Genomic DNA, 72,089 nt, shown 5'->3' on the forward strand with positions numbered 1-72,089 from the left:
TTGAATGAGAGTTGATCATGACATTGGACCATTGTACTATTTTTAATAATGACATACTCAGACTAATCAGATTTTAAAATACAGTCAGAAAAATACGGTGTGATCACTTTCAAGGAAAAAAGGCCCATGTGATCAACGCATCAACTAGTTGATTAGAAACATCAACCCAATTCTTAAAGTTCACCACCATTTTCATTTTATCGCCACCCCCATAACGAAATTAGAATTTTCCCCTGGAATTTAAAAAATTACGAAAATGTCATTGCACTTAAAACCTCTATAAAACACTTCAAATTCACTCAATAACTCTCCTATCACTTCCACAAACTCTAAATCTTCATAACCAATATGGTCAAAGTCCTAATGTTCAAGATGGTCCAAGTGGTCAAGGTGAGGTCCAAGTCCAAAACAATGCAAGGGAATTATTTTTGTCCAAGTCCTTCTTTAATCCTATGCACAGTTTTGGTCCAATAATTTTTACAAGGGGTTGCAATTCACTTAGTGTAATTAACCTTGTTGAAAGCATCAAGTAATTGGGGGTTTTTCAAGCTTCAATACACGTGTGAATTAATGTCGGTTACAAGGAATAAATTCCAAACAGTTTTGGAATTCAAAGGGGCGTGTTTTAAGGAGATTTAAAGATGGTTTTCAATCTCATTTAAAGCGGCGGTTTTGGAATTCAAGGGGCAGCTTTGAATGACGGTATTGAACAATTTTTGAGAGATTAATTGCTGAACATTTATCCTAGTTTTAAGCTTTGTTTAATTAGTCTTAAGTGTGTGTAATGGAGATTATTGTGGACATTGATTAGCCACTTAATCCTCTTTTATTTTGTTGTCTTTTTATTTTCTTTTGTTGAATTTATTTAGGCAAGTGAAAGGTTGTAATTATTTGATTTAAGAATGCTATATATAGCATACTTTGATGAATGAAAAAGATATCCAGAAATTTGCCAAAAAAACTTGTGTTTTGTTTATTGAACTTGACTTGTGTTTAGTCAATTTTAATTGTCCAAATTTGAGTGTTCCAAATTTGAAGAGTAGTAATTTTGGTGAGAGTTCCCAAAGTTAAGACTTGTAGTTTGTGATTTGGTGAGAGTTCCCTTATCTAAACTACCTCAAGCAATAGAGTGAGAGTTCCTCTTTGCTATACCTTTAGCTTAGGGTGAGAGTTCCCCTAACTAATCTGATCATACAAAAAAATATACCAAAAAACGTGTGACCCCTTTAATTTATCATTTTGTAACAAGGTTTCTCATCTTGTTTACACACCACTTCATATAAAATTAATCGGTGCTAAAGCTTTGGAATCGAAGTCGTTAACAACAACTCGAGGTAATTTCTAAAAAAATTCTCTCAAATTTTTTGTTAAAAAAAAAATAAATAAAATGTTCATACCAGTTGCACAAAAAGTGCGACTGTACGTAGGTACAGTCACACTTTTTGTGCGACTGGTATGAACATTTAATTTTTTAAAATTTTTTTTTAAAAAAATTTGGAATGAATTTGTTTTCTGTGATTAATTTTTTTTTAGTAATTGTTATTTAATAAATGTTTTCATACATTATACTATGAAAACTTTTTTGTAAGTGTTATTTTCGAATTTGAATTTTAAAAAAAAAAGAAAAAAAAAATTCAAACCAATCGCACAAAAAGTGCAACTATACCTAGGTAAAATTTTAATTCTCTATAAATTTCATTGTATATCTAATTTTATATAAAATATATAAGGTAAAAAAATAAAGTTAACATTCATAACTTTTTTGTCAAGAGTTTTTAATAAAAATATGCAGAACTTAATATAAAATAGCATAATATAAGTAGATATGTATCTGGGCCAATCCACCAAATTAATACCCATATATTTAACATGTTTTTAGGTGATTTTTGATCTAGCGTGTTGTGAAATAAGCGAATTAGTACTTGTTTCGACCGGATTTCCAAAAGAGTTACCCCATAAGAGTAATTGCGACATCTTTTTTAAAAAAAATATCATTATGATGGTTAAAAACGACGTTAAATAGCTAAAACACAAGGGTACTATTGGTGATTAGAAGCCTCAAAGATGATTAGGGACGGTCAACGAAAGTCAAAGGTGATTAGTGATGGTCAACGGTTATTTAGGTTGGTCAAAGGTTTTTTGGATGTTTCAATGGTCGCTTGGTCTGAATGTGTATACTTTAATACTTTGATGAAGTAATTTGTAAAAAATAAACTTTGACGCTGTAATTCGCAAAAGCCTAAAACTTAAAGGCTGCTATATGCAAATTACTCCTACATGAATGTTATAAAAAAGGTAAAAACTAAATTAATCAAATCAATTTTGTTTATTATAAGGACAGGAATTATTGTTTGACTTGATAGTACTAGTTAGAATATGTGATTTTACCGAAATAAATAATAAAAAGATTAATAGTGATTTAAATTTTGCTAAATTCACAAAATTAATTAAACAAATTCATTGTATTTGTATGCTAATATTAAATAATTACATTTGTGAAAAGTTTTACGACTATGTATGAATCACTCCTATGAAACAGAGAATAATTTGCATTTCTTTTTTTCTATTTATCTTAGGAGTTGGCAGCTGGCACATAATATTACAATTAGAGGTGTTTATTAGGATAATCGTGATAATATCGAGTCATGTGTTTTGTATCGATTTAAAATTGAATTTGTCACGACATTGGTTTTTTTACATATTTTTAAATTTATTTTAAAATCGGGTCAAGTCTAGTTTAATTACACAGTCCAATAAATATTGCATCGTGAAATCTGCTAACACCTATAATTAATCACAATCAACTAAGAAATTATTATTATATATATTATCATTATATATTAACATGTTAATGTACGTCCATGATCTGTATTTCTCGGGTAATTGTTATTTGTTAATTGTACATAAATGTTTCGACAAACTGTTAGGTGAAAATTATTATTATATATTATCATATTTATTCAATATGTGTAGCTATAAGTAAGCATTATACCAGTAAGATAAGTATATAATTGTATTAGCTTTTATAATGAAAGGTATTTTTCCAATACTATTTGCAGAAAGCAAAACTATCCAAAGCTACCTAAAATAATTTACGAAATAGTAAAGAATAAAAATAATTGAACCTTTGATGGCTCCGCTCAAAATAAATCACATATTATCTATTTATAGATAAATTCATCTGTTGTGTATAATTTCTAAAAAAATAAATAATATGTGATTATATTTTCAGCAATCATCCAATAGACGACGAAATTATTTGAAATTTTTACGCATTTTTATCATTTCCTGACCAATTGCCTATAGATCAAATTTTGACCTGTGCAATCCAATTTTATTTTGTTATGAAATTTTGTGGTAATATGGATGGTAAACAAGGTAGAGTCAATGATTTCTTTACGGTTCCACTATCTGGCAAATGCTCTATATCAGCACTTATAAGAGGGGACCATCATGAAAGGAGTGTTATTGAGTCAGCCTGTCGTGCACCTTACAACAACTGTGTACACCTATTGATGACCCAAGGGAACGGTCAGATATATTCAGACCCATCAGTCTAACACCTTTGAACAGGTGTGTACACCTATTGATGACCCAATGAGTGCATGTAGTTATTCTAGGTCGAGTGGTGAGGAGGAGAGAACAGGTGTGTACACCTATTTATATATACAATTTGCGTAATTTTATTTTTTCTTAGAATATTTTCATTTACAATTTATAATAATTACAAATTAGATTAGGAAATAATTACAAATTAAAAGAAGTTAGGAAAAATCACAAATTTTAATAAATACAAATTAAGAATTAACCATCTGAATGGACGATTGTCTTTTGTTTTATCACCAGGACACTTCACCATCAATGGTCTTTCTCCTAGTTAATTATAAAATTCTAGAATCATAAACCGACAACCATGTGCCCTACTTTTAGTCTGGTCGAGTGGCCTTATCTAAAAGAAAAAAATTGACCTCTAAACTATTATAACGATGGTAGCGTAGATATAAAGTAACAGTTAAATGATCCTCTTTTTGCTTTTATGACGGTAGAGTAAAAACCGATTTAATAGCTATCTCATTCGCTCAATTATGTAATTTATCTACTTATTTAAATTGCTTATGTATAATAAATCTAGTTGAATAATCTATATCATCATCTAAATTCTCAAAGCTTTCATCCATATATCAAAGAAAAATATTTAAAAAATAATAATAATTTCAAGTTTTTTTTTAAAATAATAGTAATACAATTTTTAAAAAAATAAAAAAAAGAAGTTGCAAAAATTGTGTGACTGAACCTAGGCCTAGTCGCACGTTTTGTGTGCCTGCCTTATACATTTTTTTAGTCCTTCAAGCAAACTTTACGAATTCGAATTCATCAGCTATATCGGTTAAATGTTAAATTTTAGTTGAGAGTGTTTTTTTAAAGAAAAGTTAGAGAGATGATAAAGTATGAAATGGGTTAAGGGCAATCTTGGAAATTCAATTTATAAAATGTACAATGAAAAATATTGCAACTAATAATATAACCCTTATTTGTTAATAGTTCTTAACTTGACCCTTTGATTGGATTAAGTTGTTATATTTTATTAATAGTTCACTAGTATTTGAGGTTCTAGCTAGTTTGGTAGCATTGTGGTTATTGAAAGTTGTTAGAAGATAAGTTTTAGGCCTATTATAAAAAACCGAACCCACCGACCCTTCATCCCGCAACATAAATGGCGGGTCATTTTTATTAAAAAGACATTATAAATGGCGGGTCACAGGCTGCAAAGTGTTTTGTGACGGATACCCGTTGACCGGTTATTATAGTAAAAAGTTTTTTAAAGATTTCAAACCCTACTTGCATAATGGCATTGGCAAGTTGCAAGTTGCAAATTGTAAACACACAACCGTTTATCTACTTGTCTTTCCTAACTTCTTATGTTTCTTATTGTCATTCATTTCTCACTCTCACTTTCATAATCTCCTCTCCGTCTTTGTTTCTTCATTTTTCTTTATTATATAAGTATATGGCTCCATATCAGGCAGACATTCTCATTCATAGTAATAAATTGAAAATTAAATGTTTTATAGTTTAATTAAGTTATATTTTTAATGGACTAGTGTTCAATATTAAATAGGTGAACATGGTTTCAACAAAGACACCACTACATTCATGTAATATCAGAAGACATTTTGTTCATTCAACTTAAGCTCTTTTCTGCAAGTTTTTGTATTCAAGATGCAATACACAATTCCAAATATTCTGTCCAAAAATAGCACAAAAACCAGGTACCCGTATCCCAACTCGATTTATCCGGGTATCAGAAATCCGGGTACCTAAATAAATTGGGTCAAGATACGGGGCATTAAAATAGATACCCGACTTTCCACGTACACGAAATGCCGGGTACCCGGTAATGAACACCCTAATAAGTACACAAATTATATTTTTTCATTGCCATATAAAATGTCATTTTTACTCATTTTTATCATTTCTTCACCAATTGCCTATATATCAAATTTGATGAAATACAAAGTATTTCATCATATTTTGAGATTCTGGAAGATACTCTTAAGAGGAACTAACTGGGGCGCCATAAAAGGAAACGGTTTGAGATCAATCTTTACAACCTCATCTATGCAATATGGAGCGCCTAGCTGTAATAAGTATGTGATTCTTCTTAAACTTGTATGTAGAATTGTTGGTGAAAGTGAATAAAGATTCTTGAAGAAAGAGTGAATATATTTTAAATTGGACTAAAATCTTCAAAAATACTTGGGCTCAAACTGAATTTTAAGAATGCCAAAGGGTTCTCATTCTAATTAGGTACATCTACAACAGTGCTGATGTCATGGCCGACGTCATCCTCATGCTCATAAATTAAACCTACTACTTTTTTTCTCAGAAGGATTGTTAACTCATTCATTTTCCACTCTCTCTCCTCAAAACCAAACAACCCTAAAAGCACCATTATTTATTACCTTTGTAGAGGTCACATGACCAAACTATAAAGAAAACCCTAATAATGGTGATCTAATATTAGGTTGGTTAGGGAAAAGATTGGGTAAATAGGTCTTGGGTTGACCCGTTTTGGTGAATGGTCATCCCTTTTTTTAAAAAAAATTTGCCACGTGTTGACTCTTGATTGGTCGTTGCAAATCTGACCCTTGCATTCCTCTAACGCGCGTCAATCAGCAGGCCAGGTGGCTGCATGTGATTGGGTGCAAAAATATACCCGTTTTTTGCCTTTAACGACTATTTCGTATTTAAATAATTTAAAAAAAAAATTATACCAACGGTCATATTTTTTCGAGATCTATAAAATGAGACTCATATTGATATTTTTTGACATAATTTTATTTTTACATATTTTGTTCTTAAATATTAAAAAATATTTATTAAAAATTATATTTATATTTATATTTATTAAAAAATATTATTTTTATTAAAAGAATAATTTTTTTTAATTATAAAATAGTAGATGTATTTTAATCAAATAAAAAATTATATTATCTTTGTACATGAAAATATAATTATAAAAAAATAAAGATAAATGTTAGATAAATTAAGAGAGAGAGAAATTATGATCGGGTAGAAAAAAATTAAGAAAGAGAGGATGATGACCTTTTAAAAGAGGTCATTGTTAATAAAATTAGATTGAAAGATAAAATTTTAGGAGAAAGAAAAATTGTGAAATAATTTGATGACTTTTTTTTAGGTAATGAGTAAGGATGGCCTAACAAATACACAACTCTTTTATAGCAACTCGCTGACATTACACCTTCCCTCACAATCTTCTTCCTTACACAGGCCACTACTCTCATCGTCGCCCAGAATTTTTCAGCCAGCTGCAGCAATTTTTCGACGACCTTTTGCAACGCCCATGCGTCGCTTTCTACACCCCCATTTTTCTTCTCTCTACTCGATTATGTCTTCCCTTTCTTGTCGGCTAGCCGCCCTAATTTTGCGGCGGTGACTTCGTTCATTTCCTTTGTTCTCTCGCCGGCATCGACCACCTCAGATCGCCATCGTTATCCTGGTCCTCCTCCAGATCCACAACATACATGGCTCAAGATCTTTCTCTCTCCTTGAATTTCGAACTCAATCTCGCTGCCATATTCACCTCTGCTTGGCTCACTGGAATCCGGTCAAAGACCATGAGCTTCCCTTCTTTTCCTTTTCTTTATTTATATATCCCCATGGTTTCCCCTTTCTTTTTATTTTCTTTTTTCTCTATTAATTTTATTTTTCTTTCTGTTTCTGTCTTTTTCTCTGTTTTGCAGTAACATACTCCTCTTCTTGTTCCTCAACCTTATCTTTTTCTCTCTCCACTATTTTTGGGTACTCTTATTTATTCTTCATATTCTCATTTGGATATGTTAGCTGATCATTCCTAACCTTATTCCCTGATCTTCAACCTTGACATCCTCTTCTTATTCATTTTTTTTTATTTCATGGTTTACAAACTACCATGAGTTCATCCTTGATTTCTGGATGGAGGATGATGAGTGAACATCCTTTGTGACTATAATCATGTTTTGACCGTTCTGCATCAAATTGTTCATTACAAATTTAACAAAATGCCTTTTCCCCAGTTTTCATAAATCTCATTTGTAGATGTTAATTAGTCAAAATGAGTGAATGATACCTCTTTGGACATCTCCTTTTAACATCTCTACTGGTGAAATAGCAGTCACAAAACTCTCAAAAAAAAGCCTCAATATCAACTTCTTATGTCTGGACTTATGCCATCTTCGGCGAATTTTCCGTCACCGAAATCGTACGGCTAAGATTCCATTGTAATGTACCAGCCAAGAACAGTAACTAAAATCTAAAAGTAACTCACACTAAAGAGCAATTCAAGTTTTCTCCTGACTGCCAAGGGCTATTCGTTATTATTCAATATTCCATAAAGCTAACCTAAACATTACAGACTGGTTGTATACATAGCCTAAGCCCAACAATTAGGGCTGTAAATGTGGTCAGAAACCTGTTTTACCGACTTGTTACCGACCGATACCGAACCCGTTTTTGACCGAATACAAGTGACCAGATACCGACCGCTAACGAACCCGAATGGTGACCGAAACCGTTTCCGACCTGTTTTACACATACCGAAACCGACCGGTACCGAACCTGTTTTAAACCGAAAACCGTTTTCGACCTGTTTTTATCATACCGTGACCGACCGATACCGAACCTGTTTTCAGACCGAAACCTGTTTTCGACCCGCTTAATACCCGTTTTTAACCGACCGTTTTTGACCGAATCTATATTGTACCGAACCTGTATTATACCGAACCTGGAACCTGTTTTGTACCGAACCTGTTTTGTACCGAACCTGTTTTGGACCGAACTTATCTACATAATTCTTCTAAGTTGTCAAAATATAATAAAATTTTATATAAAATAATTAAATTAAACTTAATTATATTATTTCTATATGATAAAAATTAAATTAAATATAAATTTTTATAAAATAAATATATAAATTATAAGTTAATATATATTAACTCAGTAATTTAGTAAAGCCTTTTTCTTTTCTAAAAAATTAAGTATAAATTTTACAAAACTCAGAAATTGCAAAATTGCATAAACATAGTTCATACTTTGCAACCAATATAAGTACCAAGTTCAGGTTAATTTGCTGACTAATTAATACTGTATTAAAATCAACATATAACAATATAAACCAATACAAAATATTAACCTATGAAATTGATAAACCACTTTCATTTCATTTAATAGTTTAGACGAAATTTAAAATAGATCCATTACATTTTTTTCCCTACCAATAATATAAACATCAATAATCCTAACTACACAAAAAGTCTTTTCCAAATTTTAGTTATGCATAAGAAATTGCAAAAGTATAACTCATTTCATCACTTTTCTTTAATTTTCTCAGAAGTATAACTCATTTCATCACTTTCATCTTCTTCCTCCTCTTCCATCACCACCTTAGATCTCCTGCTCCTAGTCCTCAATGCGACACCGCCTTTCAATAATCTGTAAGGAACTGCTCCACCAAACTTAGTGTACCTTAAGATCATATAAAAGTAACAACTTTCAGATACTGAGTATTATGATTAAGAGCATGAGATGGAAAAACGACAGAAAGTTATAATAAATAAAATAAAAAAATATAAATTAATTATAAAATATAAATTGGGCGCTCAGATATGATAATTTGGTAAAAAACCCAATTACAAGAAAAAAATCTTCATAGAGCACTACACTTACCTGAAGCATTATCATCATGATCAGTGTTATTTTCCTCAATAACACTTAATATCTCCTTCGCATTTTCCTCGGGTTCAAACCCAAATAGCCAATTTCGCGTTGTCACCAAAATTTCAACATTTTTTGGTAACAAAGAAGATCTCAATTTGTTAAGGATCCGACCACCAACACTAAAAGCAGATTCAGATGCAACAGAAGTAATTGGAATGGCTAGAATATCTCTAGCCATTAGTGCGAGTGTTGGATAAGAGGTAGACTGTCCCTTCCAATATTCAAGAACATCAAAACCATCATAATCAACAACAAGAGACATGGCCAAATAAGAGTCCACATCACCTCTCGCCGTCCTAGATGCAGAAATACGAGGAAAATCATGACGTAACTTGCGCATTTGGAACGGACGAGGAGGACCAAGGTTTGACGGAGAGGGTGCAACAGGAGCAGATTGAGTGGTATTCATATAACATTCATATAAAGCAACAAACGCAGCAAGCACATCATTTACCTTTTGTTCAACCGCAGTAGGTACATACAGCATAGAATAATAATCACTAAGGAAAGTCATCTTAAAACGTGGATCAAGTAAAAAGGCAAAAGACAGAACCATAGAATGATCGGACCAATATTTATCAAACATTTCCCACATAGGAGCAGCCATCTTTCTCACAGCATCACTAGGATCTTGGTGGGAATCAGTCAAAATCTTTTCAATACATATTATGCAAGAAAGGTACAAATTTGCAGTGGGATATTTTGAACCAGAAAAAAGCTTGGTAATCTCATAGAATGGCTCAAGAAAATCACAAATATCTTGAAGTGTATCCCACTCATTCTCAGAAATAATATCAACATCAATATCCCTTTCACGAACAAGATATAAATCAATAGCATCCTTTACCTCAAGAGCCCTATGAATCATGTCATAAGTAGAGTTCCATCTAGTGGAAACATCCAAAACTAATTTACCCTTTGATTGCAAACCTTTATCAATTTTAGCTTTCTCAAAATTTGTAAGTCGAAAATCAGAAGAATCAACATATATAACAACCGCACGTAACTTAGTCACGGAATTATCAACAAGTTTCAAACCCTTTTTAACAATAAGGTTCAAAATATGAGCACAACACCTTATATGAAAATACTTGCCATCTAAAGGGAGAGGAGAAGAGGAGTGCAAATCACGTTTTAGTTTTTCAACCATCCTATTATTAGAGGAAGCATTATCAAGTGTGATTGAAAAAACTTTTCTACCTATATTCCAGTCATTCAACAAACCTTTCACAAACATGAATATAGATTCACCATCGTGGGGTGGGGGAAAACGGCGAAAATTTAACAAAAGGGAATGCAATTTATAATCATCATCGATGAAATGGGCAGTAAGGGCAAAATATGAACGCGAAGTACATGCTGTCCATCCATCACAAGTTAAGCATATACGACTCTTACAAGATTGCATATTGTCAAATACTAGTTTTTTGTACTTTTCATGTTCACCCATTACGCATTTAGTTATCGTATATCTAGACACATCTTTGACATTAGGATTTAACCAACGATGCAATTCTCTAGTTTTAATATGCTCTACCATACTCAAACAATATCCATGATATAATATCGAATCAGCAAACTTAAGCACGTAAGTATCATGATCATACACAACATTAGCGTTTGGGTTATTTTTTATGAACTCTTTATAACCTTTACAGCCCTCAGTATGACGTTTATAATTAGTTGTACCTGCACTACCTGGTGCTGCCGCCTCATAATCGCAGTATTTACACTTTACCGTCCGTACGTCATTGGGGTACGATACATGGTACTGATCCCAAACCGGTGACGTAATTTTTTTATGTTTAACAACTCTTCTTTGTTCGGGGACAGCCACAGCAGGGTCAGCCATACCTTAAAAAAAAAAAAAATTAGAGCGCAAAAAACGACTTTAAAAACATCAAGAAGATAAACAGTACATTTGAACATGAAAATTCATCATACAAAATACCTGATTTTATTTGCCAACATGAACATGAATCTAGCAACTGATTTAGCAAATTAACCCAAACATTCATCATACGAACAAAAAAATAGAAAACAACCCACCTATGACATGTCTCCAAAGCAAAGCACGCTTAAATCCCAACAATTATACAATTATACAGATATCTCCAAAGCAAACAAACTAATTACAACAATTATACAGATGACACACTTAAATCCCAAAATGATGATAAACCCAATCACAATTTCCACGTAAAGCACGCTATAACCACCTATGACATGTCCAACAGCTTAATGAATGAAATTCAAAACAACAAAAATAATAATAAAACTCAATCAAGATCAAAACTTGCAAACAATTAATTAAAAAAATAAAATTTCAATTCCAATTATAACCATATAATCAACACAAAATCAATCAACTCAGGATAGAAAATTATCCGAAAATGCAGCATTTAACAATGAAATTATCCGAAAATGACACAAAATTGTAGGAAAAAAAAACAGGATAGAAAATCAATACTTGAATGAAAACAATTATAAAATTTGAATCTTACAGTGAAATGAGTGGAAACCTGCAGCTCCGTCCGAAGAAACAAAACCCTAACAACAAAATCTGAATAAAATGAAATCTCCATCAAAATCAAAAACTGAAATCAATAACAAAAACAAGAACATGAAACCAAGTATGAAAACAAGAATAAGAAATCAAAAATCAAAATAAAAAGTAACCAAAATAAAACCGAATGATACTAAAAAAAAAAAGCACAAAAACGCTAATAAAAAGTAACAAGAACAAGAATGAAGAATGAAGAACTAAATTAAAACAAAAACGAAGAATGAAAGCCAGAAAGAAAGCACAAAAACAAGACAAGAATGAAGAACGAAGAACTAAATGAAAGTCAAAAAAATTCACAAGAACGCAAATAAAATCAAATGAAGAATGAAGAACAAGAACAAACAACAAATCTAGAACTGGGGGTACGACGTCGACGTGGGTTGAAAGCAGGGCGGCGAGCCGGCGAGGCAAGCTGGGAGGAGGCGAGGAGCAGTTCGCGAGTTCGCTATTTCGCGTGAGGCTTGGCTGCTTGCTTTCTTTGTTTTTGGGTTTTGTTTTTGGGTTTGTTTTTAATGGAATCGAAGTTTAGGGTTTGTTAGGGTTTGGGCTTATCAACGGTTTAGATTAGATCCCTTGATCTAACGGTTCATATTAGTTTTTTTTTTTTTTTTAAAATATATTAGAGTATGTTTAATCAATGGTTTAGATTAATTGATTTCAAAATGAAGGGTTATGATTTATCATGCCTTTTGCCAAGTTGACAATCCATGTATTGAGGTTGTGCACCAATGGGATAATCTTATGTGTTTTTTTTTTTTTTTTTACAACTAAATTTTTTTTAAAATATGAGTAATTCATTGATTTAATGGTTTCTAAATAAACTTCTTAATTAACTTAGCTTAGACGAAGTTGATTAGTTGAATATATATATTAAACTCATAACTTAACCACATTTATAAAAACTTGATGTGAGGTTTCACCTTCTATCATTCTCAACATTGATAACAACATGATTTATCAAATTGAAAATAATTAACCTGATATGATCAAATATATATCAATTATAATCAATTTATCAAGTTGAAATAACCAGACCTATGATCAAATATATTAATTAACTTAAATAGAGTTCGTTTAAAATCAAACTTATCAGCGTAGATGATCGATTATTTAACTTAAATAGAACGAACTATAATGAAAAACAAATCGAATAACTTGGATCGACTTTATAATACATTGTTGACTTCATCCACGCAGTAAAATAAGATCTCGTATAAACTTAAACGGTTTAGATATATGAGAACAAGTCATATCATTATGACCGATCACATTAGTTGAAAATAACACACCCCATGGACAAACGAAGGTCAATTCAATCAGTGATGAAGATATATTATTAAGACAATCTAACAAACTTACATTGTGACATTAATAACATATTATTGTTGTAAATTGTAATTGTCTAATTGATATTAGATGAAGTCGATCAATTAACATGTTATGATCTATTAATTAACTTAGACGGAGTTGATTAGTTGAATTTGATGTCATAAAACTCATAACCTAACGACATCTATAAAACTTGATATGAGGTTCCACCTTCTATATATCATTCCCATCATGGATAAACGCATGATCAATGACATTATGAGGCAACACGATGCGATTTTTTACCAAATTGGAACAGAATAATTGGAACATAATTGAACTGAATTAAATCATGGTTTAAATGAATTGAACTGAACCGATATCAACCAAATTAACCGGAATATCGGTTTAACTGAATTGAACCGACCCGATACCAACCAAAACTGAACTGAATCCCGGTTCAACTAAATTGAACTGAACCGATACCGACCAAAACCGACCGATTCTGACCCGCATACCGATTGGGACCGACCGATTACCGATTTTGACCGCCCGGTTATGATCAGTATACCGATTACGACCTGCAAAAAACCGTTTTTGACCGACCGAATGTGACCTGTTTCCGGTAATGACCGGACCGATAAATACCGGACCCATACCGACCGACACCCGCCAAGGAAAAAAACCGGATTCGACCGGATACCGAATAAACCGACCGATACCGACCGGTACCGAAAGACTTATACGACCTGCTTTTGACCGACCGTTTTTTACCGAACCTGTTTTTGACCGACCTGTTTCCGACCTTTTAACCCGTTTTTACAGCCCTACCAACAATAAATACTAATAATAACAGTTATAGTATAACTAAACAAAACATAAAGCTAACTAATTTACAATTTTCGGTAATGTCCCTCACACATTCCTTCGCAATAAAAAAGCAGCACCTAACATCGACACATATTAGCAAATCATAAGGCTTGGTATCTTAAGATATTAAGAACATAGATGGATTAATAATAGGAAAGCCCTCCACAAACAACCAAGGAGTACGCCGACAAAAATAGCAGGATCAGGCATGGCCACGGTCCGGGTTGGGCCGGTTCCGTTCCGGTTCCATTTGGAACCTGTCGCGACCGGTTTCGGTTCCGGGCGGTTCAAAACGGTTCCTTGGCGGTTCATGAGGCGGTTCCGGCGGTTCCAATTCACGGGACGGGCGGGTCGGACCATCAGTTCCATTTTTATTTTTTCTTTAAAAATTTATATAATATAAAAATACTATAATATTGCGGACGTACCTTTGATGATTACTTGATTATTAGCCAAATTCATTGCTTGTCAAGTTGTCATCATTATTAAAATATTTACTAAAAAGAATGAAAAAAATAAATTAATAAGAAATGAATCAATGATAATATCGATAAAGATGATTAATAAAAAAAGTGGGAGAAAATGGACTCGAACCTAGTACCCAAAGAAATACTAAGCTGCCTACGTATCCCGAAGGAATCAAAGCCCACGTAGTTCTTTGTTATACCTTTTATTTTTAGTTGTTGAATGTTGATTTATTGTTGTCCGATTGATCCTATTCGTCTTCGTCATCATCATCTGGTTGGTTAGATGCTTCCGCTGATTCTCCTCCTGACGATGATGCAGATGTATCTATCATAATCCATGGATCATCATCATCATCTTGATCATCATCATTCCTTAGTCCTTGTGTTCGAATCTCCGCTTGATCCCAATCTTTCTTGCAAACACATATTTGAATACTATGTGGAGCAAGACGAGATCTCTTTTCGTCTAAAACTCTTCTACCTGCACTAAAAGCAGACTCCGACGCAATTGTAGAAGCAGGAATTGCAAGGATATCCTTTGCAATTCTCGATAATATGGGAAATTTTACAGATTTTTCTTTCCACCAGTCTAAAATATCATAGCTACCTTGGTCAATTTCAAAGTGGTGTTTATGATAACTATCTAATTCTAAATATGAAGTGGAGGATGAAGAAGAAGATGATCCTACAAAACTATCATCTTGGCTCATTATATTAGCTATTACGAAATTATAATAAGAGGGACGTGCCGAAACGCTTGAATGCCTAGACGTATCGTGTTTTGGGTTATATACACTAGCATAATAATCATAAAGTTCTGCTAAAAGTTTTTTACAACTTCCAACATAATTATGTACATCACTAGGCTGGCGATCTAATGATGGGTAGTAAAATCCAATTACTTTAGTAAGGACTTCTGTTTTAAAACATGGGTCTAAAATGGTTGCAATTCCATAAATATAAGGAAAATCGGTAAAATATGCCTTCCATTTATCTATCATATCTGTAAGAATCGGCTTTAAATATGAGTTAGTATCATCATGCGTATGTTTAAGAAGATGATAAAAAATAGTAATACACTCACTTATTACTAAGTGGACGTTCGGTTCATAAACATATGAAAAAATCTTAGTTGCATGGTAATACGCTTCTAATATTTTATGTACACCTATAGCTAGTTCCCATGTGTCATCAGTTATATAGCTATCTGTACACTCACTATACAGTTGTGTTATAACTGGACGATAAGCAATCGCTTTTCTTAATAAATCGTTGGTTGAGCCCCAACGTGTAGGAGTATCTAATGACCAATACACTTTTTTTTGTTGATATTGGTCACATAATTGCTTATATCGTCTCTTTATCTTTCCGATTCTAAGCCACTTCACTATGTCTCTAATTGGATCTAATAAATCGCTTAATTGTTTTATACCTGCTTGGTAAGATAAGTTAACTATATGAGCACAACAACGTATGTGTAATAAGCTACCCCCAAGGATAAAACGAAAAGCAGGTTCGTTATACAAAAGTTCCATACATTTAATGTTAGCGGTTGCATTATCGGTAGAACAACAAAATATCTTATCTAATAAGTTCCATTCTCTACATATCTCTACTAATCTATATTTTATGTTTTCACCCATATGTCTTTCTAGCATTGTCTCAAAAGCAATTATTCTTTTTTGAATAATCCAATTTTGATCTATCCAATGTGCTGTTACACACATATAAGATTCTAAATGTGGGGGAGCAGACCAAATATCAGTTGTTATGCTAACCCTACCATTAAAAGATTTAAACATTTAAATTAATTCATAGCACATTGATTCATATAATTTAATTGTGCTTCTTTTAAGAGTGCTCCTAGGGATTGCTCTATATTGTGGTTGCAAAGTTTTTCTAGTGAAACGCTCGTGTGCCCTAATTTCACCGTGGTTAAAAGGCAATTCATCACAAATTACATACTTAGAAAATTAATCAATCATATCATTACGATTATATTTAAAAGGCATACCTGTGCTGGGAATGTCCCACTGTCGGCTTCCACTTGTGGTCCCGCTGCCGCTTGCTGCATGAGTTTCTTTTGTGATTCCATGCTTCTTTGCCAAATGTTTGTTAAAAGATCCCGTACCACCACCTAACACGTATTCACAAAATACAATAAATAAATTTTTATAAAATATGAATATATAATGTATGTATAAAAAACTGAAAAAGTATTTACCTTTGGTGAAATTGTATGAAATTAAGGGCTTTACTCCTTGACTTCACAAATTTGACAAGTGCATAAAAAAACATATGGATTGTCGGTTGGTTCTTTTGTAAAATACGACCACATATGTGAAACAGCTCTACCACTAGGAGGTGGCATTGATGGAAAAGGTTGTCTTACTGGTTCATCTTCATCTAAATTTAAATATAAAGACATACTCAGATATATACCACAATATATAATTAAATAATAATTTAAAATTTAATCAATTTGAAGAATAAAATTATAAAACTAACCGATAGTTTGGAAATTGACTCGTTTACCACGAGCTTGTCTTTGTTGTTGTTGTTGTTGTTGTTCTTCATGTGATCTTGTTGATGACTGTCGAGAATTATGTATCCCAATAGGGGTTGTTGGTTCCTCTTCTTATTCTTCTTCTTCATCAATTTGTATTTCTCTTTCCACTTCTTCTGCATAATTGTGTAATTCTTGGTCGTACCCTTCTGGATAATTTGGTTCATAATTATAATTACTAATCGAAGGTGTTGTTGATACCGACAGAGTTGAAATGACCTTTCTTTTGGAGATAGAACCTCCCAATGATTTTGTCACTTTAGTAATTTTTTAGAGGCTTTTTTCAAAAAAGAAGACATGATAATATTTAAATAATAATAGAATTAAAAAATAAATAAATAAATAATTAATAGACTAATTATGTAATTAACTAAATTAAGAAATAATTAAAAAACTAATTATGTAATTAAGAGAATAATTCTGTAATTAAGTAATTAAGTAGAGAGAGTAGGAGAAGAGATGAGTTGTGAATGAAAATGATTGAAAGGGATGGGTATTTATAGAGAAAATGGCAACGGCTATAAACGGCTAGTTTTCACGGTTCTGGTTCCATGGAACCGCTGGGCCGGTTCACCATGACCGGTCTCGGTTCCGGTTCCATGGAACCGTTGGACCGGTTCACCCGGACCGGTTCCAACCGGACCGGTTCCGGTTCCAACCCGCGGTTCTTAGGTCCGGTTCATGCAGTTTTTTTTCGGCGGTTTCACGGTTCCGCGGTTCGGGCCGGTTCAGAACCTGTCGCGAACGGTTCCGGTTCCGGTTCCAAATCCGGTTCCAAGCGGTTCGGGACCAGTTCGGTTCCGGGTAACCCGCCCCGTGGCCATCCCTAAGCAGGATCATTGGTTTCGGCAATCCACTGGCATTAATAATAAGAAAAAAAAAACGAATAATAATAATAATAATAATAATAATAATAATAATAATAATAATAATAATAATAATTATTATTATTATTATTATTATTATTATTATTATTATTATTATTATTATTATTGTATTGCAAAAGCGAGCGTGACAACTCGCAGTTAAACTAAAAGATTGAGTTCCATTTTCAATCCTTTATTTAAACTGAAAGCTTTGTAGCCAATGTAGCTTCAAAATCTAGAAATAGTTATTGTGCACATGATCCATTTTTCCTATTTTCCTTGTATCAGTGAAGGCCTATGTTTTCCTTTTAAATTTTCTGAAGGAAGTTGAAGTTTAACATCCTATATCAAGTCATATACTCTATGTAAAGAAGTTTTTAGGATTACTTTTTTACCTAAGAATTCCTTAGCATTGATTTAAATATAGACACAAAATCATGGGCACTTAATTTCGATTAAAAAAACCAAGCATCCTACAAAATGCTCATGTTTAGCTACTGCCTCTATCAAATAATTTATCAAAAAATGGTAAGATCTCAAGATGAATCCAAAAATGATCTCTTTTGATACCCTACTTTTTAGCTAAACACTCCATGACATTAAATTCCAAACAATTTCAAAGTTGCGTTGAAAGTATTAATTAACTGTATAGTAATTGGGGTGAAATATTACCTTTTAAGGGGATGAACATTAGGGATGAAAATGGGTTGGACTCAACTCTAATTATCCACACACTAACTTTACTTCGGATAATGTTGGAAATATAGGCCTATTCAAGATCCTCTCAAAATCTTCTTATCACTACAATCATCAAAACTTATTAATAGTAATAATAATATGTAGAACATTTGTATGAGAAATGTGTTTAGAGTTGTGTTTAACATGTGTTTGATATGGAAATGTATGGTGTGACACGAACTTGTCTTTACATTAAGAAAGTTATTTTCCGACTATTCCAAGTGTAAATGGATGGAGCTTTTCTAAGGTCAACACATCCACCAAAAGTAATGTACACTTACTACTTGAGGTGTGGAGTAAATACCACTTTTGCAAAACTGAATAGAAATTGTAACACCCCACTATTTTTAGCATAAAAAAGTAAATAATAATAATAATAACGATAATAATAATAATAAATAAATATTAACACCCCACTTGTTAATGTCACGTTTTTGAATGAGCGGCGTACAACGTATGTATAAGATTTAAAATTTAAAAAAAAATAAAATATATGAGTATTAATTAAGGGGGCCGGTTATGTGAAGGTGAGGGGGGGAATGATTATAGTTATGGGGTATAATTAAGTTGCCTTAATTAAGAAATGTAACCCCCGAAATAAAACCCCTCAAAACCCTAATTTTCATTATTCATTCTATCATCCTAAGTTAAACATATAAAAAAAAATCCTCATAGTGTCTCTTATGCTGCCACCTTTGGAGGAAGGAGAGGGGTTTCGGTTGCTCGGTTTTGTCTTTCGAGGGTTGCATCGTTCTAAGCTTTGGAAATTGTAAGCTTTAATCTATAACCTTTTTAAAATTCTTTGTATTTTACATTCATGAATTAAAAAAAATAATATATATGATGAAATTTTTTTTAAGACTAATTGTGTATATTTTCTTATGACTCTTACTTGATTTTTTTGATAAAAAAAAGGTGTAGTATTTCTTTAAAAAAAATTATTGTTGTTGGTGTTTCGTTTTTGAAAAGGAAAAAACTTTATATGATAAAAATATATATCTTATAAATATTAAAGTGATAGAATAAAAAATTGGATGTATAGATCTAGAAGTTTAAAGTTAGAATTTTGTTCTTCTATGTGTTATTCTTGAGAAATAAATTAAAGTTCTTTAGTTGATGTTATTTTCTATGTTTTAATGGTATACATATATACATGATATGAATATATTATTATTTTTTAAGATTTGTGTTAATATTTATATGTGGCTATTCTTTAAGATTTGAATTTAGAATTTGGGATTTGAGTAATTGAATGTATAAAAAAATATATAGTACAATAAGATAAAATTAAACTTTCAGTTTAATTATGATCATAATTCAGGTCTTGTAAGTATTTATTTTGTTTGATGGAAGGAAGAATTAAAATTTTGAGATTTTGTAGTCATAACAATTTGTCCGTTAATTGAAAAAAATGTGAATAAATATCAAATAAATTGTAAGGATTTGTAAAAGTCACTTTTGGGTAGAAGCATTCTGCCTCGTGTTGCGGGTCGCGGTTTCAGTGAGTTCGTTGTGTGAATTTGGGACGTTTTGGTGTTCGGTAGTAATCAAAAAAAGTAAACGTTTAAAATGATTAAAAATAGTAAACGACCTTTAAGAATCATGACATTTCTTACCCAATGTAATTGGTACTTTCCGGACGCAACAGTGAAGTCGATTTTTCAATTTGCACATTAGAAATTGCCGACTCTGACCTGTTTTGTTGTTGTATGTTTTTAGAACAATTAATTAATTAGATGTCTTATTCTATTAAAATGTAGATATTTAAATACAAAACTAAATGGTTAAGTGTAAAGTCACTTAGATGTTGATTTGGAATACGCTCTAATACGTGTTTTTATTTGGTTGTTGTTTGTTGTTAGGACCTCAATTCCTGAGGGATCATTAAAGTATCTTCCTGATTTACGAGGTTGTGTTTGTGTGCTTATTTGGAAAAGGTACATACACTCGGAGGTTGATCATTCATATTACTTTGGATATCACCTTTATGTGATTTATATTGTTGGATCATGTTGGTTACTAAGGAATAGATTCACTTAAGGACTTAGACCCCCGAATAATAAATTAATAGTAATGAAAACTCCTTTTAAGGAGGAATTGGTTTGGGAAACCCAATAGGGTTATGGAAAGGATACTCCTAATAAGGAGAATTGAAAATAGGTACTGAATAGGGTAAATTGGTCCCCATCGGCAGGGCCCTAATAAGGGCCATCATGGGGGGTAAGCATACAATTAACCTTGGCAACCCGTTAAGATATCGGGCAATGTCTTGGTCGGTAGTTGCCTTTGGATTAACTCTCCCTTGTGTATTCTACCAAACTTATTATTCAAGCAAGTGATTGGAGAATTAAAGATGAGTCATCGCACTCAATGGATTAAACAGGGAACGATAAATTATATTGGAGCCTTCGTATGCTAGGTGGATTGTGATGTAAATTATGTGTTTGTTATACGTATTGAATATCTGCCTCTAACATGTACTATGTTTTGAAAACCTGCGATGATGTTGTCTTTGAAAACTAGCAGACTGCTTGCCAGCTAGGACATTGGGAGTGAGGATTCTACCTTAGTTTTTGAGGCATCGCAAAATTATCTTTGTATGTTTCGAAAGTTTAAAACCATAATTTTCTTAAGCACTATTTTATGCTTAGTTTTCTTTTAGAGGCCTAAGGGGTTCTCGAGTTGTATGAGGATTTTTTTTAGACTTTCTTTTTTTTTTTCCACTACTATAGTTTGATTACCATAGTCTCTACAATTAGAACGTATCTCGTTCAGGGTGGAACGTATCCTTGGACTTTTGTGTTTAAACTTTCATTAATGGTTTGGATGTCACTTGTTGAACTACGACTTTCGGTAGAATTTTCTAGTTGATTTTATCCGGGCCATTATAGAAATAGAGATGAGAAATTGACAATCATGTGTCTTTAAAAGGATGAAGCATCCACTATATATAGCCACGTTCAAAAACTCTATTTCAACCATCATAAATCATAGTCAAAGAGCATAAATGTATTTTAATAGAATTAAAACACTGCATAAATAAAAGTATAGTTGGAAAAAACATTAAATGACCTTTTATCCAAAAATAAGTAACATTGTGAATATTTATGGCCTATGCACCTACTTTGATTTTCATGAGCGCTCTAGTTGAATATTAACCCAAAATTCTACGTATGAGGTGGCCAACCCCTACACTCACATAGGTGGATCCTCTCAAGTATCACACTACAAAGTACTACAAGATCCATTAAGAGGCCAAGGACTCATCCCTCGAATATAGAGCAATGCCAATAAATGTTGTAGGGATAGGTGAAATGCATGCTCATCCATGTTTGGGCTTCAGCACTATCCCCCTCAACACATCAAGAACCACTTATCTTAATAATGCTTTTGAAAAAGGTATGTATAGTATTCACATTTTCTATTTAAGGAGTTTTTCCCCATACGAGAATCATGGTATTTTTTTCCCCTATGAAAGAAATCATATCAAGAACCACTTATCTTGATATCCTTTTGATAAGGTAATGAATGGTATTCTTAATTCCTCCTAGAGGAAATTTCCCCTTTGTAATTTATATCAGATATCATACTTATCTCAAAAGAAACATCATCAAACACAAACATACAATTACTTCACGTAACAAATAGTTTGATGCTCAATTCAAGTATGATACTCAAAATAATAAGAAATATATATGTACTCCAAACTCATCATGATTATAAAAAGAACAACTCATGCATCTCTAAAGCATCTTGAACACTTAAAGCCTAAACTTAAATTAGGCTCCCACCTTAAAGTCATATGCTTAATTTAGATAATTATATTTGTCCCTTTCCATATTTGTTCAACACAACAACATTAGTCACACAACTTATTATGAATACCTTGTAACTCTTCAATATAGTAACAAATATTCATATACCAAAAAAAGTGACTCAATCAAAATTATGAACAAAATCACAAAGAGACTCGTCAATTACCAAAAGTCTCATAAGTTCTTCAAACCTAAAGTATTTCCTAAAACATCTTTCCAAATATTATAAATACTTATATGAATAATATTTTAGAAAAATATAAGGAACATCACATACTTAAAGAGATTTAAGCATACTATAAATTAATAACCTTTAGTAAATGCACCTTAAAGAATTTTATCAATAATACTCAAATAAATATTATTTTTGACAAGGAAAACATTTAGAATATGCCTTCATTTAAGGAGTTTAACCATACTTTTAGAACATCTCATTATAATCACTAAGGTATAAAATCTACAATTCTAATCCTTAGTATTACTATCCATTTTATCTTCAAAAAGTTTCTACATTGTTTACAACATACAAGCCACAATGCATACAAACCAAATTTTATGAATCACTATGAAATTTTAAGTAATTACCACACATTTTTAACTAATCAATATTCATATAAAAACAAGCGATAAGAGCTTTAAACCACATATTCAAAATCTTACTAAACTTCCAATATCCAGTCTTTCAACATCAAGAAATAAATTGTTTTGAATAAAACCTCTCATTCAAAAACTCTTAAACAGAACGAGTAAACTCTAAATCATATTGAAAATATGAATATTTACTCAACAAATTAATTTATAAAATAGACAACTTAGAATTACTAAGTATTCACCTTTTGCACTTAACAATTAAAATAAGTAGAATCTAGTTTCCACAAGCCAAGCCACTTGCTAGACTAAATTAATTAGTCATAAACAGTATAACTCATGCACAATAATTTATCAATTCATAAAAATGGTACTTTAATTCAATATAATTAGTATGATGTAAATTTACCCAAGTAGTAAATAATACAAATTACAACCCCCACTGTAACACCCCTGAATTTCCAACCCCTTAAACGAAACCAGAATCGTGAAGGAAGGGAGGAAATTCGGGTGTTACATAAAAAGAAAAGGGAACATAATTAAAATAAACGCTAAAGATTAATTGAAAATGTGAGTAAGTGAAAATTTCGGCAGCATCTCTCTTGAAAACTGAGGATGTGACAAGAATATATAAATGGATAACATAACTAAAATAATCTAAGGCCTTTAATACCTGCAAGAATACGTCACGAAGGAAAGAATCATCGTCGATTTCTCAAATCATGAACTCTAACGAGGATCGTGGTTCCAATGTTAACGCATCGATCTGACGGATTCGAAAGGAGTATTCTCACTACTGTGCATGCAAAAAACTACGCAAAGGAACTATGGATCATACAAGGAGTAACATGGCTCCATACAAAGAAATTATACAATCCCAAAACGAAACTTTACAAGTAATATAGAAGCTACAAGCAATAGACATTTTGTAAACAATTGTTACGACCGTACTCCGCTCTTTCCCCCAAAGCAAAGCAAAAGAAGCTCCTATACCTGTCATGTCAAGCTATGATCCTCCTGCTGCTCAACATAATGACCATAGTCAGATGTGTCATAGCAAGAACATCATAGAGAGTCATGAGCAAACAACAACAAACACATACACGTCAGTAATTAATGAACTTATAACCATTGAAGTCATTGAACAAAACTATAGACTACAATATAGTATGGCAATAAGGAGTCTACTCATCTGTCTAAACACCTCTATTTACTCATAATTTCTCTTTCAAACTACTAATCTCTCGAGTATATTCAAAGGTAGTGGATCCTTTCTCTATTCATGGCATAGTGACACGGCCAAGGGCGTTATCGGCCATCCGGCGCCCATGGCAAAGTATGAGCTCATGCCCCCTCCAGCTAACCCTCTCGAGTCCTACCTTCGGGAAAAACTAACACACTGGGGTACTAAACAAGTGAAGAGGCCACCATATTGGGGTTTGCAAAGCCCGCATGGTAACACCTCGGTCAAGGGGCGGTATCGGCCATCCGGCGCCCAGTGACCCAAGCATGCTCATACCCCCCTTACGGTGGTCCCGTCGGACCTCATATAGGGGACTACTAAATCAGCCGGACATAATCCAGTTGAGTCATGCCAACTAACCATAAATCAAGGCTCAATAAGTAGGAAATCACTTCGATACCACGCACAACCATGGTGTGTTCTCTACTATTTAGAAATCTGTTCTCATAGTCTCCTAAGGCTTTTATTCTACTTGCCTATATTACTATTATTACTCTTCACTAACATGGTTTACTTTCTCGCGTTCTATAATTCTAATGCAATGCATATAATCATGTAATATGGATAATACTTTGAAACGATGAATATGATAATTAATTGCTGCGTGTACGTACCTACAAGCATCACTGCATGACCACAAGTTACAAAAATTATCCAACTAAGGGTATACTTTTCTCTTATAAACCGGGAACCTATACAAGTTAGGAATAGAACTTATAAGTTCTCTTAACTACTTTGTCATACTAGCTAAAAGCCAAAGTAACCACTATCATCCATTCGCGACAAGTTTTCAATTACTTTTAGCACGTACACATCTCATTCAACACCAAGCATAATCGTCAATTCAACAATAACACAAGTTTTTTCATCGATAAAGAATAAAAGGATTGTGTCGACTGTTTCATTACACCAACTAAATTTGAGTTATAACGGTTCACATCATCTTAATATAATGCGACGATTCACACTTAATGTTGATGTAGTGCTAATATGACGACAATGACGAATCTTAAAGTTATCACATCGCAATATCATTTATTATATTCTCCAAGGTTAGAAAGAACTAAAATCAAGACATCATACAAGTAACTTTAATAATTCTCAACAGTTGACACTATGTTCATGGCTTATTACAATTATGTATTTATGATGTCAATAACAACCTAATGAGGTGTTAGTAACTCTCAACAACTAAATCCCTAACAATTAGCAACTACTACTCCCAATTAACAACCAAAACCATTTCTATAGTCAACTATAATAAAAATCATTAGTAATTGCCACAACAATAATCAAGCAAGTCTTAAAACTACTTATAAGATTATTGAATTAATCATCACACCACCAAAGTAGCATACAAACACACACACACACTACTAGTAATCACATCTAAATAAAACCCTAATCATTTCATGTTCAAATAAAATTCTTTTAACTATTACCCATACTAGAATTCAGTGAGACTAATACACAATAAACACATAACTCATAAACATGGTAGATTCTAGTTAGAAATAGTAAATTAATCAATTTGAAAAGTGAGAGATGGCTTACAATGGGTGAAACTAGAAAATGGGTCAAGAGGTTTGTGGTTCTTGTGGTGGTGGCGTGACTCAAGGTGTTGGTGGTGGAGGAGGGCTGCGCGGAGCCGGTGGGGAAGCAAACCCACAGCCTACTGCTGCTGTGATGCGCAACTGCAGCCGCCTGCTGCGGGGGCTACACGTGGGAGTGAGGAGGAAGGTCGAGTGCTGCTTGTGGTGGTTGTGAGAGGCTACCAGCTGCTGCTCCCGGGGTGGTGGCTGCTCAGTAGTGAGGGAGAGCGGAGAGAAAGGAGGAGAAGGAGGGAAGGGAGGCTGCTGCTGCTGGTGTTTCTGTGGGGCCGTGCAGCGGCTGGTGGCGGCCCAGCTGCTCACTGGCGGCGCAAGGGGAGAAGACATAAAGAAGGAGAAGAGGGAGGAAGGAGAGTGACGGCTCAGCTTGAGCATTTAGAGTTTTCACAGGTTTTATACTTGTTATTGCTATTATCATTATTATTAATATAGTTGTTTTTAATTATTATTATTATTATTATTATTATTATTATTATTATTATTATTATTATTATTATGTTTATTATGTTTATTTATTATTAGGTTTATTTATTTATTTATTATTATCTCGATTCATTTTTTTGCGAGACCCAACTAAGAGACTCACCTTCGTGGGCTCACACATGTTAATAAAATAATCATTTTGATTCGAACCTCTTTATTTAAGAAATCGTAACTATATTTTTTTAATATATATATATATATATATATATATATATATATATATATATATATATATATATATATATATATATATATATATATATATATATATATATGTTTACATTTAAATTCATGTATGCAAGAAATTTATTAAAACTAATTCAGAACTAATTAAATATAATTGTAAAAAAAACTATTAAAATATTAAATAATTACGTCATTAAAATCTCCGGGTGTTACACCCACTTAAATAACATAAGGACAATTCAAAAATCAAAGTTGATTACGATAAGTCATAAAAACAACACAACTTAATGAATTTAGGACTATCTTCCAATAATAATTTTCTTAACATTCCACTTAGAATATGGAGTTTTGACACTAGGTTTTAGAAAGAAATAAATCAACATTTATGTCATAAAATAATCATGCAATTTTAATAAGTGTAGAAACTGCTAGAGTTGGTGAACGACAACAAGAGTGGGGTAAATTGTTGTTTTAATAAGTTTATGTATTTTAGCCCTGTGTTTGTGGAATTAGATTGCGGAATTAAAACTTAAAGTTAAAGCAAAAAAGTAAAAGAAATAACACAATTTTACGTGGAAACCTTCTAGGCCTAAATAGAAGGAAAAACCACGAGTCCTCGAGATTTCAAAACTCTCCAATATGTTTTAGGTAATTAGTTACAATTACATAAAACAACTACACGTAACTAGGCCAACTTCTCTTTCTCTTTCTCTTGCTTCACTCGAAGCTACTCAAATTCTCTTGCTTCACTCGAAGCTTCTCCAATTCTCTAACTTCACTCGAAGCCTTTCTAATTCCCTAGCTTCACTCGAAACTTCTCCAATTCTCTAGCTTCACTCGAAGCTTTTATAAATCCCCCTCTAGACTTACCCAAGTCTAGTAACAACAATTCTCTCAAAATCCATTACAAAGGATAAATTCCTAAAGATAAAATTAAAGAGTTGCACAAGAAAATATTATAAATTAATTGACAATTTTTGGAACAAAAATATTTCTTGTTAATTTTAATTTCTCATGTATGGATTATTCAAGTTCCATACATTCCCTTTTGAAAAATAAACAACTCATCTATTTATAGGAGTTTATGTAGCTAGTAAAATGGGAATAACTACCCATTACTTCCTTATTCCTAAGATTAAGGAGAATTAAGTGGATCTTAGATCTAAAGAATAAAAACCCACGGTTAGTTCCTTATTAAAAGATAAATAGGTGGAGGCTTGATTTTCAAGTAAAAAGCCACGGTTTATTTTTTCTAAGAATAGGCAAAGTAGTTTTACTCTTAATTAGATCCAAAATAAAAGCCTACTTTTAAGGAGAAAAATAAGGAGAGAATTTTTCCACTCTTAGAAAGTGTATGGTTATTATTAAGGTGGTTATAAAATATTTTGTCAATTAACTTATTAAATAAATAATGCAACAAATTAATTTTAACTAATAAATCAACAAAAAAAAATCAAAAAATACAATTAACAGAATTTTCCAGCTGACGTAAATTCTCCAAACTCCAGTATGGGAACAAAGCATTGTCTGCATTTACCAGTAACGTCAGATCATCAAACTTGGGAACAGTAGACCTCGTGTCTACATTTGACATCCTAAGCGATTTACCTGATCTAACTTCCTTGGATACATTTAACATGTAAAACGTTCATAGACTAAGTCATAGGCACCATCAACGATCTTAATCACGACCGGATATCAACTTGCATACAATCTCTAAAATACATTTGTTTATATTAAGTGTAGTCATCATCATAACCTAAGAGAGCCAACAAATTCCCCCTTTTTGATGATGACCAACTTTTAAACAAACTTAAACAAAATAGAGTAAAACCAAAGTCATAGAGCATGCTAGAGATTAAAGCTACCAAGCATATATAACAAAACAGATTACTCTAATTAACAGAATTATTAAAAACAACATAAGCATAATCAGAGCATTCAAACTAATTCATAGAAGTTCATTACTTATGCCTTTAAAATAAACCTAAAACTAAACAACATAAATTACTAAGATACTTAGTGTTACCAATTTAGAATAGACAAAATCGTAACTTAAATTAAATCTAAGCATAGTTAGAGCATAATAAACAATAATTTATTTTATCAAAGCAGATATTCGGAGCATACATCACAAACAAACTTAATATTATAAAATCATCAAAGCATATACATATAATTCATTATCAGAGCACTATAACTGCTTTAACAAGTTTCAGTTTTAGAGCATTTCATTCAAAATATGTTAGAGCATATCAGAGTATATTGATCAGAGTATGTAATCATCTTTCATTCAGAACAATTAATCAGAACATTAGAGCATGCTACTTTCCTTAGGCAAAACAATGACAATAAGAGAGTTCTGAACTAAGTCATATCATATCTCAAGCATATACCTTTTAAGTTTGTGCAATTATTCCCCTTTTTAACGTCATTCAAAAAAGAGAGGAGCTTTCATACCACAACACTAATTATATAAGTATAGTAATTAAAAAGGTAAGCAAGTAGAAGCAGTAATGAAAAGCAAATAATGAATGATGCAATCAAAATATGCAGCAGTTTAAGTGTCACAAACAATAGAAGCAGCAGTTTAAAAGGAGTATCAAATTATATCGTATACCCGTATTGGTACACCCAAAAATACTAAGATAAATTATTTGTTTGATAAGTGAAGCATCATGAGGGAAATACAGTAAGGAGGTGGATTAAGCTGCAGGGTTATCTTCGTCTACATATTCAGTTTGCACCTCCACTGTGTCAAGTTTGGCACTGAGACGAGTCTCTATTTGTGTAAGCTGATCAGAAAGTGACGCAAAGATGACGCGCACTTCATCTTGGTAAGAATGAAATCGAGACTGAAGAAGCTACAATTTATCAAGGATAGGATCGACAAAAACTGAAGGATTGGCAAAACCAGTGAAACCAAGACCTGGTAAATTAGGTGTAGTGGTTGGTGGTGGTGTACAAGGGATAGGTGAAGGTAGTGGTCATGGAATGTGTTGTGAAGGTGGTGTATCTGGTTTTGGTGAAGAAGGAGTTGTCTTTTTAGGCTCATGGGAGGTGTGTGTGGAGGAGTCATCATCTAAACTAACTACAGGACGCTTCCCTTTAGAAGCAAGCCTAACACTCTTTCTCGGTGTTACTAAGGGCTTCTTCTTTATTGGCATCTTGACCTCCTCATCACTAGAATCATTTTCATCAAGGTCCTCACCTTTCTCTTCCTTTGAAGTTTCCCCCACTTCCAGCTTCTTTCTGTTCCCCTTTTGAAACAACCTCTGCCTCATCAGTGGTGGCAGTGGGAACAGGTTGTTGATCCTCCTCATTGATGTTCTGAACCTCTTTTTCTTTTTCTTTTTCTTTTTCTTCTCCTCATCCTTTTTTTGTCTGAATTTTCTTCCTCTACGTCCTCGTTGGAAATTTCCTCCAGAATCCCCTTTTTTGATACTTTGAGGTGCAAATTGTTGAGACATTTTACACTAATTTTGCTATTGGCACTCATAGGGAACTATAGGCTGTCCAACGGGACTCTAAACTTCTTGAAAATCCATGTTAATAAACCTCCATATCCTAGCATAAAATTCTTCTCTATACAATCAGATAAATGTGAGATCATCAAAGAAGGAAAATTTGATTTTGATGTGATTGGCTAAACAATGGATTAAGGTTGCATCACGAAGATTTACTACGCTACGCTTTGAGTTGCGTGGCAAAATGAATCTGCGAGTAATGTTGTAGAGTAATTTATGCAGTGGGGACAGAGTGTTGTGACTAATTCTTCCTTTCTTTTCATTAATCCCTAAAAACTTTAACACAGTTTTTTCATTGATCCCTGAAAAAAGAATTCTTTGTACCAACATAATACGTGTCCAACCCTATAGCAGGAACTTCAAACCATTCTCCAAGCATCATACAGTTAAACTCGATTTTGATTTCTTTAACGACACTTGAACAGACTCCATTATCAATTGAAAAATTAAAAATAAACTCACACATAAGGTTGGGATACAGTGGATTACAGAAAATTTCTGTCATAAGGGTTTCCAAATGTTGATTCTTAATAATGGCATGCAATTGAGGAAAGGGAGTAGTGTCATACCAGTATTTATCGAGACTAAATCCTACTGACATCTCCTTTGCAATTTCTTCTAGACTTTTTGGATTAACAATCTTGATTTTCTTTGATGGTCTAGATGATGTTCCCTTTTTGGTAGAAGTGTTTTGGCGTTTTGAACCACCATGCATGGTTGATGAGCTTGGTGGGTTAGATTGTTAAGGTTCTGACGAAGAGGATAAAGGTGCAGTAATCATCGGGGAAGGATGTACGACCTTTAATGGCTTAGGTGTTGTTGCTTTTGACGTCTTCTTGTTAGTTTTCTTGGATGAGGAGGTAGCTTTTGGTGTTTTCATGGTGAGTAAGGTCGGTGAGGAAGAAGATGTGTTTGAGAAGATGAATGAGAGCGACGGTTTGAGAGTGAGAATAGTGAGTAAAATGATGTGAGGGTTTAAAGGGAGTGATATGAAGTGAGGGGTGTAAGTGGGAAGAGTTATAGAGGGTGAAAGGATGGTTACTTGAAGGGTCGTACTATAATTCATTTAATTAATTGTACGTGTGAACAAGGTGGACAATGAATGGTTAGTAGATAGCTTCATGGAATTGGTTATTAATATCAGTTTTTCGATCCGACCCTCATTAATAATTATTTTACGTTGACCACTAAAAATGATGCTGAAAAAAAATATGATCATGTCTCTCTTTTTTTTTTTTTTTTAATTTGAGGACTATCATTCATAAAACAAATGCTGCTATGGTTTGATCAATTTAAACATGCATTGAAGAAAGCAATCATAGGATATACTTTAAGTAACTACATACCTAAACCATTCAATGATTAATTTCTTTATCCGGGTTTTTTGTGGATGAATCAACCTTCCAATTTTAATTTTGCTTTGAACGTTTGCCATAAACTTTAGTGGTGCTTGATCATGCCAAGTTTCAACCTCATCTTTTCATGTTGTTCCCTTGGAAGTGGTTTAGTCATAATGTCTGCTATTTGCTCATTTGTATTGACATGCTTAACAGTTATATTTTTATTTTCCACATTATCTTTGAGAAAATGATGTCTTATATGAATATGTTTAACTCTGGAATGATGCACGGGATCTTTAGATATGCACATGGCACTAGTATTATCTCAATAAATAGGATCACATTCAAATTTAATACCAAAGTCTCTTAGTTGTTGCTTAATCCAAAGCATTTGGGAACAGCAAGCTGCTGCTGCCACATATTCTACTTCTGTAGTGGATAATGCAACGGCGTTTTGTTTCTTGGAACACCAAGACACTAAATAAGAGCCAAGGAATTGTACCATACCTGAAGTGCTTTTTCTGTTTACAAGATCTTCCGCATAATCTAGATCACTATAACCTTTCAAATCATAGACATCACTTTTTGGATAAATTAGGGATAAGTCATCTGTTCCTTTCAAATATCTTAGAATTCTTTTCACTGTTGTATGATGTGATTCTTTAGGATGTGATTGAAATCTAGCACACAAACCAACACTAAATGCAATATCAGGTCTACTGATGGTTAGATTTAATAAAGAACCAATCATGCCTCTATACATGGTTTGATCAACATCTATACTATTTGAATCTTCATCTAATCTAACATTTGTAGCCATAGGCGTCTGGTTTGTTTTAGCATTGTTTAAACCGTATTTCTTAAGATGTTCTTTTACATATTTTTTTTGATGAATAAAAATTCCATTAGCTGTTTATTTTATTTGCAAACAAAGGAAAAAAATTTAGTTCTTCCATCATACTCATTTCAAATTCAGTGCTCAAAAGGTTAGCAAATTCTATACATAGCAATTCATTGGTGGCACCAAAAATATTATCATCAACATAAATTTGTACAACTAAAATATTAGAACCTCTATCCTTGAAGAATAAGGTTTTGTCGATTTTACCTCTGACAAAATCATTTTCAATCAAAAACTTTGATAATCTTTCATACCATTGTCTAGGAGCTTGTTTTACTCCATAAAGAGCTTTGTCAAGCTTATAGACATGATCAAGAAAAGAAGGATTTTCAAAGCCATGGGATTGTTCCACAAAGACTTCTTTCTCAAGAAAACCATTCAAGAAAGCACATTTCACATCCATTTGATATAATTTAAAATTCATAAAAGCAGCAAAAGAAATTAGAATTCTAATAGCCTCTAACCTGGCTGCAGGAGCAAATGTCTCTGTATAATCGATCCCTTCTTGTTGATTGTACCCTTTGACCACGAGCCTTGCTTTGTTTCTTACTATGATTTCGTGTTCATCCAATTTGTTCCTAAATACCCATTTTAGTCCAATAACCTTTTTGTGTTTTTGTAACACCCCGGGATTTTCTGACGTCATTAATTAATATTTTAATAACTTTCAGGGATTTTATAATTATATTAAATCAATTTAGAAGTAGTTTTAATAAATCCCTTTTATATACGAATTTAAATATTAACATATAATTATATTAAAAATACGATTGCAACCTCTAAAATAAAGAGGTTAGAATCAAAATTATTATTTTATTTATACGTGTGAGTACACAAAGATGAGTCTCTTAGTTGAGCCTCACAAGAAAATTAATCTAGATTAAATAATAATAATAATAATAATAATAATAATAATAATAATAATAATAATAATAATAATAATAATAATAATAATAATAATAATAATAACCATGATAAAAGGGCATGAAACCCTTGATGTCCAAAACCGACTGTCACTTCCATCCCTTCTCTTCCTTCTCCTTTTTCTTCTCTCTCCCTCACTACCTACGCACCACCAAGCCACGCAACCCCCTCCCCACGAAAAGCCGGCAGCCACCACAGCAGCAGGCGTGCCTCCCCCCCACGAGCAGCCAGCATCAGGATATGTTGCACCCTTATAGCAGCAGCGTAAGGCTGCGTTCCTTCGCACGTACCAATGGCAGCTGAGCTGCAAAACAACCACCAGCAGTGGGTGTGACAGCCGATTGTCCAGCCTCCACTGTCACACTCATCACTACCACATAAACCATTTTCCTTTCACCCCCTTTTTCTAGTTTCACCATTGTGAGCCATCTCCTCTTCCCCTTTTTATTTTTTTTGTTGTTCTAATTAAAATTATATAAAGTTTATGAGTTTGGTGTTGATTTTGTGTTAATTTCATTGAATCTTATTATGGGTAAGAGTTTGATTGATGATTTTAATATAATTATGAATTAGGGTTTGAAGTATGAATGAAAAAGATGGTTGTGTGCTATTTTGGTGGTGTGGTGATTGATAGATAACTTTACAAGTTATTTTAAGGCTTAGTTTTGTTGATTATTGTTGTGATAGTGATAGTTGATAATGGTTGTGATTGTAGTTGATTATAAAAGTGGTTTTGGTTGTTAATTGGGAGTGATTTGGTAATTGTTGTTGTTTAATTGTTGTGAATTACAAATACCCTTATTAGGTTGTTATTGAAGTTATAGATACATGATATTACTAAGCCAAGAGCATAATGTCAACTTATCGTCAATGGTTGCTAAAGTAATTTGTCGTGTTGTTTTGACTATATTTCTTAATAGCTTTGGAGAATGTAACAAATGATATCCCGATACGATAACTCTAAGATTTTCCTTATCGTTATATTAATGTTATATTAAAATTGTAAGATTAAGTTGTGATTAGTTATTTTTTGGTAACGCGAGCCGAGATACTCAAAATTAGTTAATGTTAAGAAACGATTCACACATACTTCTACTTTAAATTGATGGAAAGACTTATGTTGTGTTGAGTTAATGATTTTGACTTGTATTGAATAAGTTGCGTGCTAGGGTAATCGGAAACTCATATTGAATGGGTGATAGCGGTTACTTTGGTAATTATTTTGGTATGGCAAAGTAGTAAAGGGAACTTATTAGTTTCACTCATAACTTATATAGGTGCCCATTTTGTAAGAGGAAAGTAGAGCCTTAGTCGGGTGATTTTGTGACTTTTGATCGTGCAGTGAAGCTTACAGGTACGTACACGCAGTAACGAACCCTTATATGCAATTTTATTTAAGACATTATTGTTCATTGTAATAATATGCACTGCATCAAAACTGTGAGATACTAGCGAGTACGCCTTATACGAAACGCTGTCGACTATGAAATCCTTGCGCTTAGAATAGTTATAGAGAATGAAAGTGATAGTAGGAGGCGGGGACCACACCCCCTTATTTATTTAAGAAATAGATTATGCCGAATTGGTGTTAGAATGACTCCTTTATAGGTGAATTTCATATTCTATTGAGTGGCTCAGTGGGTTTTGGCGCGCTGCTATTCCAGGGCGCTCATTAATAGTTGAGAGTGGAAGTTATTCCCATTTGATAAGGTACTAGATTATGATTAGCTGGCGTCACTCAACTGTATTATGTCCGGTTATTTTATTAGTCCCCTAGGTGAGGTTCGACGGGACCACCGTAAGGGGGGTATGAGCATGGTTGGGTCATTGGGCGCCGGGTGGCCGATAACGCCCCTTGACCGAGGTGTTACCATGCGGGCCTTGCAAACCCCAATATGGTGGCCTCTTCACTGATTTAGTACCCCAGTGTGTTAGCTTTTCCCGAAGGTAGGATCCGAGAGGGTCAGCTGGAGGGGGCATGAGCTCGTACTTTGTCATGGGCGCCGGATGGCCGATAACGCCCTTGGCTGTGTCACTATGCCAGGAAGTAGAGAAAAGATCCACTGATCAAAAACTATTCAGTGATAGAAAGTTTATTCATTGATAGAAAGTTATTTAATGATAGAAGGTTCTTTCTTTGGTAGAAAACTTACGCGTTGAGAAAATGTTTACTTTTTGATAGAACGTTCACTCATTAATAGAACATCTACTTACTGGTAGAATAGTTTATGCTAGTGAGAAGTGTGCCTAAGTTAAGTTACCTCAAGGGTATTACAGACTATGATCTCACTTACCTTAAGATAGACAAGCTCTATAAGGTCATGTGTTAGAAATTCTGTTAATGCCTTGGACGAGTTGAACTATACGTGTTTTGCAAGAGTTCATGTTAAAAAAAATGGAGCGTGAAGACCTGCATTCTACCCAAGAACACATGGTTCGGGTTGGCAAGCACGTAATGAAATCAAGAAGTAGAAGTGGCCGATAAACGGTTACTATCTGTGCTTGCGTCTTATGAAATCATCTTATGTTGTTTTATAATATAATGTTATCTAGTAGTTGGCCCTATTATATTTGATGCTAGTTACTGACGTGTACGTGTTTGTGTTTATGTTTGATTGTTGATGACTTTCTATGATTGTCCTGCTATGACACATTGGCCTTTGGTCTAATGTTGAGCAGCAGAAGGATCATAGACAGGCGTAGCAGGTATTGGAGCTTCTTTTGCATTACATTGCATTGGGTTGGAATGATGAGGGCGAAGCATAACTCGTGTCATACCATTATCTTTTGATTTTGTAGCTGTTGTTATCTTTTGTAAGCTTTGGTTGTATATGTTTCGTTATGAGGCCTTGTGTCCTCCCTTGTATATTTGTATTTTTGCTGCGTAGCTTATAACTCTGTATGGTTTTAAGGAATTAAGTCTTTTTTTTAACGCAAACGTCGACACTGGAACCACGATCCATGCTTGGCATGTTGATTTGAGAAGCCGGCAACGAATCATTCCGCCGTGGAGATTTTAAAGGCAATGATGCCTTAGATTAGTTTAATGTTTTTATATTGCTAATTGCTCTACCACATGTTCGATTTTTAGAAGAGATGCTGCCGAAATTTCCACGCACCTTTTTAAAATTAATATTTAACATTTATCCAAATTCTTTTTCTTTCTTATATGTAACACCCGAATTTCCTCCCGTCCTTTACGGTTTTGGTTACTTTAAGGGGTCGCAAATTTTGGGGTGTTACAGGTGGTTACCCGAGCCAATGGTCCCTGTTTCGACGCTTTGTGTCCTCAAATTCGTTGAGAAATTGCTTGAAGTTAGAAGTTATTCGTGAGAGTTTGGGTAGATATGGGATAGGTGCATATTGCATATTCATGTATAATGATTATCATTGCACGTGCATAGATAAATATATAGTTTGTTTAGCTTGTTATGGGACTCCTTCTCATGTGTGTTATTATTATAATTAAAGGTTATGATGGTGGTTTGAATGATGACATGATTTAACAAATCAGTAGATTTGAATTATGTATTTTCAAGTAATAATGAAAATTTTGAGTACTTGGTTTAACTCATGAGTTGTATTATAAGTAGTCATTATGGAGATATGATGTATGAATGAAGAAATTCTAGAGAAGTTGGTTGCATTGGGAACTTTCTCTTGCTCGTGATGATTATACGAAATTTAGTCTTATGTGTCTGAAATTTGTTCATGTTAATTGTTTTCATAAAGCTTACGAGTTTTGATATTGATCCTATACATGAACCCACTGTTTATTTATCTGCTTGAGCATTCCGTTTGTCAAGTGCATTCGTTCATCATAACATAGAAGGTGGTGATCATAATTCTCTTGAATATGTTTAATGACTGTGCAAGTATAATCGTAAGTAGTTGAGGTTGAATATGGATAAGAGCTAAAGAGTAATAAGAATTCGATATATTATAAATGAGAGCAAGGGGTCTTGTATGCGATGCCTTGTAAATAAAGTTTTAATCACCAGTTGATGATAATAATGCAGTCATAGCTAAAGTATAGATGCGTTAAAACCTAAATATTAATTAAGGAGAAGTTCAAGAACACGTTAAGAGTTTATAGTTTGAGAATTCAACCCCCAATTTTGGGCCATGATCTATAAGAGTATTATTGATATATTTTTCATATAGTGATGAGTTGAAGTTAAGAGATTGTTTTCAACATCTCTAAGTGTTTAAAGTTAATGCTATAGTAGTTGAACCAAATTATCACATTAGTATTGTTGTTTAAATTAGAATTGCCTCAATATTTTCATTTGAAGTTATTATTCTTACTAGGTTGAGGCTCTCGACCTTTGTAATTAGCTATAGTAACATTGGTGTTGAGTTTTAGTGAGGCATAATCGTGTCTACCAATAAACGTTTTCAATCTTATACGGTGATTGAGACTGATGCTTTAAATTGGTTAATATAATATATGTATTTTTTAGTTCTAAACCCAACATCTTATGCTTGTAGTGAGACCTTGAAAATAAACTATAGTCATCTATTAGCCTTACTAATCACTTTATATATATTTTGACGAATTATATACTATAAGGGTCCCCTGTCATTGATTTTGATTTTTGTAAGTATCCAACTCTCATCATAATGAATATACTATTTCATGTTTGTCGAAGGATAATGACCTTTAAATCACTATTTGAAGGGGTTCCTTGGATAAAAATATGGGCGATTTTTTTTTTCTTCTTAAAGACACATGAGTTTGAGTATCAAAGGGGAAAATTATTATTCGCCAGTTCTTTGAGTTTTGTATTTCATTGAGACATGGTATATCATTCATACATAAGTCGGTAACTTTATATTAAAGTGGATAGCTAAATTATAATCATCATAAACAAATTTGCATGTCAAGGGCCTAAGGATTGATTCGAGGGAGCACTATGGAGTTAAGACTGATAATTTTGTCTTATTAAATGTTTATATGGAGTGATGAACGTTTTAATCGGATGATAATGTGAAGAAGAATCGTGACGGTTTTAAAGCGTTAGTTGGATAAAATGATATTTGAAATTAAAAAAAAAAGAATCAGTAATATTATAATTTGTTTTTCTCATGGCCTTCTAGGCAGTTACAAGACATAAGGATAAAATAATCTGATGATGAGGTGGAATAAGCGTCTTTGTGCATGCAAGATATAGTTAAATATTTTAAGTATTTTAGAGTATCTCATTGATCACCAATTTAATAGTCCTGCTAGTGTATTGAAATGATAAGACTTAGATGAGTTTATAAATGAAGCCGACTTTACGCAATTACTGTTTTAATAACGATTGATGAGATACGTGGTAAATTAAGTTTGGAGGGTTACCGAAGATGATGTGGTCCTCATAAAAGCGAAGAGGTGTTTTAAAATCTAAACATTGGAAAAAAAAAACGACAATGAGATATGAATCGAGATAATGGATTATGTCTTAAACGATTATTATACAAAATCATTATTATGCGATAAATAGAGTTAAATAATATTAGCACTTGTGTTAAGAAGAGTTTTAATTTGTTGGTACTAAATCATTGGATCGTAATAAGCATTTGATGAAAAGAGTTTTGAAATTTTTACAAGTTTTAATACAAACGATTATGTTATAGTTGTTAGTTCTAAGTTTCGCATCTTAGGTCGAAGGTTGATTGAATCCCACTTGTTTGCGAAATAATTGTAATGCATAATTTTAAGTGTTATGTTATTTTGTTAGCTTTGTCTTGTTGTACTTTAGTATAGTGTTAGGATTGTTAATGTAACAGTCCTATGGTTGCGATAAAGGTGTTATAGTTAGTGTTGTGATGGAAATGTTATGGTCTAGATTGGATATTGTGAAAATTAGTGTCGGTATTACAACTTTATCAAATTGTATGATACATGACTGCTTTGCTATTGATATTGGAAATTGTGGTGATGTAGGCGTGTTCATCAATTATTATTATTATTTTTTTTTTCATCTTGCTTTTTTTTAATGTATACATAAAATGTCATCTCTTTTGATCATCACCGTTATTATTACCCTATTAGTACCATTAGTACCGTCGTTATATATGTACATGATGCATTACTTTAGTCATATATGAGTTCGTGATCTTAATTGATATAAATTCTATACTTTCAACATATCTAGTTGTATGGTAAGTGAATAGCTGGAAAAAAAAATGTCTTCATGATTCTAAATCATCCTCATATTGTCGTAATTATGATTTGATATTATGATGGATAAAGGATGTTATTATTGAACAATTACGATGTGTATTAGTAATATGGCTGTGAACGTATAATTATTAACTACAGTAACTTGCTAAAAAGGTGGTATATATAATTGGATTATATACTTGAAACATGTATTATGTTATGAGTTATTAATTTGAGTTGTTGATCTACTAATCAAGTCATGATGTATGATTTAGAATGTTATAAAATTATTTGATCATATATGATTAATGAAAAGAGGATTTCATGTTAAGTAAAAGGTTAGGATTATGTTATGATAAGTGAAGTTAGCGGTGAATCGATTTGGGAGGTGATAACCAATCAGTTTTGTAAGATTCAAGTATCCTCAGGTCTAGGGTATCTAATTGTAATACGAGTTAAGTGTTGAGCAACTTCGTGCATCTTACTTTTAGTACTTTGTTGTTTTGATGTTTTACCCCCATTTATGGTTTAAATTACAATAGTTAAACCTTTCGCACATTAAAAGATTATCACAAAGTACGTCCTTAGGTGGTCACGTAGAAGTGGAAAGGTTGTTTGAAGAATTACATTAGATAAAGGGACATTTCGTGTTGTTACAAGCTCAAGTGATACACTTTTTAAAAAGGCACATGTGCTAGATCCATTAGTTTTGTAAATATTGAGCAAAGTTGTCTTACTAAGAGAACATATTCAAAACTAGATACTAAGGTGTGTAGTACTGAAATCAGAGATATTAAATAATTAGAGTTCCATGGTCTCACCACGTTATCCCTGCCCATGTTTCGAGGTTAGTGAGTTACGGGGTCGTAACTAAGTTTTAAGGGGGGTAGAATATGATAGAATTTTGCACGTTTACACGCATTTTCTCCTGCATTTTCACACATTTTCGCCTTTATGATAACAACCTATTACAAATTGCATGCTTTTGATTGATCGTGTTGAGTCAATTGTATGATTTTTACATGCTTTTGATTGGTTGTGTTAAGTCAATTGTGTGACATTTACATGTTTTGATTGGATGTTGAGTTAATTTTAGGTGATTATGAGTACTCGAAATGAGATAGGTATGAATATTCAGATAGATTGAGTATCCTTTTGTTAATAGTGTCAATAAAGTCAGGATCCTTGAGTCAATTCCGGAGCTTAAAATCATTAAAACACCTTCTTGGGTTATTTGAAACACAAATTTTCATGAATTGTACTCTTATTACTCTAGTTTCGTGGACAGAACTCCTTTTAAGGAGGGTAGTCTGTAACAACCCGAGATTTTCCGACGTCATTAATTAATATTTTAATGACTTTTAGGGATTTTATACTTATATTAAATCAATTTAGAAGTAGTTTTAATAAATCCCTTTTATATACGAATTTAAATATTAATATATAATTATATTAAAAATATGATTGCAACCTCTAAAATAAAGAGGTTCGAATCAAAATTATTATTTTATTTATACGTGTGAGTACACAAAGATGAGTCTCTTAGTTGAGCCTCGCAAGAAAATTAATCTAGATTAAATAAATAATAATAATAATAACCATGATAAAAGGGCATGAAACCCTTGATGCCCAAAACTAGCAGTCACTTCCATCCCTTCTCTTCCCTCTCCTTTTTCTTCTCTCTCCCTCACTGCCTACGCACCACCAAGCCACGCAACCCCCTCCCCACGAACAGCCGGCAGCTACCACAGCAGCAGGTGTGCCTCCCCCTCCACGAGCAGCCGGAAGCAGGCTATATTGCACCCTCACAGCAGCAGCATAAGGCTGCGTTTCTTCGCACCCACCAACGGCAGCTGAGCTGCGAAACAACCACCAGCAGTGGCTGTGACAGCCTATTGTCCAGCCTCCACTGTCACACTCATCACCACCACATCAACCTTTTTCCTTTCACCCCCTTTTTCTAGTTTCACCATTGTGAGCCATCTCCTCTCCCCCTTTTTAATTTTTTTGTTGTTCTAATTAAAATTATATAAAGTTTATGAGTTTGGTGTTGATTTTGTGTTAATTTCATTGAATCTTATTATGGGTAAGAGTTTGATTGATGATTTGAATATAATTATGAATTAGGGTTTGAAGTATGAATGAAAAAGATGGTTGTGTGCTATTTTGGTGGTGTAGTGATTGATTAGATAACTTTACAAGTTATTTTAAGGCTTAGTTTTGTTGATTATTGTTGTGATAGTGATAGTTGATAATGGTTGTGATTGTAGTTGATTATAAATGTGGTTTTGGTTGTTAATTGGGAGTGACAATTGGTAATTGTTGTTGTTTGATTGTTGTGAATTACAAATACCCTTATTAGGTTGTTATTGAAGTTATAGATACATGATATTACTAAGCCAAGAGCATAATGTCAACTTATCGTCAACGGTTGCTAAAGTAATTTGTCGTGTTGTGTTGACTATATTTCTTAATAGTTTTGGAGAATATAACAAATGATATCCCGATACGATAACTCTAAGATTTGCCTTATCGTTATATTAATGTTATATTAAAATTGTAAGATTAAGTTGTGATTAGTTATTTTTGGGTAACGCAAGTCGAGATACTCAAAATTAGTTAATGTAAAGAAACGATTCACACATAATTCTACTTTAAATTGATGGAAAGACTTACGTTGTGTTGAGTTAATGATTTTAACTTGTATAGAATGAGTTGCGTGCTAGGGTAATCGAAAACTCATGTTGAATGGGTGATAGCGGTTACTTTGGTAATTATTTTGGTCTGGCAAAGTAGTAAAGGGAACTTATTCGTTTCACTCATAACTTATATAGGTGCCCATTTTGTAAGAGGAAAGTAAAGCCTTAGTCGAGTGATTTTGTGACTTTTGATCGTGTAGTGACGCTTACAGGTACGTACACGCAGTAACGAACCCTTATATGCAATTTTATTTAAGACATTATTGTTCATTGTAATAATATGCACTGCATAAAAACTATGAGATACTAGCAAGTACGCCTTATACGAAACGCTGTCGACTATGAAATCTTTGCGCTTAGAATAGTTATAGAGAATGAAAGTGATAGTAGGAGGCGGGGACCACACCCCCTTATTTCTTTAAGAATTAGATAATGCCGAATTGGAGTTAGAATGACTCCTTTATAGGTGAATTTCATATTCTATTGAGTGGCTTAGTGGGTTTTGGCGCGCTGCTATCCCAGGGCGCTCATTAATAGTTGAGAGTGGAAGTTATTCCCATCTGATAAGGTACTAGATTATGATTAGCTGGCTTGACTCAACTGGATTAAGTCGGGTTATTTTATTAGTCCCCTAGGTGAGGTTCGACGGGACCACCGTAAGGGGGGTATGAGCATGCTTGGGTCATTAGGTGCCGGGTGGCCGATAACGCCCCTTGACCGAGGTGTTACCATGCGGGCCTTGCAAACCCCAATATGGTGGCCTCTTCACTGTTCTAGTACCCCAGTGTGTTAGCTTTCCCGAAGGTAGGACCCGAGAGGGTCAACTGGAGGGGGGCATGAGCTCATACTTTGCCATGGGCGCCGGGTGGTCGATAACGCCCTTGGCTGTGTCACTATGCTAGGAAGTAGAGAAAAGATCAACTGATCGAAAACTATTCAGTGATAGAAAGTTTATTCATTGATAGAAAATTTTTTAATGATAGAAGGTTCTTTCTTTGGTAGAAAGCTTACGCGTTGATAAAATGTTTACTTTTCGATAGAACATTTACTCATTAATAGAACATCTACTTATTGGTAGAATAGTTTATGCTAGTGAGAAGTGTGCCTAAGTTAAGTAACCTCAAGGGTGTTACAGACTATGATCACAATTACCTTAAGATAGACAAGCTCTATAAGGTCATGTGTTAGACATTCTGTTAATGCCTTGGTCGAGTTGAACTATACGTATTTTGCAAGAATTCATGTTAAAAAAAAAGGAGCGTGAAGACATGCATTCTACCCAAGAACACATGGTTCGGGTTGGAAAGCACGTAATTAAATCAAGAAGTATAAGTGGCCGATAAACGGTTACTATCTGTGCTTGCGTCTTATGAAATAATCTTATGTTGCTTTATAATATAATGTTATCTAGTAGTTGGCCCTATTATATTTGATGCTAGTTACTGACGTGTACGTGTTTGTGTTTATGTTTGATTGTTGATGACTTTCTATGATTTTCCTGCTATGACACATTGGCCTTTGGTCTAATGTTGAGCAGCAGGAGGATCATAGACAGGCGTAGCAGGTATTGGAGCTTCTTTTGCATTACATTGCATTGGGGTGGAGTGATGAGGGCGAAGCATAACTCGTGTCATACCATTATCTTTCGATTTTGTAGCTCTTGTTATCTTTTGTAAGCTTTGGTTGTACATGTTTTGTTATGAGGCCTTGTGTCCTCCCTTGTGTATTTGTATTTCCGCTGCGTAGTTTATAACTCTGTATGGTTTTAAGGAATTAAATCTTTTTTTTAACGCAAACGTCGACACTGGAACCACGATCCATACTTAGCATGTTGATTTGATAAGCTGGCGACGAATCATTCCGCCGTGGAGATTATAAAGGCAATGATGTCTTAGATTAGTTTAATGCTTTTATATTGCTAATTGCTCTACCACATGTTCGATTTTTAGAAGAGATGCTGCCGAAGTTTCCACGCACCTTTTTAAAATTAATATTTAACATTTATCCAAATTCTTTTTTTTTTCTTTTATGTAACACCCGAATTTCCTCTCGTCCTTTACGGTTTTGGTTTCGTTTAGGGGTCGGAAATTCTGGTGTGTTACAGTTTTGGTTACAGTTCTAAATGCCACACTTTATTTCTTTCAAATTCATATAATTCATCTTGCATGGCAATCATCCATTCGGAATCTTTTAAGGCTTCTTCGTGATTTTTGGGTTCCAATGTTGAGAGGAACGCAAAATGTGGACAGAAATTTCTCATTTGGGATCTGGTTTGTGTGCCCTTATTTAAATCACTAATGATCAAGTCAAGTGGATGACATTTTTGATATTTCCACGATTTGGGCACAAATTCTGTTGTATGAACAATTGTGGAAACAGGGTCATTGACTTGATTGTTATTTTTCTCAGCTTCATCCTGATCATCTTGTTCATTTCTGGGAACAACTAGATGGAGAACACCTTGCTGGTCCTCAATTATTGGTTGTTCTGTTTGGTCAGGTACTTTGGTTTGTTCTTGAATCAGTTCTCCTATTGCTCTTTGATCTTGCTCTTTAGTTACATCTTCATCCTCTTCCAAATTTGCAAGACCTATTTTAAAATTATTTGTATCTTGTTCACTCGTCATAAAGTTATTTTCAACAAAGATATTGTGAACAGATTCTTCTACACATATAGTTATCTTATTCTAAAGTCTATAAGCTTTACTATGAGATTAGTAGCCAAGAAATAATACTTCATCACTTCTTTCATCAAACTTTCCTATATTTCGTTTTCCATTAACATGAACAAAACATCTACACCCAAACACACGAAAATAGGAATATTTGGTTTCACACATTTAAACAATTCATAAGGTGTCTTAGCAATGATAGGTCTGATTAATACACGATTTAAAATATAGCATGCAGTATTAACAACCTCGGTCCAAAATTCCTCGGAAGACCACTAACAATTAACATGGTTCTAGCCATTTCTTCTAATGTTCTATTTTTTCTTTCTACTACGCCATTTTGTTGTGGTGTTCTAGGTGAGGTGCGGAAAAATTATGACTTATGCCATGCTCATTGAAATAATTCATAAAGCTTGAATTTTCAAATTCTTTACCATGATCTAACCTTATGTGAATAAGTTGATTATTACTAGATTTTTGTATTTTATTTACAAAAGAAACAAACTCATTGAAAGCTTCATCTTTGCTAACTAAAAAATAAAGTCCATGTAAATCTACTGTTATCATCAACAATAACAAATACATATCGTTTGCCACTACGGATTTGAATTCTCATAGGTCCACAAAGATCCATATGGATTAATTCAAGCGGTTTTGAGGTGGTCAACATATTCTTTGGTTTAAAGGACAACCTTACATGTTTTCTTTTTGCACAGGGATCGCATGTCTCATCCTTTAGGTATTTAATGGATGGCAATCCCCTTACTAGGTCTTTTGATCTTAAGGTATTAATCAAAGAAAAGCTAGAATGACCTAGACGTTTATGCCAAAGAAGAGGGTCTTCTTCTATGACACTGAGACAAGTCAGACTCGATTTGGGAACAGTGTAGATGTCCACAACATAAGTGTTCCCTTTACGTATTCCTTCCAGAATAGTATCTCCAGTATCAATCCTAGAAATAATGCATTATTCGGAAGTGAAGTTTACAGAGTTACCTTTGTCACAGAACTGAGAAACACTAAATAAATTATGTTTTAAATTCTCGACTAAAAATACATCATTAATTGCATGGGAACTTGACTTTCCTAATTTTCCTTTGGCAGTGATTTCACCTTTCATGTTGTCACCGAAAGTCACAGTTCCCCCATCATAGGTTTCTAGTGAGAGAAATTTTCATCTATCACCTGTCATGTGCTTAGAACACCCACTGTCGAGATACCATGAGTTGCTCCCCCTCACTAGAACCTGCAAAACAAATTAATTTTTAGAATTAGGAACCCAGTCTTTCTTGGGTTCCTTGTCGATTTGACATGAATCATCTTTCTTAATCCAAATACGATCAACATAAATTCTATTGGAATTATCATGTTGTTCCCTTTTGGCACATTGAGATTTTAGGTGTCCAGTTTTTCCACAAAAGGTACAGACTTTACTACTTGGAAAATTGGCATAGACCTTTTTTCTTCTTATTATTCTTATTGTAACCTAGGCCTTCAGTATTTTTAGTTCTAGCATCTAGAATCCATTTGGAATAATTTTAAATTTCCCTTTTCCTTTTGAATTTAATTCATGTTTAAATTTTTCATTTTCAACTTTATTGGATTCTAGGTTGGTTTTCAATGTTTGAAAATCAATACATAAATCATGAATAGATGTGCCGTTTAATTTCTTGTTCAAGCGTAGTAATTTATATTGGGTCAATTCAACATTATGAATAATATTTTCCTTTTTTACTCTTTCCAACGTTTCCTTTAAAGTGATGTTTTGATCTAGCAAGTTAAAAAATCTATTTTGAACATCGGATCTAAAGGTATTTAAATAGGAAACATGGTCTTTACTAATCTTAAGGTCGTTTTCAATTTGTAGACGCTTAACATTACATTTATCCAGTTTATCTTGTGTCGCCATGAGCAAGTCAATTAATTTTTTTTATTCATACTAAATAGGTAGTTAGGAAATAAATTAGAAGACGTTACCTTATTTCCATTGGACTTCTCATACTTGCTGTCGTGTGAAGCCATGAGATATAGATTGGATGTTTCTTCCTCTTCAGGGTTTTCTGTCTCAGCTTCACTCTCGGATTCTCCCCATGCAGCAATCATGGCTTTGTGAAAGTCGGTTTTATTGAGATTTCCTTTGGTTGGCAGTCTTGCAGTTTCCCTTGCCTTTCCCTTACCCTTTTCATTTTTCCACATTGGGCAATCTTTGATGAAGTGATCAGTACTTCCACATTTGTGGCACTCGAGGTTGGATTTGAAATTGGTAGATCTTCTTTCTTTGTTGTTTTTTTGATTGGCGTATCTGCTGTTCCTAAAGAATTTCTTGAATCTTCGTACCAACATGGCAATCTCCTCTTCCTCACATTCTGACCCTTCTTGATCAGCTGCTATAAGAGCCAAACCCTTGTTGCGGGAACTGTCTGCTGTTCCTAAATGTAATTCGTGAGTCATAAGGGAACCAGCCAACTCTTCCAAATTAAATTTTGTGAAAACTTTGGATTCCTGGATGGCTGTTACTTTGGCTCTTTAGCGTTCATCTTGAGGGAGACTCTTTAGAATTTTCTTGACTTGTTCATCAGTGGAAATATGTCTTCCAAGAGAGACAAGTTCATTTGTGATGTTTGTGAACCTGGTGAACATCTCTTGGATGCTTTCTCTAGGTTCCATAATGAATCGTTCATACTTTGACATCAACAAGTCAATCTTAGAGCGCTTCACTTCACTTGTTCCCTCGTGGGTAACTTCCAGCAGATACCTAATTTGCAACCCATAATGCGATTATGTTCGTTTGGTCCAAGACCACAGTGAAGTAATTTGATGGCAAGAGCGTTCATCTCAATCTTCTGAAAATCTTCCTTTTCATATTCAGTTATAGGTTTAGGAATTATTCCGTTATTGGAGTTTGTAGTAGTTACCTCAAAGTCTCCAATTTCGATAATCCTCCAAACCTGATAATTTTCGGCTTTGAAGAAGATTTTCATCCTATTTTTCCAATACGTATAGAATTTTCCATCTAACATAGGTGGCCTTTGAGTAGAGTACCCTTCTTCCATTCGTTCATTCATTATCGACATCTCTAAAAACCAAGATATTGCTCTCAGGGTTTTTCTGATCAAATGAGGAACACGGCTGTGATACCAATTGTAGAAACTGTTAGAGATGGTGAATGACAACAAGAGGGGGATTAAATTATTGTTTTAATAAGTTTAAGTATTTTAGCCCTGTTTTTGCGGAATCAGATTGCGGAATTAAAACTTAAACTTAACGCGAAAAAGTAAAAGAGACAACACAATTTTACGTGGAAACCTTCTAGGCCTAAGTAGAAGGAAAAACCACGAGTACCCCTCGGGATTTCAAAACTCTCCAATATGTTTTAGGCAATTAGTTACAAATACATAAAACAACTACACATAACTAGGCCAACTTCTTCTCTTTCTCTTGCTTCACTCGAACCTTCTCCAATTCTCTAGCTTCACTCGAAGCTTTTCTTATTCTCTAGCTTCACTTGAAGCTTCTCCAATTCTCTAACTTCACTCGAAGCTTTTTTAATTCTCTACTAGACTTACCCAAGTCTAGTAACAAAAATTCTCTCAAAAATCCATTACAAAGGATAAATTTCTAAAGATAAAATTAAAGAGTTGCACAACAAAATATTATAAATTAATTGACAATTTTTGGAACAAAAATATTTCTTGTTAATTTTAATTTCTCACGTATGGAATCTTCAATTTCCATACATTCCTTTTTTACAAATAAACAAGTCCTCTATATATAGGAGTTTATGTAGCTAGTAAAAAGGGAATAACTACCCATTACTTCCTTATTCCTAAGATTAAGGAGAATTAAGTGGATCTTAAATCTAAAGAGTAAAAACCCACGGTAAATTCCTTATTAAAAGAGAAATAGGTGGAGGCTTGATTTTCAAGTAAAAAGCCACGGTTTATTTTTCCTAAGAATAGGCAAAGTAGTTTTACTCTTAATTAGATCCAAAATACAAGCCTATTTTTAAAGAGAAAAATACGGAGATGTTTTCCACACTTAGAAAGTGTATGGTTATTTTTAAGGTGGTTATAAAATATTTTTCCAATTAACTTATTAAATAAATAATACAACAAATTAACTTTAACTAATACATCAACAAAAAAATCAGAAAATACAATTAATAGAATATTTCAGCTGACGTAAATTCTCTAGACTCCAGTCTGGGAACAAAGCACTGTTTCCATTTACCGGTATCGTCAGATCATAAAACTTGGGAACAGTAGACCTTTTGTCTACATTTGACATCCTAAGCAATTTACCTTATCTAACTTCCTTGGTTACATTTGACATGTACAACGTTCATAGACTAAGTCATAGACACTATCAACGATCTTAATCACGACCAGATATCGACCTCCATACAATATTTAAAATACATTTGTTTATATTAAGTGTAGTCATCATCAAAACCTAAGAGAGCCAACAATGAGTCTCTACTACTCATATTTATGACCATATACTCCATCCAATTATTAAAGGAGCTAATTGAGAATTAACAAACCACCACTTTACGGTTTGAAACTTACAACAATATACTTACTACCCAATAAAGATAATAAGATGACTTATTAATTAGCAACCTTAGTTATTCATGAAATAATCTTTACCATTAAGCATTTAAAATAATTTTTAACTCTTACAACGTAAAAGCATGATTAAACTCAATTTAATTAGCCATTAAAACTTGTTTCCATAATATATCCGTCATAAACTAGCCGTTATAAGCTAATTAACACTCATAGAATCAATCATTTAATTAGTCATCATAAGAGGTCCCAATAATAAATTTATTATCATCATCATAACTCTCAAAATAGATTACTAAATTATAAATCCTCTTAAAGTAATTTTAACACCCATCATACAATTAGTCATAATATGGTCATATTATAAAATGATGTAACTCTTTTCCAAATTCATGATTAAGTAGCAAATCACATTCAATTCAAAACTTTACTAACATGATCATCTTTTAAATAATTTTAAATGACATCAAATGCTTACATATTAGTTACAAAATTAAGAGGAATAATAACAAATGTGCTGATACAATATCACTAGTCCATCTTACTTGTAAAAGAATAATAAAAACTCAAAAATAATGATTATATTTAAACTCATAACTCTATGCCACATAAGTCCCATATATAAACATAATAAAAAACAGGATTTATAAAAAGCGTTGATAGCCGAATCTCCATTATATTATCATGACAAACTTGTAAAGAGCAAGAGCTCTACGAATGACATAGACTGCGTTGTTATACTTAGTCTTGAGCCATTGATTATTGTAATCCATAATTTCTTTATTGATCTCCATTAAATAAAAAATTTTAAGTAAATTTAAGATTTAAAGTTGTAATTTTAGAGGACATTCAAGCGTTGGATTTGAATGGTAGGAGAAACATAAGAATATACTAAAATTGTGTATGAAATTTAAAATGCAAGAAAAATGTTAATTGGGAAAAATGAAATATGCCATTCAACAATTGCATTTGGATTTACTTTTACAACTCTTTTGCCTTTGCCCGTTTTTCTATCAATTTTCACCTTCAATTACCCATAATACATTAGCTGCTTTCATGTACCCAAATAATGAAAAACATTAATATTGAATTGGCCATAGAAATAATAATACTAATAATAATAACTTTCGTAAATTGTAGGAAATATAAGCTTATTAAAGGTTTTCTCAAAATTTTCTTATGACTACAATCATCAACACATATTATTAGTAATAATAATATGTGGAACGTTTATATATGAGTATATGACAAATGCGTTTACAATTGTTTCCCGACTATCCTAACTGTAAATAGACGGGTTTTCCTAATGTTCACAAAAAATAATGTACACTCACTACTTGAGGTGTGGAGCAAATACTACTCTTGCACAAGTGAAAGAAAAAGAAATGAGAAATTGAGAATTTTGTGTCTTTAAAAGGATAAAAACCCACTATGTATAGCCAGTTCTAACAACTCTATTTCAACCATCGTAAATCATAGTCAACGAGCATATATGTATTTTTCATAAAATTGAAACACTCTATAACTAAAAATTGGGATATTCTACATGGTAAACACGAACTATTACAAAAGGCTAGTGATAGCAATTCTTCATAAAATTTTCACAAACTAGCACTCTACTTTTGAACATTCAACTATAGTAATATTATGAAGGAAAAGGTTTCTTTTTCTGTTATGTTGTGAAATTATCATTTTACCCTTGTGTAATTTCATTCATTTCTTGAAGCTTCCATTCATCTCTTGAATATCATCCATTTTTGAACTCCAATCCTTTCTTCTTTCAATAATTTTCTCAAGAATCAACTTCATCTATAATCAATTTGTTTACTGTTTTAAGGATTGGATTAATTCTTCAGTTGATATTGGGAATATACCATCATTCGAACTGAAAATAAGGGCATGTTATTAGAATCTCCATGAATACGCAAAACATTTGGGGTGAGATTGAAACAGTCGTATTATTAATGAGATTTCATTAGTCGTTTTTAGCGCCTAATTTATTTTTATATATTTGTTCATTACTAATTAAATTTTAAATAGTGATGGTAGTAATTTGAAAAATTTCGATGATGATTAGAAACTTGTCAACTCGTAATGAAGTTATGAAGTGTAACAAGTAACGTAAACTTTGGAGGTAAAACTTAAAGTTGAGCAACTACTCATAACATTTCGGAATAATTATAATACTTACCCGAAAACATTATTTACCCATGTAGAGAATATATTAAATATTTCATACACATACAAGTGATTTTTAAACATGAAGTACAAGTTACATAACATGTTACATGTACAACATTTTTTACTGAAACCTTAAACTATCTTAGATAAACCTTTCTTACACCATATTAGACCAAATTGAGGATAGAAATCACCTCAAATTAGCCCCAAAACAGCAGCCCCTAGCTGCCATACTACCCCTCTTTTAGCCCCAAAATCCACTTACACACTCCACCAAACTCTCTACCCAAAGCCCCTTTTGTTCTTACCCAAAAATACCATCATAACAAGCATGCAAACATGATAAATCAAGACATATTTGTTGTCCAGATTTTCAACTCCATCAACCTTCTTTCACTCTTCATTTTACTCCTAATATCATCCATAAGCACAATAGAAGTTCAATCATTCTTTTCTCATCAAATCTTTTTCAAAAATCCATATAAAACTTCTGAAAATTTATGTTTATAAACTCAAATCTCCCATTAAAATAATCTTCATCTTAAGAGCTTTCCATAGACACCAAACTTGAAGAAATCCACTAAGTATAGAGTAAGTTATGTTCATTTCATTATTCCACTAGTTTTTGTTAAAACTTGTTCATGTAAAATAATTTTTTTTTACATGAATCTTTCTATAAACTAAGATCATTATAAAATGAGTATTTTATCTCTAAACTAAGAAAATCATCACTTATAAATCTATAAATTTTGTTACTTAAAGCATTCAAGTAAAATTATGGGACTTAACTAAGTACGTTGCTCAACATAATAAGTATACTCCAAATACGTTAAAATCATCACAAGTATTGGTCTAACAACTCTAACTAGGAAAAGTTAAGTGCATGTTATAAATCCAAAATTATTATTGATTTTTGGATGAATGCAATATGTTTAGTTGAAGAGTTGGAGTTGAGACTTGAAGGGCAAGGACCAGAAGTTTTAGAACCACTTCCAAGAACGCGTAGGAGCTTACGGAATAATTATATAGGCTTGGAGTCAAGGTATGTCACATGGGGTGATTTTGAAAGGATTTAAGAACAAGTTGGAAATGTTTGTGTATAAACTTATTTTTAAGAAAATAAAATTTCCAAAGAGAAGTTCTTAAATCTTGAAAAATGATGTCAAAATGATAAATTTGAGTATGGAATAATTTATTACATGTATTATTATTGTGGGCATCATGCATATTGATTTTATAAATTATTGTATGTTTAAGGGCTTGTTTAACACTACTTTGTGAAAGTTATTGTGATGGAAATGATTATATGAATTTGAAATTCATTTTAAAAGAAATTTCCAGTAGCTATATGTTATGAAAATTTCTTGGATACTTTTTGTTGAGATTATTCGTTAAATTGATATTTTAATGGATTTTAAGGTGTTAAATACTCTTATTATAAAACATGGTATTAGATGAATTCTTCATCATCAAAAATAATTAATAAAAACATATTATAATGTGTCCAACAAGATTTGGCCAGAATATATTTAGTTTGGAATGTAAAATATAAAACAGTTACCAAACAAAGACATATGGACTTGAAATTTTTATCACATACTCATATGGATAGTAAGTAAAATTGGTAAAATTTTGGGATTGTTTCGTTGACATTTAAGGACCTTAATAAGTTTTACTCGGTTATTAATAATCTGTAAGTTTAAAAACGGTAAAATATAAAATAAATACTAAATGAAGTCTTTTTGACATGAAACTTTTATAAGACACTTATATAAATAGTAGATACATGTTCAAAAATTTATATGGATTTTCGTGATCATATATGGACTTAAATAAATTTTATTCGGTTTATCGGTAAATACAACAATATTAATTATTAAAAATAACCCACATGATTTTAAATGGTTAGTTAAAAATTTATACCCCTTAAAATAGCTTCTGGAACATCATATAAGTTTTATAATATTTTATTCGAACTCAAATAATTTTACACCTATTTTATTTTATTTATCGATAAAATGTCTATACAAATTAATAAATCATCATACATGACTTTTATAAGTTCAAATGGCTTAATAAACATGTTATATGACTTCTGAAACTTTGCTATAATTTTATAAAATAAATTATTAATTATTTACTAATTTATCAAATTAATAGAAAATGTTTATTTATTAAAAGGTGTAATATAATTAATTAAATTTGGGTAAAAATAGACCTATATTAAAAATTTATAATTATATTAATAACCTACTCCCTCATAGTATAAAATAAGTTTAACTTAGATGGTTTATAAATTTCACGGATTTAAGACTGTAGACTCAATTAGGAACGGGAACAGCAACAAGAGGGGGGGTGAATTATTGTTGTTACTAGTTTAAGCGTTTTTGCCCTGTTTTTGCGGAATTGAATAAAATAAATAAAGCTTAAACTTAGAGCGAAATAATTAAAAGAGACAAACGATTTTTACGTGGAAACCTTCTAGGCCTAAACAGAAGGAAAAACAACGACCCCTCGGGATTTCTAAATTCTCCACTATGTTTAAGGCAACTCGTTACAATTACATTAAACATCTTACTTCACTCGAAGCGCATCAACTAGGCCAACTCTTCTCTCTCAAATTGCTTCACTCAAAGCAACAAACTTAGCTTCACTAAAAGCTAATTCTCACCACTAGCTTCACTAGAAGCTTTCTCCTTAGCTTTACTCAAAGCTAATCTCTTCTCTAGCTTCATTAAAAGCTATCTAATTTCCCCCTTAGACTCACCCGAGTCTAATTACAAATTCTCTCAAAAACCCTTACAAAAGGATAAAAATTCTCTGAAAATAAAATCAATGAGTTGCACAAGAAACTATTATAAATTAATTGGCATTTTTAAAACAAATTTTTCTTGTAAAAATTCTCCCAAAATTACGTATGATTTAATGGCTCATACTAAGGCGAGTTTCGAAGAATAACCGAGTCCACTATTTATAGAGCTAAAATCGCTAAGAAAATGGAATAATCCAATCCATTATTCCTTTATCAAAAAGATCATGGGAGTAATGTGGATTAAACTACCAAACGGTTATTTCCACAATGACTTGAATAAATCAATCACACGTTTAAAACAACAATAACCGCTGTTCCCATTTTCTAAAAATAGGTTATGTTCCTTTTAAGCAGCAGTTTCTTCAACAGCTGTTCCTGTTCCAATGCTAACTGCTGGAACGTTTTTGCTATTAATAAAAACGGTGTCAAGCTTGGCCCCCAAACGTGCTTCCATTTGGTCCATTTGAGCAGAGAGTGAGGCTATGGAGACACGAATTTCATCCTTTAAAACAAGGAAGCTTGTCTGCAATTCTGTGAGTTTTAGGAGAATGGAGGATAAAGGGGCTGTAGGAATTGTAGTGTCACCTAAACCTTGATTTTGTGATGTGTGTACTGGTGGTGGTGATGATGGTATAGGTGACTGTGGTGATGAAGATGGTTGTATTAATGACTGTGGTGGTGAAGATGGTTGTATTGATGACTGTGTGACAGGTTTAGGTGAGGAAGGATGGCTTGGTTCAGCTGTTGTGTATGAGGCTGAGTCATCATCAATAATAACAACAGGTTTCTTTCCTTTGGAAGCTAGCCTACGACTCTTCCTAAGGTTTGAACCAGGTAAAGAACTCTCCTCATCTTTTTCTTCTGCTTCCTCCACAACATCCTTCACAGGTTCCTTCTCAACTTCCCCCTTACAAGAATTTTCCTCCTGTTCCTCCTCAGAATGCTCCTCTGCCTTCTCAGTGGCAGAGAGAACAGGCTCCCGTTCCTCCTTATTTACTTCCTCCTCCTTAACATTTTCTTCATTTTCTTCTTCATTTGTGCCCTCAGATTGTTCAGAGATATTCTCAAGGGTCCCTTTTGCATTTAATCTAAGATGCAAGTTGTTCAAACACTTAACACCTACTTTGTTATTTGGACCCATGGGATAATTTGGACCATCAAGAGGAACACCCAACTTCATAAATATCCATGTTAACAATCCACCATATCCTAACACATTACGCTTAAAAATACAATCATTCAAGTGACAAATCATCAAAGAGGGAAAATTAATCTTGATGTTATTAGCCATACAATATATTAACATGGCATCCCTTAAACTAACCTCACTTCTTTTAGATGTGCGAGGCAGAATAAATCGTTTTGCTATATTGTATAACAGCTTGTGCATTGGTGACAGCACATTGTGACTAACCTTTCCTCTTTTCTCTTTTATCCCTAGAAACTTCCAAACTACCTTCTCATTTATCCCAGAAAAATTGATTTTGGATCCAACAACATATATATCAAATCCAGTGGAGGGAACACCTAACCATCCTCCTAAAATCAAACTATTAAATTCAATTTTAATCCCCTTGACAACACTAGTACAAACGCCATGGTCAAAAGAAAAATTTGAAATAAACTCGCACATCAAGTTGGGATACATTGGATTACAGCAGTGTTCTGTCATTAAAGATTCCCAAAATTGATTTTGCATAATGGCGTGAAATTGAGGAAATAAATTGGATTCATACCATTGTTTATCAAGACAGAAACCAACAATCATCTCTTTAGATAGCTCTTCAGCACTTACTTGAACATCAACTTTTGTCCTTTTTGAAGATGATTTCTTTACTATAGAGTCCCTCTCTCTCTTTTTGGTTTCATGCACTCCAGAGGCAACTGGGGTTTCTTGTTGCTTTCTTGATGAGGACTCAATTTCGGTAATGAGAGGTGTTGGATGGATGATTTGTAGAGGTTTGGGTTGCTTCATTTTTGGTGTTTGATTCTTAGTTTTCATGGTGATTTGAAGAATCAAGAAAAAGAAAAAGCAAGAATGAAGTAATGAAATGCAATTGAAGACGGTTTTCAAATGCAGAGAGTTGAGGACGGTTTTGGGAGTGAAATTGAAGATGAAATGATGGATTTGACGTGAGAGAGTGGCTTTAATAGGTATGAGGTGACGGTTACTTTAATAAATTTGGTGCTTCATTGTTCTTATTTAGGTATATGGACACAGAAAGTGAAATGGAAACAGACGAATTTAGTGAAGAACTATGATGATTTAACTCCCGCTATTTTAATGGAAATTGCTGGGTAAATATATATATTAAATATTATGGAAATTTTTTATGAAAATGAAAAATAAATGAAAGTTTGATGCTACTATAATCTGAACAAATCAAACCAGCAATCATATGAGCATTCACAGTATATACTTTTAAATGGTGCGTACCTGATCCTTTTGATAATCGATTTTTCAATCAAGATTTTGTGGTTGATCGACCTTTTTAATTTTCATTCTAACTTTAGGGATCACATATGTCACTCACTTCAATGCAGCTTGATCATGCCAAGTTCCAATCTCATTTTTTCATGTTGTTCCCTTGGAAGCGGTTTAGTCATGATATCTGCTATTTTCTCGTTGGTGTTTACATGCTTGACTATAATATTTTTATTTTCAACATTATCCTTAAGAAAATGATGCCTAATGTGGATGTGTTTTACTCGCGAATGATGCACTGGATCTTTAGATATGCATATGGCACTAGTATTATCACAATAAATAAGAACACATTCAAACTTAATACCAAAATCTCTTAGCTGCTGTGCTGTTTTATCCAAAGCATTTGGGAACAGCAAGCTGCTGCTGCTACGTATTTAGCTTCGGCAGTGGATAATGCAACAGTGTTTTGTTTCTTGGAACTCCATGAAAATAAACATGAGCCAAGGAATTGTACCATACCTGATGTACTTTTTCTATTAACTAAATCACCTGCATAATCAGCATCACTAAAACCTTTCAAATCATAAACATCACTTTTAGGATAAAATAAGGATAAGTCGTCTGTTCCCTTCAAATATCTTAGAATTCGTTTAACTGCAGTGAGATGTGATTCTTTAGGATTGGATTGAAATCTAGCACATAAACCAACACTAAAAGCAATATCGGGTCTACTAGCAGTTAGATATAATAAAGAGCCAATCATGCCTCTATACATAGTTTGATCAACATTTGTTCCATTTGGGTCTTCATCTAATCTAACATTTGTAGCCATAGGTGTGTTGTTGGTTTTAGCATTATAGCCATATTTCTTGAGAAGTTCTTTTATATATTTTTGTTGGTGAATAAAGATACCATTAGCGGTTTGTTTAATTTGCAAACCAAGAAAGAAATTTATTTCTCCCATCATGCTCATCTCAAATTCAGTGCTCATAAGGTTGGCAAATTCTTTACACAACAGTTCATTGGTGGCTCCAAAGATAATATCATCAACATATATTTGAACAACTAAAATATCCGAACCTCTATTCTTAAAGAATAAGGTTTTGTCAATTTTGCCTCTTACAAAGTCATTTTGAATCAAAAACTTTGATAGTCTTTCATACCATTGCCTAGGAGCTTGTTTTAAGCCATAAAGAGCTTTATCAAGCTTGTAGACATGATCGAGACAAGAGGTATTTTCAAAGCCTGGGGGTTGTTCAACAAAAACTTCTTCATCAAGAAAACCATTTAAGAAAGCACATTTCACATCCATTTGATACAATTTAAAGTTCATAAATGCAGCAAAAGAAATTAAGATTCTTATAGCTTCTAACCTTGCTACCGAAGCAAATGTCTCGGTATAATCAATACCTTCTTGTTGATTGTATCCTTTGACCACGAGCCTTGCTTTGTTTCTAACAATTATCCCATGCTCATCTAGCTTATTCCGAAATACCCATTTCAAACCAATTACCTTCTTGTGTTTTGGTTTTGGTTCTAAGTGCCATACCTTATTTCTTTCAAATTCATTTAATTCATCTTGCATGGCTACGATCCATTCGGAATCCTTTAGAGCTTCTTCATGATTCTTGGGCTCGAGTGATGATAGGAACGCAAAGTGTGCACAAAAGTTTCTCAATTGAGATCTAGTTTGTGTTCCTTGATTCAAATCACTTATAATCAAATCAAGAGGATGATGACTTTGATACTTCCAAGGTTTGGGCACAAATTCTCTTGTGGGAACAATAGCATGTTCTGGTTCATCAGTTTGATCAACATTCTGTTCAGCTACTGGATCGTTTTGCTCTTCTGTGGGAACAGCTGTATTGGGAACAGTCTGTTGGTCCCGTTGAACTGGCAGCTCCAGATTATGATCGGGCCTTTCTGCTTCTTCTGGAAACGCCTGTTCACCTGCTGTTCCTTGATCTTGCAATTTCAATTCTTCATCATCGTGTTCTAGATTTGCAAGACCTATCTTAAAATTATTTGTATCCTGTTCACTTGACAAAAAGTTAGTTTCATCGAAAATTATGTGAACGGATTCTTCCACGCTCATTGTTCTTTTGTTATAAACTCTGTAAGCCTTACTATGTGATGAGTAGCCAAGAAATACTGCTTCATCACTTCTTTCATCAAACTTCCCTATATTTCGTTTTCCATTCACATGAACAAAACATTTGCATCCAAACACACGAAAATAGGAAATATTTGGTTTAACACCTTTAAGCAATTCATAGGGTGTTTTTGAAGTGATTGGTCTTATTAATACACGATTCAAAATATAACATGCAGTATTAACGGCCTCTGCCCAAAAATTTCTAGGTAGACCACTAGTAATTAACATGGTTCTAGCCATTTCCTCTAAAGTTCTATTTTTCCTTTCTACTACACCATTTTGTTGTGGTGTTCGTGGTGCCGAAAAATTATGATTTAATCCATGTTCATTGAAATAAATCATAAAACTTGAATTTTCAAATTCTTTACCATGATCTGACCTTATGTGAATAATTTGATTATTGGTAGATTTTTGTATTTTGTTAGCGAAAGAAATAAACTCATCAAAAGCTTCATCTTTACTAACTAAAAATAAAATCCAAGTGAATCTACTGTAATCATCAACAATAACAAACACATATCTTTTGCCACTCCGGCTTTGTGTTCTCATAGGTCCACATAGATCCATATGTAATAATTCAAGTGGTTTAGTGGTGGTCACAATATTCTTTGATTTAAAAGATGACCTCACTTGTTTTCCTTTGGCACAAGGATCACAAATTTCATCCTTAAGGAATTTTATAGCTGGTAGTTCTCTAACTAGGTCTTTTGATCTTAATGTATTAATCAATGTATAACTAGCATGACCTAGACGCTTATGCCAAAGAAGAGGGTCGTCTTCTATAACGCTTAGACACGTTAGACTAGTTTTGGAAACAGTGTCCAGGTCCACTACATAAGTGTTCCCTTTTCTGATTCCCTCAAGAACGATGTCTTCTGTGTCATTCCTAGAAATAATGCACTTTTCAAAAGTAAAGTTCACAGAGTTACCTTTATCGCAAAATTGAGAAATGCTAAGTAAGTTATGTTTCAAATTCTCGACTAAAAACACATTATCGATAGCATGGGAACATGACCTTCCAACTTTTCCTTTGGCGATTATCTCACCCTTCATATTGTACCGAAGGTTACTGTTCCCCCATCATAGGCTTCAAGTGAGAGAAATTTAGATTTGTCACCCGTCATGTGCTTGGAACACCCACTGTCGAGATACCATGAGTTCTTCGCCCTCAATTGAACCTGAAAAAAATTAATGGTTAGTTACAGGAACCCAGGCTGTCTTGGGTTCCTTGTCGAATTTACAAGAATCTGTTTTCTTCGTCCAAATCTTATCGACATAGTTTCTGTTAGAGACAGTGTACTGTTCCCTTTTGGTGCACTGGTCCTTCAGATGGCCAGTTCCTCCACAGAAGGAACAGATTCTGTCACTAGGGAGATCAACGTATACCTTTTTCTTCTTGCTATTCTTAAAGTGATCTAGGCGTTTTGAATTTTTACTTTTAGTTTCTTGAATCCATTTGGGAACACTTTTGATTTTCCCTTTTTCTCTTGAATTTAATTCAAGCTCTATTTTATCTCTGTTGGAGCGTTTGAATTCGAAGCTACTGTCCAGACTTTGAAAATCTGTACACAGGTTCTTAATAGATGCGTCGTTTAATTTCTTATTCAAGCCTAGCAATTTGTATTGCGATAACTCAATATTAAGAATAACATTTTCCTTTTTAATTCTCTCCATACTTTCCTTTAAAATTATGTTTTGGTCCAACAAACCGAAAAATTTGTTTTGGACATCGGATCTAAAGGTGTTTATATAGGAGACATGGTCTTTACTTACTTTGAGCTCCTTTTCCAATTGGAGACACTTATCATTACAATTTTCAAGTTTAATTTGTGTCTCCTTTAGCAACTCTATTAATTTATTTTTACTCAATTTGGATGGATGGACAGAAAATGAGTTAGAAGAACATACCTGCTTTATGGCAAGGACATTAATTTCCATCTTCTAAAAATCTTCTTTTTCAAATTCGGTTATAGGTTTGGGAACAATTTCATGATTGGAGTTAGTAGTGGTTACCTCAAAGTCTCCAATTTTGATGACTCTCCAAACTTGATAATTTTCCGCTTTGATGAAGATCTCCATCCTACTCTTCCAGTAAGTGTAGAATGTTTCATCAAACATGGGTGGTCTTTGAGTAGAATATCCTTCTTCCATTCGCTCGTTCATAATTGACGTTTTTGGGAACACCAGAATCTGCCCTCAGGGTTTCCTGATCTTCTGGGAACAGGGCTCTTATACCAATTGTAGACTCAATTAGGAACGGGAACAGCAACAAGAGGGGGGGTGAATTGTTGTTGTTACTAGTTTAAGCATTTTTGCCCTGTTTTTGCGGAATTGAATAAAATAAATAAAGCTTAAACTTAGAGCGAAATAATTACAAGAGACAAACGATTTTTACGTGGAAACCTTCTGGGCCTAAATAGAAGGAAAAACAACGACCCCTCGGGATTTCTAAATTCTCCACTATGTTTAAGGCAACTCGTTACAATTACATTAAACATCTTACTTCACTCGAAACGCATCAACTAGGCCAACTCTTCTCTCTCAAATTGCTTCACTCAAAGCAACAAACTTAGCTTCACTAAAAGCTAATTCTCACCACTAGCTTCACTAGAAGCTTTCTCCTTAGCTTTACTCAAAGCTAATCTCTTCTCTAGCTTCATTAAAAGCTATCTAATTTCCCCCTTAGACTCACCCAAGTCTAATTACAAATTCTCTCAAAAACCCTTACAAAAGGATAAAAATTCTCTAAAAATAAAATCAATGAGTTGCACAAGAAACTATTATAAATTAATTGGCATTTTTAAAACAAATTTTTCTTGTAAAAATTCTCCCAAAATTACGTATGATTTAATGGCTAATACTAAGGCGAGTTTTGAAGAATAACCGAGTCCACTATTTATAGAGCTAAAATCGCTAAGAAAATGGAATAATCCAATCCATTATTCCTTTATCAAAAAGATCATGGGAGTAATGTGGATTAAACTACCAAACGGTTATTTCCACAATGACTTGAATAAATCAATCACACGTTTAAAACAACAATAACCGTTGTTCCCATTTTCTAAAAATAGGTTCTGTTCCTTTTAAGCAGCAGTTTCTTCAACAGCTGTTCCTGTTCCAATGCTAACTGCTGGAACGTTTTTGCTATTAATAGAAACGGTTATAATTAATAGGAATGGTTACTTGCTAACTTATAGGTATAAAGACCGGTTAAGAATGATAGCTAAGACCCATTCAACAACTGCTATTTCTATTTTTAGCAAATCCAATATTTACTAAAAATAGATCCTAAAATAAAGGATCTTTATTTAGAGTCTCATATGTAAAGTAATTTTTAGAAAACTTTTTGCCAATTAACTATAATAAATAAATGCAACAAATTAATTTCAGTACATTAACTAAATATAATAATTATAAATAAATAACCAGAATTTCCAGTTAACGTAGGCTGACTCCTGTTCAGGAACAGTGCGTTGTTTCCAGAATCAAGTTTTGCTAGAACATCCAACTTAGGAACAGTAGACATGCTGTCTCCATTTTACATCCCAAGCGATATACTTCTTCTAACATCTTTCGGATCCTTTTGACACGTACATTTCCATGAACCAAGTCATAGGTACTATCAACGATCATAATCACGACAGGATATCGACCTGCACACAAGCTCTAAACACATATTTGCTTAAGTGTAGTCATCATCAAAACTCAAGAGGTCCAACAAAGACACCATTCAAATAACGGTAAATACCTAAATTGTCAAAAATAATCGTAAGATCGTTGTAAATTCGCATAACCAATTATAATCTGATGGGACAACTTTAAATTCATTTTAAATAAGGTATTATAATGACTTTATTAATTTGGGCCTTGTTGGAGAATTAATATGTATTTTCTAAATCAATTATCGATTTTATTACCGGCAAAACTATCTCGTATTTAAGAAAATAGTGTTTTATGAAATCTTTTGTCATAATGATTTTGTAGACTTATGAATAATATTCTAGTTGTGTTGAATGAATTTCAAAACCCTTTTAAGTTATATTTACTTTAAGAAGGATTGAAATGAAACATTTTAATAGTTTCTTTGAAAAATTGTATTAAACTTTAATCACTTTTTGTTACGATACATTTCCATACATTCCAGTGATGCCCCAATATAATACAAAGGTTATGTTTGATGATATAATTATGCCAAGCATGTTTTACCCATGTGGGAAATATTATGATTTGATTTTGCTATGTCGCAAATAAAGTATATTTTGCTATGGGCAAATAAAAGATGTTTATCATATGGAAAAAATTAATATTTTTGACTTTCAAATGCTATTAAAATTACAAGATATATATTATATACAAAAATGTTTTAGCTATAATGGTGGGTATATATGCCACAGCAAATGTTGTGTGCATGATTAAACGGCTCACCAATGCTGAGCGCGTATTGTTCACAATACCATTGTGTTACACTTATCGGACATGTCGCGGACGGTAGACCGACAACCAAACGAGTCACAGGATGACTCATAGAGTACCCATGTAAACTTATGATATGAGTTTGAAATTGATTTGGATCCATTGAGATCTTATGATTTATGATGAAAAATGAGAATTTGAAATAACTATAGAGCCATTGAACTGGGTTTGAATGATAATATGATTTATCAAATGAAAAAGCATATTTCAAAATGAATTTACTCAAATAAAAAAGGTTTTAATAACTTCATTGACAGACACTAGTGTATTTATACTCGGCCTTTTTACTGGTACTATGCGTTGTATGTGTTTAAAGTAAACCCCTATGGCACCTCGACGGAGTATGGATATGCGAGTGGAAGATGAACCCGAGTTGGAGTATGAATCCCCTTTTGTTTAGATCTCTTATTGTATTTGAGAGACTATTAGTTTAGATTTAGATTATTTTCAGGATGTAATTTGAATTTTGGACATATTTCGATTTGGTTGTAATTTTCCTATATTTTAGACAGTTAAGACTTCCGTTATATTGCTTTGCTTTGGTTTAAGTATTATACTTGGATATTGGTTTGACCTTTAAGTAACCTCTTAATTGTGTTGGCAAAAGTAAGCTTCCACTTGATTAATACTAAATTTCAGTTAGTATTTGCCTTCATAATTCGAGGCGGTTATAGAGATCCCGCTTTCGATTTTAAATTTATAAGATCTTACCTTGATTGATCCTGGAAACAATAATATTACAGGAACTTTTCCTACTGAAAAGGGTTGATCACTTTGTATATGGATTCCAATTATTTTAATGGAATATTCCCAATTGAATCGGGTTACTTGGAAAATCTTGAGGAATTAGGGTTGGCTTACAACTCAATTTCTAGTATGAGCTTGCCAATTGATTTGGGAATCTCAAGAATTTGAAGTTTATATGGATGACTTCTTGTAATTTGATTGGTTAAATCCCACGTGATTTAACAAGTCTTGAGCATATTGACTTATAATTAGTAGGAAATGATTTGGTGGGTAAATTTCCATGTGGGTTGTTCTTGCTTAAAAACATGACTTTGAGCCCGTTCTCTTCGTTTGCTCTGATTGAATTTGATCTGAATTTACTAACGTCTGATCTGATCTGATTTGATCTGGTCTGATTTAGTCTAATCTGATCTGATCTGGTTTTATAAAGTTAATAATAATAATAATAATAATAATAATAATAATAATAATAATAATAATAATAATAATATTATTATTATTATTATTATTATTATTATTATTATTATTATTAAATTAAATAATAAATATCAATATTATTTAATAAATTAAATATATAATTAACTAATAATAATGTCATTAACATTCTTATAATTATTAAATAATTATTTATATATAATTATTATCTAATTAATTAATTAATTAATTAATATTAAATAATTAATTAATTGATTAATTTAATAATATTATAACATTATTTATATTATTAAATTATTATTTATATATTTATTTATTAATTATTTTATTTATTAAGTAATTAATTAATAAATATTAATATTAAATATAATAATAATAATAATAATAATAATAATAATAATAATAATATCAATTATTATTGTTATTATTATTATTATTATTATTATTATTATTATTATTATTTTTTTTTTTTTTATTATTATTATATTTATTATTAATTGGAAATAATAATTAATAACACCTAATATTATAACAATAACAATAACAATAAAAACAATAATAATAATAATAATAATAATAATAATAATAATAATAATGACGATGATGATAAAAATAAATAAATAATAATAATAATAATAATAATAATAATAATAATAATAATTAATAATAACAACAACAACAACGCTATTCTGCAAAGGGGACCTACAATCGATCGAGATTCTCAGACAAGGTTTAGAGACATTCTCCTTGAGCTCTGGTCTTAGCTTGTAGCCAACAACAACTAATCCGGGATATACTTAGCAAGGGTCAGTGAAGACTTTAAAGCCTTGATAGCTAGCAATCATGACTTCTCGTTCGAAAGCTTCCCTGTAAAGTAACTAGGCATTCCGCTCACTTCCAAGAGGTACACAACAGCCGATTGTGAGTACCTGGTACACATAATGACCACTACGATCCGCTCCTGGTCTGCAAAAAATCTTTCCTACACAGCTAGACTTCAACTAGTCAATTCAATCCTCATGAGTATCTCTAACTACACGGTTATCCTGCCTAACAGAGCTTTAAAACAAATAAATGCAGTGTGTCGCTCCTATTTATGGCACGGAGAAATAGATAGCAGATCCATAGGGGCTGTGAACTGGGAAAAGGTTTCTAGACCTAAAAAAGAAGGCGGGCTAGGGATTTAACACCTACAACTTTGGAACCTTGCAGCCGTAGGTAAAATAGCGTAGTGCATAAGCTTAATGCAGGACTCCCTATTGGTAAAATGGGTGCTTTAGGTATATGTGAATGGAGGTATATGGGAACTTTTGAATGCCCCCATCACAGCAAGCTGGGTGATAAAAAAAGCTATGCAGGGTTAAAGAAACACTGAGAGGCTGGATGAATACCCCAAACTATTCTATAGAAGTTGTGTACAAAGACTTAATGGGTATTAATGATAAAGTGGGCTAGGCAAGGACTGTGTTGAACAGAGCCATCACACCTAGAAGCCGCTTCGTGGTATGGCTAGCCTATCATGAGAGACTCAAAACAAAGCAACGTCTCAAATGCATGGGGATAGTAGATGACGAGCTCCGCCCTATTTGTGGAGCATAGACAAAAACGACGGAACACCTCTTCTTCAACTGTAACTTCAGCTACCAATGCGTAGAGGCTCTTAAGGGTTGGGGTTGGAGTTGCATGGAACATAAGGAACATCAAAGATATTCATCGTAAACACCGTATGCGTAGAGAAAAGTTGAACCTTGTGGCAGTTATCTTTAGCAACCTGGTCTATGCTATCGGGAACGCAAGAAATGAAGTTGTGTGGAAAAAGAAGGTAACGACTGTGGCTCGGGTTGTTGAATCCATAAGTCAGATTCAATAACTAGATTCAGCTCCTTGTCACTTAATGAAACCAATTCATGTTGGCTGAGGACCCTGTAACTTGTGAACTACCCAAGGCTCGGTTAATGGCCGACGGAACGTCGTGGTACAGTTTGTTCTCCTAGTGCCTCCACCTATTTCCACACTCACCTGCTACTGATACACTTTTGCTTTTTTGGACGTCGGATGTGTTAGTGTGCATGTGCACCTTTTTGCTACGTTCCTAATTGGACACCTTGTTTGCGGCTAGCTCTTTGTTTGTCCATTCTATGTAAAGCCGGCTGTGACATTATTCTTTTTGAGATATCCCAAAGTCTCCTTTGCGCATGAAGAGTGAGGCCGAGAAACTCTTCCAATAAGGTGGGCTCATCTTTCACACTAATACAGTTTATTGGGTGACTCTCGGATATCTGGGTTTTTTCAACCCCTGTCTGTACATGTTTTCGTTTAGTGTTTAATAGAAAATTATTTGACAAAAAACAAAAAAAAATTAATTTTAATGATAATAATAATAATGATAATGATAATGATAATGATAATGATAATGATAATAATAATAATAATAATAATAATAATAATAATAATAATAATAATAATAATAATAATAATAATAATAATAATAAGTGATATTCTATATGGTAACCACCGACTATTGAAAAAGGCGAGTCGTAACAATTTTTAAAATTTTTTTCCAAAAAATAGCACTCAACTCTTAAGAAATTAACTACAGTAATAGTATAAATGTAAAAACGTTTAATTTTCGTTAAGTTTTGGTAAAAGTCATAAACGTCCCAAATAAGTCTCAAATGTAAAGCCCAACTTAATAAAAATAAAACTTAATGGAAATGTTACCGTAGTTAATTTTTTAAGAATTGAATGCTATTTTGTTGAAATAATTTGGGATTTATTAGGAGCATTTATGACTTTTACAAAAACTTAACAAAAATTAAACGTTTTTACCTTCATAATATTACTGTAGTTAATTTTCCCAAGGGTTGAATGCTATATTGTAGAAAAAATTTTAAGAATTGCTACCACTCGCTTTTTGCCATAGTTGGTGCTTACTATATAGAATGTCCCTAATAATAATAATAAATAATCATGATTTGATCTGATCTGATCTGGTTTCGTCTGATATGATCTGATCTGGTCTAATCTAGTCTGGTCTGGTCTGATCTGATCTGAACTTTTCTCATCTGATCTGAATTGGTCTGGTCTGGTCTGATCTGGTCTAATCTGATCTGATTCCAATAAGATTAAGTAATAAGTTTAGAAAATAAGTTGAGGAGAACATGCTCTTAATTATAACAAATTAACTGAAATGAGGGTATGTTCCCTAAATGAACTGAAAATACGTTTTTTGGGAAAATAGACATGATATATCCATGATATTCTTCTTCTTTTTTGATTAAATAATCAACAACAATTTTCACTTTTCAAACCCAATAAATTCCTAAATTCAATGTTCATAAATAGATCAAAAGAATAGAGAAGAAAAATGGATTAAGAAGATGGATGAAGATGGAGATAACGGATGAAGAAGAAGATAAGGGTAAAAAGGAAATTATCTAGTTTAACGTAAAACCAAACGTTTTTTGGGTATTAATGTTAGGGAAGTTTGAATTCCAAAAGTACAATGCTATTTTGTGAAATTTTTTTAATATTTGCTACCACTGATCTTTTGCAAAATTTTGTGCTTACCATGTAGAATATCCCATAAAAATATAGTTGTTGGAGAATGCTTTACATGGCCATTTATCCAATAGATAAAACTCAGATTATGTTTTTCAGTCCACCCCCTCTTAGATTCGGGTTATGCATACTCCAACTTTGCTCCAACTCGGACTCTCGGAACTCCAACTGATTTTTGATTATTATCAAGCTTTATTGTTATCGATAGCATACTAATAATTTACATAACTAAGAAAATATGTCCTTCAAATTGTAGAAACGCAATTATAATCCTTAGAATCGTAAAATCACAACTAAATTAGTACGATTCTACCCATTCTACCCACCTCTGGACCTTAATTTCTACATTTTTGCTTTCAAATAATTAAATTGAGACTCTTGACTATAATATGAGTATTTTATATACAACACAACGCGCATGAGAGTTAGGACTCTTAGATTTTTGATGAATATTTTTGCTACCTTAGAGCAATTTGTTTTATCTAGATTACCAGTTGAGGCTTTGTTTCATTTGGTGTTACTGCCTTATTAATTATTGAATTTGTGTTCACAATTGATAATTTTTGAATTATTCATTGTGAAAATCATTGAGTTTTTTTATCTACATTAGTGGAAAAAACATCATATGTTGCGGTTTTTTGTGTCATATACGCTGCGATTTTGACCCCAAACAATTGTGATACAGCAGCTAGGTATTATTTGTTGCTTTGGTTCAAAACTGCAACATAAATGTGGATTATATGCATAATTAACTTAGGATCATTGTTATTGTATCTACTTAGTGTGTTTGTTTTACTGAATTTAATTAGTGTATATATTTTTATGTTTATCAGTTCATAAGAATTAGAGAAAAAAGGAGACAAATAAGAAGTATATATATGTATTTTTTGAATAATAATAAAATTATTAAAATATTAAATGAATTTTAAGTGTTCTTTTTCAATAAAAATTGTTAAACAATATAAATAATCAGTTACAACTTTTTATTTATGCAAAATTGTTGCATCATTTGATTCTACGTTTCAATTCTACGATCTGATTCAGAGAGTTGTTTTCAATTTAAGTTGAATTGAAGCTATTAACAACTTTGGCTAAAATTTACCTAATCTCTATTATAATATCAATAATAAAACCAAAAATATTATGTTTAAAACTTTGGGTTATATACTATTAATTGATATTAAAACATATGTTTTGTGAACTTAACTTAATATGAAACAATGGAGCTTAAATTTATTACTTGAATTTGACATATACAAATGTTAATTACGCAAATTTAGTTTGAATAAACTTATTATGATTTCATTTTTAATATGAAGTTCAAATTTATTCAAATCCAAAAATGGCATAAATTTAAATTTGGAGTTAGGTGCCGGTTGAATCGATTCGAGTCGAAGTCGGAGTCGCAGTTCGGATTGTTTATGTGGTCCAAATGCGATCTATCTCTGAATCGCACTTAGATTATATAATTGGATTCGGAGTCGGATATTTCTTTTCTCGAATTTAAATCAAATTAAATTTCTAGAATCGAACTAAATGGTCATTACTAATGAACATGGACAAGTAATTGTATATGGATGTCCGAAAACAATAAATATCTTGATAATATGATAAAATCAATATCCCATCATTTACATTTCCATAATTCATCAGCAATGTTGGATAAACTTGTTGAAATTCTCAATTCAAAGAATCCCTTCGACCTAAATATAGCCAATCAAATACAAGTGGGTGGGGTGAAATGTGTCATTGAATTACTAAACTTCACCCAAATAAGACCCACAACATAAAATTTCAGTGATTGTTGCCTTCTCATGATGAACTAAGAAGTGAAATACATTTGTGCAATAATTTTTTACGAAAAATAATCCCAGCTATGGATGAAAAATAATACTCAAGAAATTAAGATGAATACCTGACTTAGCATATTAATTTTTTTTCTTAAATGTAAAGCCCCGATTTTTTCTGAAATGTAATCCCTAATCAAAAATAAAATAAAAGAAAAACCCCAATTTTAAAGAGGAATTTGGAAAGAAAAGAAGCACTTGAGAAGTTAGAGGATAGGGACCAGGATTATAGACTTATAGGGACTTATGGAAGTTAGAGTATAAAAACTCCGGAAGTCAAAGCGCCAAATTAAAGAAAAAATGTTGAATTGTTGAAATATAGTGTGAAAGGTAATTAATAAATATAATGTGAAAGGTAATTAATAAATATAATGTGAAAGGTAATTAATGAATTTACCCTAATTTAAATACATTCAATGTAATTGTAGATGAACTTGTCTATAAATATAAAAGTTTACCAATGTAAAAATAACACCAATGAGTAAAAATATTTTCCATTTTCTAACTTTTAGTCATTTTATTTCCTCCTTATCTCTCTAAGTTTTAACACATTATCAGCACCAGCTCCACCCTTAATAATCAAGAAGGTAATATTTTTAAAACCTAATTAAACATTTTTCGTCATTGGTACCCACAAATGGACCAACAATCAAATGGTATCAACATCGTCATCCAAGGTGTTTCTAACACATTTTTATATTTTATATTTGAGCATAATTCCATACCCTTCACTATAAACCCAGCAAGGACTGATTTAAATCAACTCCAACATAATAACCCCAATAATACTAATGGTCCACCAGTACCACCAACTCGTAATTCACATATACGACCAACTAATAATCCACTAGTCCCACCGACTAATATTCCACCAGTATGACCAACAAATAATTCATCATCACAATCAACTAATAATACTCCAACAACATCAACTGAAAATAAACCTTCACTAAGTAATAAAAACACTAAAGATGATGAGGAAGAAACAAGTACTAAATGTTGTAAGATAAATAACCCATAAAATAATTTATTGGACAATACATCACCTTTACGGATGATAAGGACACTTTATTGCTTTTGTTATTATTTTATTTTATACCGCCTATATGGTTGGTTAATTTTTTTTTACCGCCTAAATGGACGGTTAGTATTATTTATTTCTTTTGTTACTCTTTAAACCGCCAATATGGTTGGCTAATTATTTTTCTTTTACCGCTTAAATGGACGGTTAGCATTATTTTTTATTCTCGTATATTTATATATGCATTTTTATTTGCAGTATTTGCATTTATATCCATGTGCATTTTTTATTTATCTTTTACTTTACGTATTTTTTTAAGTATACATAAATAATACGGTATATTGTACAATTTGGGATAACCCTCTATAAAATCGGATTACCCCAATTTTTTTACCACATACCCTTTATCCTTTCAACTTTACTTTTTACATCAAAAACCCTCCTTATCCTTCTTCCTTGCACCGACAATGTACCCCCATCACAAAAACAACCCATCTTCTTCCTCTTCCCATACTTTAGATTTGAAGAAAATTTTGCCAAACTCAAATTATATATCTCATTAATTATGGGTATGGTAGTCCTTCTTGTAGCATTAGGAATTATAATAATTAAGAAGAAGTAATTTATTTTGTAGAAGAAGAAACAAAATGCACATGATTTTCTTTGTCATATTTTCTTTTGTTAGTGCATTTTATATGATAAATTATACTAATATATTATGTATATGCTTTTTTTCACCCTCATTAGCATTTATTGTATTTAATTTTTTTTCGTTCTTCTTCTTCTTCTTATTATTATTATTATTATTATTATTATTATTATTATTATTATTATTATTATTATTATTATCATTATTATTTATCTTATTCTTGATTTATTCCTAAATTTATTATCTACAACAAATTCATAATAATAAACCAAGGGGGAGAAAATCATGAAATTAAAACATCATGATTTTTCTTATGGTTTATTATTATGAAAATATAAGAATTATTGCATTGTCATATACTTACAAAACAATTATATATTATGTAGCAAGTATGGCAAAGATTATCAAAAAAAGCTC

At 32.6% G+C, this 72,089-nt stretch overlaps 1 long non-coding RNA gene across 3 annotated transcripts; it reads left to right on the forward strand.

The window, feature by feature from the left end:
- Positions 1-19,219: 19,219 nt before the first annotated feature.
- LOC130820537 (uncharacterized) lies at positions 19,220-43,947 on the forward strand. Of its 3 annotated transcripts, XR_009045226.1 has the most exons (5): positions 19,220-19,426; positions 20,520-20,594; positions 34,552-34,628; positions 35,954-35,980; positions 43,662-43,947. It is a non-coding gene; the product is annotated as an uncharacterized LOC130820537 (long non-coding RNA). The 3 variants fall into 3 exon arrangements; XR_009045225.1 differs by lacking the exon at positions 35,954-35,980; XR_009045224.1 differs by lacking the exon at positions 43,662-43,947 and having other exon boundaries at positions 35,954-36,449.
- The last annotated feature ends 28,142 nt before the right edge of the window (positions 43,948-72,089 follow it).

This window comes from Amaranthus tricolor, chromosome 8 (assembly GCF_026212465.1).
Source record: "Amaranthus tricolor cultivar Red isolate AtriRed21 chromosome 8, ASM2621246v1, whole genome shotgun sequence".
Classification (NCBI taxonomy): domain Eukaryota; kingdom Viridiplantae; phylum Streptophyta; class Magnoliopsida; order Caryophyllales; family Amaranthaceae; genus Amaranthus; species Amaranthus tricolor.